The 52,042-nt window shown below is 40.8% G+C and overlaps 3 protein-coding genes across 4 annotated transcripts; all 3 read left to right on the top strand.

Annotated features, from left to right (window-relative positions):
- The first annotated feature begins 227 nt into the window (after positions 1-227).
- Positions 228-12,294, top strand: samd9l (sterile alpha motif domain containing 9 like). 2 transcript variants are annotated; one of them, XM_005461084.2, is made up of 4 exons: positions 228-536; positions 1,435-1,497; positions 3,709-3,772; positions 7,016-12,294. In XM_005461084.2, exons 3-4 carry the CDS (start codon positions 3,742-3,744, stop codon positions 11,644-11,646), a joined length of 4,662 nt encoding a protein of 1,553 aa, XP_005461141.1. In that variant the 5' UTR covers positions 228-536; positions 1,435-1,497; positions 3,709-3,741; the 3' UTR covers positions 11,647-12,294. The 2 variants fall into 2 exon arrangements, with proteins under 2 accessions (XP_005461141.1, XP_019213590.1); XM_019358045.1 differs by lacking the exon at positions 1,435-1,497.
- Positions 12,295-18,036: 5,742 nt separating this feature from the next.
- Positions 18,037-25,087, top strand: gaa (alpha glucosidase). The gene is made up of 19 exons (XM_005461085.3): positions 18,037-18,894; positions 19,113-19,264; positions 19,482-19,647; positions 19,817-19,913; positions 20,018-20,137; positions 20,344-20,462; positions 20,834-20,965; positions 21,159-21,269; positions 21,364-21,477; positions 21,598-21,682; positions 21,787-21,904; positions 22,230-22,363; positions 22,519-22,670; positions 22,898-23,046; positions 23,183-23,324; positions 23,484-23,582; positions 24,035-24,199; positions 24,330-24,482; positions 24,590-25,087. The coding sequence occupies exons 1-19, from the start codon at positions 18,364-18,366 to the stop codon at positions 24,653-24,655; spliced, it is 2,805 nt and encodes a 934-aa protein (XP_005461142.1). The 5' UTR covers positions 18,037-18,363; the 3' UTR covers positions 24,656-25,087.
- A 700-nt stretch (positions 25,088-25,787) lies between these two features.
- Positions 25,788-50,233, top strand: tbc1d16 (TBC1 domain family, member 16). Its single transcript, XM_005461086.4, has 13 exons — positions 25,788-25,919; positions 29,553-29,765; positions 32,258-32,420; positions 32,571-32,879; positions 38,201-38,395; positions 38,552-38,699; positions 38,834-38,998; positions 39,645-39,793; positions 42,965-43,099; positions 43,911-44,097; positions 44,687-44,866; positions 46,719-46,865; positions 47,518-50,233. Exons 2-13 carry the CDS (start codon positions 29,585-29,587, stop codon positions 47,809-47,811), a joined length of 2,253 nt encoding a protein of 750 aa, XP_005461143.1. The 5' UTR covers positions 25,788-25,919; positions 29,553-29,584; the 3' UTR covers positions 47,812-50,233.
- Positions 50,234-52,042: the final 1,809 nt, after the last annotated feature.

Raw genomic sequence — 52,042 nt, 5'->3', positions numbered from 1 at the left:
TAAATATTCAGTTAATGCTCTCTGGAGTTTGGAAGTATTTTTGTGTGTGTCTGCATTATTATACCTACATTATAATCAATCCACTACTTTTTGGCTACTTGATATATCTTTTTAGAACTGTGATATTAAATTTGTTGCAATTTATGCTGCTTTTGAAACACACATTTTTAATGTCACCGACCTGACACCGACGTACCCGGATGAACAAAAAGCGACTTTGCCAAAAAATGACTGTGGGATCGCCTTGTGACAGGAATGTTCTTTCTGGCTCAAATTGACTTGATATCATTTATGAGAGATGTGTTTGACAGATTATAGACCAACAAGTCATTTATAACAGTTTAAATGCGGCCATCATTTTTTTCAAACACATACCGGAAATCCCTTTTTGGCAGGGTTTCTCCAAAAACGAAACTCTGAGCATGCACTGTTTGCAGCACACCGTGCAAACATTGCACACAGGCGGCACTTCTTTCTTTGTTCCTCTATAAGCGTGCATTCTGGAGCAGAGAAAAGACTGTCGGTACTTCGTCAAGGTAAGATAATTGCCTTGCCATGTTTTGTGTGTGTGTGTGTGTATGTAGAAACCACGTCTTGTTCCATATTACAATCTCCATGCGTAGTTTTAAATGATCCGGTTAATGCACTACAATATGATTCTAATATATTGAACTGGCTTGGTATAACATGGTATTGTGCAGAGATGCAATGGGCATGAAAATGTGGAATATTGAAATGTCTTGTAGGCTCATGGTGTTTAGTGAGTCAGAGTTTAGTAATCAGATGTAGGGCTGCAACGATTCATCTCGAGTAATTCGATTATAAAACATTCTCGGCACAACTTTTTTGTTTCGATGCTTCGTTTAACACATTGGCCCTTATCATTTTTGGCCAATGTAAACGCCAGCATTTCACACACATGTACGACTAAAACAGACCTGCAATACAATGCATTATTGGGAGCAGGATATGAATACAAAGTGTGATCACGTTAATCCCACACAGCCCCAGTTTTTAAACAGAAAAAAAGATGGCACAACAGCAGCAGTGATGATGACGCTAGCACACTAACGTGGAGTCAGTCTGTTTACACAACAGAAAGAGCAAAGAGGCGGAGCCGCTACCGAAAGAGTGAGCTCAGGTAGAGTGAAAGAAAATGTGCTAGCGTCCAAAACAGCAGCGCTGTTCCTGTAATCACCGTTAACACCTTTACAGGGGAAAAGGTAGCAGGAATTTGCTTTGAGGATATCCTTCATCAAAGCACCTGATCAACAAACTCCAAAATGAAGAAAAGGGAACTTTGTAACTGCTCCATGGACCGCCGTTTGCTTTACACAGCAAAAAAATCTGCACTAATCCCCTACACTAAATTGTATTAAAATCTACAGATTAACTGTTTACTTAGTCTAACACCTGACTGGTTTATTTATACAGATTGCTGAAGGCTGACGGCAGCCATCCTATTTAACATGGAAGCGACACCTGCAGCAAACAATGGTGAGTCGGAAGGGGAGCATGAGGTGTACTAGAACATGTTAATTTCAAAGGCTGTAACATTTTTCAGATAAAAGATGAAGTGATATGAAATACTGTATTAATAAAATTGCATTATCATTTATTATCAGGCAGTTAAAGATTCAGATCGCACAGCTGTGACTTTTCTATGTCAGGCAGTCTGCACACGGAGAAGTGAAGTACAATTCACAATTCAAAGCATATATTAGACATATGAAAACAGGAAATATTTGTGATTGGCTACTGATGGGGAGATGCCATGGTTCAGATTCAGCGCTCCCTGATTTGTTCTCATCGTGGTCCTTCCGCATGGCAACGATCTTTGACCTCCAGTCAGGGATCTTGTCCTGTGTGAGAACCCTCCTCCCTACCTTACAGTTGTTACCAGGAATGTTTTATTTCCATGCTGATGTCAGCTTTAACCCACACAATAGTCTCCATTTCTTGTTGGACACAACACACACAAGGCCAAGGCAGTCTCTCCTATCTTCAACACTCCATTCTCTGCCACTGTTGCTGTGATTTTGGTGCTGTATAAATAGAATAGAATTAAACTGAACTGAAAATTTCTAGGCGCAGAAAGGAAGTAGAGGTTGGAGAGATTAGTGGTCACAGTGCCACCTGAGTGTGAAGTGTTTGTGAACAGAATCGACAGCCCCAAATCTGCAGCCATTTCTCTTAGGGTACGTCCACACTAACGCGTTTTCGTTTGAAAACGCATCGTTTTCTCTCCGTTTTGGCCTCCCGTCCACACTGAGATGGCTTTTTCCTCAAGGAAAAACGCAGCATTTTGAAAACACATACATTTCAAAATGGATCTGTCCCGTCGCAGTGTGGACGCTCGAAAACACAAACTTTCTAAAACGATGACGCATTTTAGTCATGTGATGCAGTCATGTGACCAATTAAACAAAGATAGCGGAGGGCAATATACAGCAGTTGTTTTGATTGCTCTCAATTTTGACAGCCCTAAAAAAAGATCAATATCAGTTTGTACATGCTCCAGATAGCTTTTCTTCAAATTCTTTAATTCTCACTCGCTTTTTGTGCATGCGCAGGACTGGAACGTAAGCGTTTTGGGCCGTTTCAATGTGGACGCACAACTCTGTGAAAACGACTGAAAACGCTAGTGTGGATGCGGAGCGTTTTCAGACGAAAACGCCGTTTTCAAATCTATCCGGGCTAGTGTGGACGTAGCCTTAGTTGGGAAAAGGGTGGAGTGTGAGTTGCGAATGAGTTGCTGCCCCAAGTGGAGTTTCTTGAGGTCAGTGAGAGGAGGCTGAGGGGAGAGCTGGGTAACTGGCAGACAGACTGGTGCAGCATCAGTAGCAACACTGTTCTGGTTTGTTGTGGTGAAGTGCACAATTTACAGTTGATTTACAGGTCCATCTACATTCCTACTATCCCAATGATCATGAGTTGTGGATAGTGATTGAAAGAATGAGACTGCAGACAATAGCGACAGCAGTTAGCTTAGAGATAGGGTGAGGAGCTTGGTCATTTGGGAAAGGCTCAGAGTAGAGCTGCTGCTCCTCTTTATTGGAAAGAGCCAGTTGAAGGGGTTCGGACATCTGATCCGATTGTCTGTCAGGCATGTTCCACTGTGAGAAGGCCCCGGGGTAGACCCAGGACACTGGATAGATTTTGACTCTGGGCTGCCTGGTTTAGTTTTTATTTCAGTTATTTTATATTGGAGTCTAAATGACCCAGACTAGTTCATCATTAAAATGCAAATTTAAACTCCTGAAAACTAGTACAGATTTTTGGTTGACAAAATATTTAAAGAAACAAAAAGTAGCAAAAATAATGATAATCTATGTTTTCTTAGATGACATTAATTACCTTTGGTAACGAATGTAAAATATGTTCATCAGATGAAGGTTAACATGCACCTTATACATATACTATACAATACTGTGTGAGTTTTTTTCTCTAGTATTCTGCCTTAAAGATCCTATATTAGTAAGCTCTATTCTTGAATATTTTTTATGTGTAAAAAATATTCAATATTAATCTGACAGTATTTTGCATTGGATTCAGGAGACATTTGGTACAATAACTCTTTCAGGAAAGATAAAATTTACTAAAGTTATAGTCAGTTCCAGTTTCAAAAGTTAACAATAAAATTTGACAACATAAATGACCCAGCAAAAATAATACAGGACTTAATGTGATGATTTTTCTTTTTGACAGATGGAATGTGATGATAAGTAAAAACCAATACTGATGTGTGACAAAACGAGAAAGGAAATCATGGGTGAGTGAAGTTTGTTTTTATGAGATCCCCCTTTTTTTTTTTTACATACGATACTTTTAGGTTTCTGTAGACTAATTGTATTTTGTTGTTTTAAACATTCCATGTTTAACTGGCTTTATCATCAGTTTATAATAACCAGACAGCTGAAAATGACTAACTATTTGCTAAATCTCAGCTATGGTAACTGCTTTAGTACAAACATCATCCTCTACTACAGCGGTCCCCAACCCTTTTTGCGCCACGGACCGGTTTAATGTCAGACAATATTTTCACTGACCGGATATATACAACATGCTCTCTGGTCGCTATGGTAATGCGTAAACATTTCTTTCAAAATAAGACACACTACTACCACACGGGAAAACACCCAGGGAAACCGAGTTAACAATAAAAACTCTGAAAAACCCTGAAAACCATAAATTTCACACCCGAGCCTCAACTCTCGGGGCCCGGTACCAAACGACCGGTACCGCTGCTCTACTACACCAACTTAACATGACAAAACTGTATCAGATTAAAATATATTTAGATGTATGCACTTTACATGAACATCTTCACATCTTCACCATATTGTCCTTCTTCCTGGCTTAAGAACTTTTAAATGTTACAGCTTCTTTAGTTGAATAAATACCTACTATATTACCAAAAATATAGTAGGTAATTATTATTATTATTATTATTATAGTATTGCTAATATAGTAGGATTTATTATTAGCTGAAAATGACAAGTTGTGGGGGAATTTTCCAACCATTCTTTTAGGAAAAGAAGCAATAAAATACTATGAAAACACCTCAATACACATAAAGGTATTATTAGAAAATTGTACATAAAGTTTCAAAAGTAAAAATAATAAATCTGTAGAAAAAAATTGATTAATATCATTGCTGCATATTTTTAAGACTGAGCTCATTTTAAATACTTATACTATTTACTTATATCCTCTTTAATGTACAGCATCATTTTCTGTAAAGCATATATTTGCAGTGGCTGTCCTGTGAGGGAAAAAAAGATCACTTTTTTCCCACAAAGTGTATTCAAATATTAGTAACATAAAAACATCTAAAAAGGCTTGAGCCATGTGTGACATGGTTAGATATCATTATTTACAAGCAGAATATGAATGAAAAATGAAGATATAGTGTTGGCAAAAGAGCTCATTAAATCTGCTAAATTCAGACATTCCCATAGATGCTAATCTGACAGTGCTGTATTAGTGCTGCTGTCCCCTCTCCATCATCTTCAAAGTCATCTTCAAACTGCTTCACCCTGCTCTCAGCCTGCCAGGCTGAGCTGTTTCAGGACTTGGGCCACCTGCTGAATAAAGGTACTCCTACAGTTTGGGTGGAGATATGTATCGTCACCGATCTTATTCTCTGGACCTCTATGAGCAATAAAAAAAATAAAACGCCACTACCACAGCCACAGCCAGGCATAGAGTCAAGGGTGTTTACAAAAAAAAAATCTGACAGTGCAGGTCAGTCTGTCACCTGAGACATCCCCCAGGTCCATTAGCTGCCAGAGATGCATGTGCAGTCAATCCATGGGTGTTAACAACTGTTGCCAGGGATTACAGACTACAGTTTGCAACAAAACTACCCACTTTCAGTGACGTGGGTTCAGTTGCTACAGGGGAAGCCACAAAGGCTTTAGAGAGCAAAATCTCCTCTCTCTTTAGCCGAGGGGCAATAAGAGGAAATTAATCTAGACTTTTATTCCAGATATTTCCTCATTCTGTCCCATTCTGGATTTACGCTCCCTCAATTCTCATCTCAGAAACTACAAATTCAGAATGTTAACACAAAATGTGCTGTTTTGATCTATTTGAAGGAGTGACTGGTTCACATCGATAGATCTACAGAATGATTATTTCCACATAAGCTTTTATCCAGCACACAGGAAATTCCTCAGGTTTGTCTTCCAGGGCATAGCCTACAAATATCAAACCCTCCCTTTGGGATCGGCCCTTGCCCCAAGGGTTTTCACCAAGTGTGTTGAAGCAGTTCTGAACCCCTCACTAGAGGTGGACTCAGAGTGCTTGCATATTTAGATGATTTTCTAATATGCACTTCCAGCAAAGAGGAAGCGGAGAAAAACACACAGGTGCCGTTTAGCCAGAAACTAAACAAACTAAACAGCACCAGAAACTAAACGGCACCAGCTTTCTGTTGCTCTGTTTCGCAACAGAAAGCTGGTCTCATTAAGAGCTTGTATTTAACTGGGCTGGTGGGCACTGAAAACTGCTGCAGATCTGGTCTCCAGATCTTCTTTATGGAGAATGGAGACTCAATACAGAAATAGTGCACCAGCTGTGCATAGAGGTTTGGCCAGGCGAACCTCTATGCACAGTTCCTGTCTGCAGTTTTTCCCAAATTATAGAAAGGTGGCTCTGCACCCTAAGCCTACCTTTGTGTCTAAGGTTAGGGAGTCTACCATTGGAGCTATCAGCTTTTCATCCACCGGCCATTTGCTGATGAGAGCCAGAGGCGGCTTAATTCACTTTGTCCTGTCTGCGCATTATGCATTTAGCTAAACAGGACTCAGGGGTTTAGGAAAAGCAACCAATTCTTTGTGTCCTTGGCTACCTCTCATAGAGTGAAGCCTATGTCACGTCTATGGCACAGGGGCTATTATAAAGGGATGTCCGTGGACCCCGTGTCCTCGAAATTGTTGGTTTGTCTTCGAGAGACATTGTGGTAGTGGAGCTTCTATGATTGGTCACGCCAGAGGGCACTTCCTACAGTAAGATATCTCACTTGGTTTTTAGAGAAAAGGGGTTACGGATGTCATCAAGCATTTCCATGTGTTAGAGCCCTGCTATAAGCTCAGGATATGAGGCTTGAGGCTTGAGGTGACATTTTATCCAGATGACATTCCCTTTCCTTTATGTTTTTGCTTCTTTGGTGAAGGGGACTCCTTCTCAGATCATAAAACGTAGATCCTTGATATCTTGAGTCTGAAGCTGCAGAGAAATTAAAAAATGCCTCCACAGTATGTAAAAGCATATGAGTTCTGCTTTGGTGAACTATGTATGAAGGTATGTAGCCTGCCTCTCGCCACATACATAATGCAATTAGGCGGAACGGCAAAAAAGTGTTTTAATATACAAGGAATTTCAAAATAAAGAAGCAGTCTAATATATTGTCAGTTTTTGTCATAAATAAAAAAAAGTCACACATCTTATTTATTTAACTGATGTTTTTATGCATAGGGTAATTCATGGTTTTTTTTTTGTCCTCTCACAGCTGACATACCTCAGCAGTCACCCAAGAATTGGACTGAATCTCAAGTAAGCGCGTGGCTAAGATCGATTGGAGTGAAGGAACAGTACATAGAAAAGCTCCATGAAGAAGAAGTAGATGGACAAATCCTACTTGCACTAAATGAGGACTTTCTAAAAACAAAAATCTGCATGAAGTCAGGGCCTGCTCATTTGATTATTCAGAAAAGAGATGAGCTTATCAACTCCCAGCAAAAATGTCAAGAGAAGAAAAAAACTACCGATTCCAAAAGAACTGAGTTTGAGGAAAGGAGGAGTCAGAAATTGGTTCAGTCTCTTTCAACAGTAAGGGATGGTCCTCCAGCACAAACTACAGAGACAAAACAAGATGTCTTTGAGGAGAAACACGCTTCTCAGGAACAATGTGTGTCGATCTCAAAGGAAGACTGCAAACCACGGCCATTTGATCAAGAAGGGATTGATTTTTTATATGTGAAACACAGAATCCTGCAGCCTGAATCAGGTGCGTTTAATCTGATATCACCATGCCACGAATTCAAGTCTTTTGCTGTAGCTGCTACGTTGGATCGCACAAGACTCCAAGCCAAGTTTGCCAAAGAGGTTCTTAAATTTGCAGCTGGTTGTATGAACATCAGATCAAATGGAACAATACACTTTGGTGTGATGGACAGCAAGGAGGATGGAGGATATGTGCACGGTGAGATAATTGGTATCCCTGTAACAGACAAGGATATGTATGTCGATGCTTTGGACCACATTGAAAGGAGTTTCTCCTCTGACAAAGAGCACATACGTCAGTGTGTGCGACCACCAAGGTTCATTGAGGTCATGGATCGACAAAGTACAGAAAAACGATACGTGGTAGAGGTTGACATTGTGCCATTAATAAGTATTGTCAAGAGCAAAGTCTATGCAGTCCGTCTGCCAAACTTCAAAGAATCAACAAACAAAGTAGAGTTTGAGAAAGAGACGATTTTGCGAAGAGTGGGTTCAAAAACGGAGCCAGTGAGTGACAAGGACCTAAGTGACTTTTACCAAAGAGTCAAAGATCGTGATGCTCAAAGAGAAGAAGCAGAAAAAAATCATTTCCTTATTGCTCCAGAAATGTGTCAAGACCTTGGAAGGAAGCTCACCATGCTGATGACCAGTGGTAAGAAATTCATTGAAAAGGAAAAATGGTTCATACTCGTAACAAACAAATTGAAACCTGATGACCTTTGTAACATTGACTGGCTGATTAACATGAATATTTTCTGCGTGTTCGACTTTGACCCAGACTCAAAGATATCAGGTCTTTGCAGTAGATACCTTGAGTACCGTGCTGCAAACATGCATTTTTTGCAGAGCTACAGAATATCCGCTGGCACAAGCATCAAAGAATTCACAAACCACCTGCATTTATTTGATCAAACTAGTTGGATCTTTTGCAATGGGCGTACTGACTTCAAAGGAAATGAAACTTCATGTGATGAAATGACTTGGATCAAGACAAAAATGACTTTACTCCGAGAGTCTGTGTCTTTGATCTGTAAACAGATTTTGCCAAAAGGTACATTCCAGGTCATATTTCTATTAACATCACCAGTTGAGAAACCACTCTTGCACACCTTCTATGAGTTTTTCACAGACATGGAAGGCCATGAAGACATCATCTGCATCTGTGAATCAGAGGAAAACTTCCAGAAGTGGCAAAGTTTTGCAGAGGGTTCATGTGGGAAAGAAGCTCTAAACAATTCCAGTGTTGTTGGAATGAAAATGAGTCACATTAATGCAACTCTGCAACATATACAACCTATGAAAGTGTGTTTCACCAAACACTTGCCAGTCTTTGTGAAAGGAACATGTCGTCTTGAAACACAAGTGGAGGAACAGATGTACTCGCTGGAGATTCTGACAGTTAATCATTGTGATGAAACAAGCAAAGACTTCATCAATGAGGAAAAAGAAAACATTGAGCGCCAGTTCTACCATGGTGGGAGAGTGACCTGGCTGAATTTCTGGCTTGCTGAGAACAAATATGTTGGAGAGGTCATTGAAAGAGATGCTTATCATGATACTTCCAAACTTCTCAATGATGCCTTGAAATACAATGCAGACCAGACTCCGGTGAATATCATAAACATCTACCATCACCCAGGAAGTGGTGGAAGCACTGTGGCAAGACAAGTGCTGTGGAACAACAGAAAAAGTCTAAGGTGTGCAGTTGTGAAGCCCTCATATCCACTTTCTGTTGTTGCACAACATGCAGTTGAACTAAGAGAATATGAAGAAAAGGATCCACAGAGGTGTCTTCCTGTGCTGCTCCTCACTGAAGACTCGGACAAAGAATATCTAGATGATCTCAGGAATGAACTAGAGGTTGCAGTTAATGTTAAACAAATCCAGTATGGTACTCTATGTTTCATTTTGTTGAGCTGCAGACGTTCCCATGATCCAGAGAAAAAATGCAAGGAGTCTCCTTTACAGAATGTGTCTGTCACTCATAAACTATCTGATCAAGAGAAGAGAAAGTTTTCTGGAAAACGGGAGGCACTCGAGGAAAGATATGAACCTCAATTCATTCTGACATTTGTTTTGATGAGTGAAGGATTCAGTGAGGAATATGTTCATCAGTTTGTGAAACATCTGCTCCAAGACATTGACCGTCACACTGTTGTCACTCGACTCATTCGTTATGTAGCATTGCTGAACACATATGTTCAAAACTCTTTCATCTCTCAATCGCACTGTGAAGCTTTGCTTGCCTTAACGATCCACTTGGAGAGGTTTCGCCAGTACGAGTTTGAGAGATCTCTCAGTGATCAAGCTAAGCTAGTCTTCTTACACCTTCGAGATGACAAGACGCACATTGAATCAATCAGAATCATCCACCCACTTGTTGCAAAAGAAATTCTTCAACAACTTTTGGGACCCCAACAAACTCAAAGCAGTTTGGCGATGGATTTGCTCCACGAGGATGTGCTCTTCGAGCACAGATTTGGAAGGGATGAGTATCTCACATTTTTGAGACAACTTTTCATTCGGAGATCCAGGATAAGCAAAGGAGATAAATATGATAGCTTTTTCTCTCCTTTCATTGAGCATGTGTGTGAAAATGAGAAAAGCCCAGACAAAGCAATTGAGTTGCTCAAGGAATCATTCGAGCGTTTCCATAATGATCCTTTCTTTGCACAACAACTTGCTCGTCTTCATTATACTTATGAAAAGTTTGAAGAGGCTAAACACTGGGCAGAAACAGCAGCTAAACAGCTGCCCAACAACTCCTATATACTTGACACAAAGGGGCAGGTATATAGGAAATGGTTCCAAGCAAAATGTAAAGCAATTGAAAATATACCAAAGACGGCGCAAAACACAGCAGATGCTGTGGAAACTGCATTGAAAGCACTTGAGTGTTTTCAAGAATGTGAGAGAGCAGCTGATGCTGATATGGAAAATGTCAACAGTTCAGGATTTTTTTCCGAAGTTGAGGTTGGGTGCAGCCTGCTCAAACTGATTTCTTCATTACAAGTGTTTGCAAACAGAACCAATGGCCACGCAGAATGTATGAAGTACCTGCTAACTGATTACATCCCAGAGGAAGTTGAAGATGTTTGGGAACCATTTCATGACCGCTTGAAAAAACTTCACAAGACAATGCAGGATGCATTGGAGTGGATTTCAGAGGACTTGAGTTACTTCCAGACAGACATTGGTGCAGATGAAGAAGAAACACCTGAAAGTCCCGAGGAGAAAATAAGCCATCCACTGACATGGCTGGCAAAAAAATCCTCTGAGTATGGAAAGTACTTCAGTGAAGCTTATTCTACTGCAGTCCTACAGCATGGTAAATCAATCCCAGCCAACCTCACTCCTTTCCAAAAACGCATGATCATCTATCATCTTGGTGGCGGCAATATAACATCCATCCTCTCCAAGCTAACTGATCAGAGGGATGCAGTAAAACTTCTAGAGCATATAATTTCTCTCTACCCCAGTAATCCATTAAAAGCCAAATTTGGTCAAAGGGACATTGTCAATTACATTGTGGCCCACATTTCTCTGAACTGTCTGTCACCGCAAACTCAAAAGGTAGCCCATTTGCAGGTTCTACAAGCACTTTGTTGTCAGTTTCCATCTGATAAAAGGAAATGTTTGCCAAGTGCCTTGTTCTTGCTTACATTGCTATTCTGGCCAGAGGATGACGACACAGAGCACGAGAAAGAAACCAAATATGAAATTGTTCAATCAGCAGTTGAACACCTTGAAAAGGGTTACTGGAGTAAGATGAAAGACATTCCTCAGCGGAAGAGAAGGATTTATAGCCATTTTTTTCTGGGCAATGGGAATGGATTGGACAAGTTTGTCCACAAGAAAAAGTTTGAAAGAATCACCAAGTGGTTCTCAGTCACCGAGAAACGTATGAAGTGGTTTAGTGGTGAGGCATGGAAGATGCCAGAGATTGCCACAATGCTGAAGCGGGTTTCTGGGTGGACTGAAGATCGTGTGGTTTATCTTGAAGGTCCTAAGAAAAAGAAGTTCAATATCCTGCCTCTGTATGTACCTTCAGTGCCTCATAGTAATGAAAACATCACCTTCTACCTGGGGTTCACCTTCAGAGGCCCTGTTGCCTGCAACATCCTTGTGAAAAAGTAGTTGATTGTCAACTTGCTGAAGCGTGGGCCTAGAATCCAGTTTACTCCAAAGGGAAAGAAAAGATTGTGGATGATGACTGAAAACCACATAAGCTTTAGACTGTTAGTCATGTGGTCAAAAAACAAAACTTAAAACATGATTATATTCATGAACGTATTTAAGGGTATTTAAAAATACAACGGAACTTGCTTTTTTTTTATAACATTGGCCTCACCTAGAAAGCACTTTGGGGTCATTTCAGCTTAAAATTGTTCTTTTTAAGTGTACTATATAAGAAAAAATTGATATATTTACTCTGAATTTAAAAATTAATAAAAATAATAATGCAAATGTATTCCTTAGCCTGTTAAACGTATCTTTTTTTAGAGTTCTGGTTGTTTTTGAATTCCTCTGTTTTCCTGTTTGTACTTGTAGTTTAGAAGGATTGCAGTTCATACTTGGCTGACCATTTGTACACTTATTTTACAAGATGGCTTGTATATGTTTATGTAAGCAACCCTAATGTGCAACCATTCAGAACCTAATCCAGTGAATGCTTAGCAGTATCAATGGCTGTCTACTTGTGTTCCATTTCACATTATAAGTGTTCTTAAAATATGTAAAGAAAAAGAAAAAAAATAATACATTAAAGTCTTTTTCCATTTATAATTTTCTGTTGTTGATTCTTTGACATTTCTTCTCAATTTGACATCTCCACTCTGGCTTAAAATAAAATTATGATTTAACATTGGAACAACTGTCAGCTTTTAATGCAGACTTAACTGGAAGATGAACTTCCATTACATCAGAGGGTGTGGGACTGATGATTCATGAAGTATGTGAAAAGTTTTAATTGTCTATTGAATGATGTGTAAATGCAAAAGTAACATGAAGAACTGTGCACCTTTGAGTTAACTATCTTAGAAAAAACAAAAAGGGAGTAGTATAGTAGGGGCTTTGCTTGTGTACATGCAAAACTCCAGATCTTTGAACGACCCCCCTTCCCCCCCATCACCCACCAACCTCCACACACACACCTTCCAAGTGGAAGTGGTTTAATTAGGTTTTAATGTTTTATCATGTGTATTTTGGTCTTCAAGGTGAATTTATACACCGACAGCATAACTATTAAAGACCCTACCTTAAAGAAAGAAAATCAGAGGTTGGTTCTTAGTGGGTATATTACAGAACTTTAGAAAATAAAAATACAAAAATATATCTTTAAAAATGGGGTTGTTACAGTAAAATAAAACTCACATATTGTCCAACATCAAAACAGAATATGTATCCAAATGGACTTTAATAAATCATAAAGTCTAACTTCACTTGAATACATACCAGTCATACATACCAGGTTAAAAGCATTAAGAATTACAGCGTCTTATACATCTACAGTAAGGCCAAAAAAAAAAAAAAACCCCACACAAAAAAAGCAGAAACAGAGTTTTTATTACAGTAACTGAGCAATGAAAAATCATGCTCACAACCACTCAAATAATCTTAAAGGCTCATAAAAGAAAAAAGTTTACTATATAAATTTGTTGCGATGACAAAGTTAAATTTATTGAGCCTGTATTAAGGTTATTTTAAGAAAGTAAAATTAATCCAAATGCACAAAAAAAGAGCTGTACATACAAAACTACAATAAAATAAAAATTATACAGAAATTGTCCTCAGTTTCAGTCTTTGCCAAAAATGGTTCCGTTTGTCAACCCAAAAAGCATCAGTAAAAATAAATCAGTGAAGAGCCGTGGTACTTGAAAGTGTTGTAGGTGACAAAGATGTTTTCATACGGGTCATTTTCGATCTCCTGATTGCACAAAGACTGCAATATTCCTTGTAGCCCTCTTAATTTTTGTTAACGGCATTCTCTCGTCTTTCTCGATGACACATTTAGGAATCATTTTTTTCACTCCTCCTTATGGGTGTCCAACAACACCATCTGAAGGTACAGGTCCAAAACTGTTAAGGAGCTCTGGTGGCACTTTCTCTGTTTCTAGCTTAAGTATGACGTAATCTAACTTATCGTTGCTGACAAACACCTTAGTGTTAATGTTGTTCCTGTCTGATTCTTGTTCTTCAGAGTTAAAGACAACAGTAACGTTTACAAATTCACGCCAGTTAGGTAATTTTGATTTGACCCAGTTTTTGAATAAGTGGGCATTCGTCAAGACAAAGTTGTTAAATAGCACAAAGCCTGTGCCCTGTTTTATGAAGGAACCAGTTATGAGACAAACTGACTTGCTCAGTTCGAGCAGCAACATGACTTTGTAAATTTCACTAAAAGACTGTCTGATTCCAAAGTTCTTCCTCCATTTCAGTGTCTTCTGGAAAGAATTTTTAGGGAATCTGCTCTCCATCGATTGTTTCAGACGTGGAAAACTGCTGACAAAGTAGATCATAACCTCCTTACAGCCAAAGCTGCCGCCTGTTTCTTTGATTGCTGTTTTTAGACTGATTCCGTTCTGCTGTCATTCCACTGCTGCACTCTGCATTATTTGTTGCATGTGGGGAATTCTGCTGTTTCTGTTGCCCAGGGATTGTTTTACTTCTTTTACATCTTTTATTTCCATATTTGCTCCCCGTGGAAAACATATCTGGAATTTGTTATTGCCCAGATTATCAATTACGTCTGTGCACTCAGTCTTACATTTGTCATTGATTTTAACCAGCTGAAAGTAGCCCAGGTCATCGGTGAAGCGACCATCTCTTTTCAAAGCCTCCGCCACAGTTATTCCCTTCTCTCCATAAACACAGAGGTACTTGAACTGTTTTAATAATAATGGATTGCATTTATATAGCGCTTTTCGGGGCCCTCAAAGCGCTGTACAATTCCACTATTCATTCACTCTAACATTCACACACTGGTGGAGGCAAGCTACAGTTGTAGCCACAGCTGCCCTGGGGCAGACTGACAGAAGCGAGGCTGCCATATTGCGCCATCGGCCCCTCTGGTCAGTAGGCGGTAGGTGAAGTGTCTTACCCAAGGACACAACGACCGAGACTGTCCGAACCGGGACTCGAACCGGCAGCCTTCTGGTTACAAGACGAACTGCCAACTCTTTGAGCCACGATCGCCCTCACCCCTGTTAAAAATCCTCTGATGTGCATGCTCGGAGGCAGCTGTATGATGAATGTGAAATTCAGAATAGAAGTTACAGTGTGTTAAGTGGATGAGTTGTACAGGGAGACGGCCACAGGCAGGAATGATTTCCTGTGTCGTTCAGTGGTGCTTTTTGGTACTCTCAGTCTCTCACTGAACGTGCTCCTGTGACTGATCAGCATGTCATGGAGTGGGTGGGAGGTATTATCCAACATTGTCTTTATTTTGGACAACATCCGCCTCTCTGACACCACCTTAAGGGAGTCCAGCTCCATCCCCACAACATTACTGGCCTTACGGATCAGTTTATTGAGTCTGTTAGCATCAGCGACCCTCAGCCTGCTCCCCCAGAATGCACAAGTACACGCTCAGTTGAAGAGGGCATCATACAACAACAAATGTCAAAGAAATACTGGCAGCTGCTACTATGGACCTCTACAAATCGATGAAGTGGGAGGAGAGAATCTACATGTTGGCACCTGAGACAAATGGAATAGCATTAAAGGTACTTCGCTTAATGTGGAGGCCAGAGAGACATTTTTGACCTTAGGGCACTAGTGAGGCTTCTAACAGAAAAGAAAGGAACCAAAATAAGTGTACTGCAGTCCTCAGCACGCATTTATGATCCGCTTAGGTTTCTGAAACCCTTTACCATTAGGGTCAAGCACATGTTCCAAGAAATGTGGGAGAGCGGACGCGGGATGAAGAATTGCCACCAGATCTGGCCCAAGAATGGCAACGGTGGTGTTAGAACTCAGTTACATCGGCTCACCATACCAAGGTGGTACCAAATCAACATGCAACAAGAAAACAATGATGCATTGGAACTACATGTGTTCTGTGATGCCAGTGAAAAGGCATACAGCACTGTGGCCTATCTGCTAGGCAAAAAACGAGAAGAAGAAACAATAATAATAGCTTGGTCACATCTAAAACCAGGGTGGCTCCTCTAAAGAAAATGACGCTGCTGCATCTGGAGAAAAAAATCAAACTGTGCAAACAGCTGTTGAGCACCTTGACAAAGGTTAGTGGACCAAGATGAAAGACATTCCTCAGCAGAGAGGGGACTTTACATCATTTTTCTGGGCAGTGAGAATGGATTGGACCATTCAGAACAGCTGTCAATTTGTGTTCCATTTCACATTATGAGTTTTCTTAAAATATGTAAAGAAAAAGAAAAAAATGAATACATTAAACTCTTTTTCCATTTAAAATTTGCCATGGGTGTGTTCAGCTATTTTATCTGCCAGAGGTGACTACTTTGAGTCAAACGTTTAGAATACATTTTGATCTATTAATTTAATTCTATGATTTCTTTCTTTCTTTCTTTTTTTAACTCCAATTGCTTATTTGTGCTGTTGGGATTCAGAGATTCTTTTATTGCTACGATATAATCAGCCTTATGATGAATGCATTAATAACATGTTTTACAGCATTATTTTATCAGTAATATTTCTTACAGGGTTTATATTGCATTGAATATGTTTGTCATCACATTCATTCTATTCACAGGTAGAGTTCATTTTATACACATTGCATATCTGTGCTTGTTTAGAGTTGATGTTCCATCCAAGAGGGTTTTAAGCTTCACTGGTGAGAGTGTCCAGGTGATACATGTTGAGGGAAGATGAGAACATAGCAGGTTAATTGCATGCATGCTTACAATACACATATTAATCTAGTAGCAGGCCTGAGCGAAGGCCCAAGTGTCTTCTGCTTTTCTTTGAGACCTGCGCCAATTTAGTCTACTTAGTGATTGGTGACGAGGGTCAATAATTAGCTCTTAGAGACCCTGAAGCTTGAAGTTTATTACCGTAAAAGGCAAGTGATATAGAAAAGAGAAGTTAGATGTCTGTTTATAGTTATTAAGATGTACATGATGTACCCTTGTCTGTAAACAATGTATTTTTGACCTGTATTTGACGTGTACGTGGGGGCGTGATCCTCCATGCTATAAAACCAGAACCCAGTGTATTTCTGTCAGAGCAAAACAGGCCATATGCTGATAGTTGTTCTCCTGTGTTAATAAACTCATCGTTTGATTGCACTTGTCTGGTGCCTCCGTCGTTTGTTGTCTGGTCTGCAGTTGATCGATCTCGCTTCAGTGCCATGCTTTCATTTCAGAGTTTAATGTGACATTAAACTGCATAATTTTCAATTAAAAAAATGGGAAAAATTGGGGCGTTCTAAAACTTTTGTATGGTAGTGTAATTAACTATTTAATGTTTAAGTTGCTACTATTTAATTATAATAGATAATCCACAGATGTTAACTTTACTTAGAAAACTTTTCTATTTTTTAGATAAAAGTGCAAATTAGTAAATTCATGAGCATTTTCATGTATGTCCTTATAATATATAAAAATAATAATAATGAACTAAATGCATTAAACTTCTTTTTTCAGTTTCAGCTTCTACAGTTCTGCTCAAACTAAAAGAATGATTTCACAGTGGATCAAATATCACCTAATAATGCAGACTTAATGGGACAATGCCATTACATCACAGGTTTGATAATTCAGATAATTCGTGTACAGAATAGTCTTAAATTGGTCACATAGTCTGTGCATATCAATATGAAAATGAAAAGTGAAATAAAAACCAGCTATGCACCTTTGACGAGAAAACCCAATGCCAAAAACGTTGGGACAGTAAAATATAAAGAGAAATCTATACCACATAGAGATTTCTCCAAATCTTTTGATATTATGTATTGTAGATGAGGAGCTACTCGAAGTACCATTTTCTGCATTGAGGAACATTATTCTGTAATTTTTTAAATGTTTTTAAGACTGGTAAATATCTGGTTTCTATACTTCTGAGAAACTCTGAGATGCTCTTTTTATATTAGTCATGTTACTGCTGCCAGTGAACCTAGTTAGCTGCAAAATGTTTCTCCAGCTGTCTCTTTTCAGTGCCACTTACTTTTCAAGACTTCTGTTGTGCCTATTATATTATTCTAATTTAAATATTTAGTTTGTTTTCTATGTTTTATTGTGAATAAAATATGAGTTTATGAGATTTGCAAATCATTAAACTTTGTTTTATACACATTTTGTATAATGTCCCAACTTTTTTGGAACTGGGGTTGTAACTGCCACTGCTCATTCGTACAATACAGAAATCAGATTTGGAGGTAAGTTATAATTATTTTATGAAATATAATTAATGTTTTCATGATTAAAAAAATAACCAACTGGTTTCTTTTTAATTAATCTAAACTATCTCTAAGTTTGTACTCTTCTGATAAAATAATTTTTGATATTGTTTCTTTAATTCTCAACAAACCTGTTGCTATTTTGATCACTTTTGTCCCAGTACGCTTGCCCTAGTTTTAGCGTTAGCCTTCATGTTGCTTCATGTTGATGTTTTTGCTAGGTTTTCGGACAACATGTTTTTGCTATTAATGGTTAACCTAATTCACTGTAGACATCTTAATTTAATGTGTCGCAGCTTCACAACAATGTTCATTTTCTGACACTGCGGATAATTTGATTAGAGGGAACATATAACCGCTCGACACCGGGCTGGGACTGCTACATGTAGCTACATGACCTACTACGCACTCTACCACTAAATATTTTCATGAAGAGAGCGCAAAGTTCATTTAAGGATCCTTAGACTGAGCAGTGCACGATGGGTCTGTTGTCTCACTTCACTGTAGCCGTGCTCCTCTTCGCATTTTCTTTATTAGCTTGTTTGTTCATGAACCGCTTTTTCACCAGTGAAGCCCGACAGATTGGGTCAGTTTGGGATCAGCAACATGACATCACGGCACATGGACGGCTTGTTTATAATCCCGCAAAGCCACAGAACAATTCAAGTCGGGATATACACCCTGAAAGATCCCAGAAATGTAATATTTCCAGAGGCAGTGAATGCGCCATAGCCCCAGAGAGTCGGTTTGACTGTGGCAGGGACAAACTGCTCAGCCAGAGCGAGTGTGAGGACAGAGGATGCTGCTACGCCCCTCTGCCTGACTCCGCAGGACCACCCTGGTGCTTTTACCCCCGTGTATATCCTGGCTATAAAATGGGACCCCTCATACCTACTCCTCGGGGTCAGGGTGCCACACTGACTCGTGCCAGCCCCTCCTACCTCCCCAAAGATATCTCCACTCTAAGACTAGATGACATACAAGAGACAACAGACTGTTTCCACCTCACAGTAAGCATTCATCCCCAAACATGTGATCAAGAAAATACAGTCAAGGATAATATTTTAATTTTATTTTGCTTTATTTTTATGTTTGAAATAGTCCAACAAGTCCCACCAGTAGGACAGGCACTACAGTTTGAGAAAAAACTGAGTATTAGACCCTCTATTATTTTACATACTTTGTCATTTCAAAGAAAAATAGTAATCAACCTTTGTTTTCTATTAAGTTAAAGGACCCATCATCTCAGCGGTATGAAGTTCATCTCCCAGGCGGCGTTCCTCAGAGCAAAGCCAATACACAGAGTGTCCTCTATACCACTGAATACCAGTCTGACCCATTTGGCTTTATAGTGCGACGGAAATCCAATGGAAGGGTGATGTGAGTAGTTCACTTCATTTTAATGTATTTGAGGATGGACTATATACTGAGTTTCATCATAGTGTCTGTCAATAACTTACTCTTATTTAGTCAGCTTGTTCATATTTGCTCCGTTATCTCTGTTCATTTTTATCATTCTGTGCTGGTAGGTTTTTCATTTCACTTATACCATTGAATCACTTTAATTTTTGTTTGTACACATCCTTTGCGTGCTTAGTATGAACACCACAGTCGCTCCTCTGCTGTTTGCTGACCAGTACCTGCAGCTGTCTACCACACTGGCCTCTTCTTTTGTGTCTGGCCTTGGGGAACATTACACCTCTCTCCTCTTGGATCTGAACTGGACTTCCCTGACTCTCTGGAATAGAGACATGGCACCTCATGTGAGTCTATTGCAGTGGTTCAATAACAGTCAGCAAACTTAAAGGTTAGGAGCGCCCCCTTCTGGACAGATACTCAAATGATTTAGACTATATGTCTGGCAGCAGGCATTCATATTAAACACTCTTTTTTAAGCTTTCTTTATGCTGTTAACACTGTCTTTCCCCACAGGCTGATGCTAACCTCTATGGCTCCCACCCATTTTACATAGTACAGGAAGAGGATGGCTTAGCACATGGAGTTTTCCTTCTAAATAGCAATGCAATTGGTACTGAGTTCTCTGATCCAACATCCCACATTTTTAATTCACTTTCCATAGAACAGATTCTAGCATCTGATGCCATTTCACTGACTTCCCAAATGTCTCTGTAGAGGTGATTCTGCAGCCGACCCCTGCTCTCACCTGGGTGTCCACCGGTGGAATCCTGGATCTCTACATTTTCTTGGGTCCTGACCCTCAAAGTGTTATACGACAGTACCTTCAGATCATTGGTATGCAGCGTGGCTGTGTGGCTGACATTCACTAACACATTTCCATGCAGTAATAGGCATGTATACTTACCAAAAGAGATGTGAAGTTTGAAAGTAGTAGATTTATAAAAGCATGTGAGTGTCTGTGCATTTGAACGAGTCCTGAGGCATCAGAAAAAGAAGGAATGCATTTATGTGTTTCAGGGTTATCATTTATCTGTCCCCAGGCTATCCTATGATGCCTCCTTATTGGTCGCTGGGCTTTCATCTGTGTCGCTGGGGTTACACGACCACTAATACAACCCGAAAGGTTGCACAACGCATGCATGATGAAAACTTTCCCATGGTATGAAATTCATAGAAAATTCTCCCTCTGTGCAATTGCTTTATACATTTGTTTAAGAAAGTATTCTAAATTTTATTTTTCATTCTAAAATTTCATTTTAGGTTGATAACATTAACGATCCATGCGTAACAACAGTAACTCTAATGACAGTTAAAAACTGAACTGAAGGCAGTTTGTCCTCAGTTTTTCATGTTTGTGATTTTAATGTTTACTTTTTTAATTACTTGTATATAAGGTGGCTGATGTGCCAAACTGTCTAACTGAATGAATATATCTTTAGAAGTCTTAGGCACTCACTGATTTTATGTGGCAGCTGGAGTCCTCATTAAACTACCTTTTTCATGAGAATATTTAACCGTTTTCACCAACAGGATGTACAATGGAATGACCTGGATTACGCAAACAAGCGAAGGGTATTCACCTTTGACCCCTGGAGATTTGGGGATCTGCCAGAAATGGTGGAGGAGTTTCACAAGAGAGGCATGAAGTACATCCTTATTCTGGTGTGACATCTTTGTGTTTAACAGACCTGGCAAACTACTATATGCATATATACATTTGCTTTTGAAGCTGATGCAAACAAAACATTTTTTCTTGCTTTCACTGGAGCTAAAAGCAGGTATTAACCATATTTTTCCAGTAGAGGGCAGCAAAAATGTCCTAACTTTTGACTGAGGCTCCTCGTTTATGTTTCAGGACCCAGGCATCAGCAGCACCAGCACCCCAGGAACGTACTCTCCCTTTGATGATGGACTTAAAAGAGATGTCTTTATCAAAAACGCTACAGGGCAAATCCTGATAGGGAAGGTGAGATAGGGTCGGGGTGGGTGGGTTGGGGGCAATGTGTATGTAGCATTTTTTTTATATGAAAATGTGAGGTTGTCATATTCTGTATACACAGGTTTGGCCAGGTCCAACAGCCTTTCCTGACTTCACGAACCCAGACACCAGACAATGGTGGGAAGACTGCATCAGAGATTTTCACTCTAAAGTTCCTGTGGATGGTCTCTGGATTGTATGTGTACACAGGACAGGGTTATAATTCACAAATAATGTGCATGACTTTTTGGAAGTGTGGACATTTATTATGCATGATCAAATAAAAAATGCTTTCCATGTTTTTCTTTCCACACAGGATATGAACGAACCAGCCAGTTTTGTGCAGGGCTCGGTGGAGGGCTGTCCTGACAGTGACCTTGAGAACCCACCATACACACCAAGTAACACATTTAAAAGCACATAAACATTCAGATTTAATGTTGTTGTTGTTGTTTTTTAGGACAACATGTTCTTCTACAAAACTCTCTGAATGGTGTACACACAGGTGTCGTTGGAGGACGGTTAAACTCAGGAACCCTCTGTATGTCGGCTCGGCAGAAGATGTCATTTCACTACAACCTGCACAATCTTTACGGACTCACAGAAGCTTATGCAACACACAGGTTGGGCCTGGATGTGATTATACACAGTTGCACAGTTGTTTTGTTGTGGATGAAAGAACGAGTAATAAATATATAGTAACACTTTGTAAAAATGATCATTTTATGCAACAGTGATTTGAGTGTTGCATAAAAAAGTCAGTAATTTGACATGAAATGATAGAAGTCAAATGCTTTTACCACGTTGTCATATAACTTCTCACTTCCTGTGATGTCTTGTAGGATTCAGGTTTTGAATTGGGATAATGGTGCCCAGTGTTACAGATTATGTACATGTAGCTGTTCTTTGTGGTTTGTTTTTTATCCTGGGGTTTGTTCCCATCCTCAGTGCTCTGCTGAAGATACGGAGGAAGAGACCCTTTGTGCTGTCACGCTCCTCTTTCCCCGGCATCGGACGCTTTTCTGGAGTGTGGACAGGAGATGTCAGGAGTGACTGGGAGCAGCTCAGATTCTCAATTCCTGGTGAGGAAATGTCATTTCTGAAAGGTCACATGAACTGGCTTTTTGAGATCCTCTCCTCTCGTGCAGAATATTGACCCAAAACATCAGAATTGTAAAGTTACCACAGCTTGATAGTCGATTGACTTAGATGGAGCTTTTGCACCTGTCCCCTCCAGCGGTGCTGCAGTTCAGCCTGTTCGGGGTCCCTCTGGTGGGAGCGGACACATGTGGCTTTGGAGGCAACACCACTGAGGAGTTGTGCGTTCGGTGGATGCAGCTTGGGGCCTTCTACCCATTTATGAGGAATCACAATGACAAGCCCAATGCTGTGAGACACGGACGCTGATACTGGTTATGTTTATAGTCTGTTAATTCAGATGCACATGCAAACTGTTTAGTGACAGTAATTGTCAGGGGAGTTATATGATGAAGAAGAGGTTCATCCAGCATGTTTTTCTTTTCTCGGGTCATGTAGAGAGGTCCATCTGTTTCATCTATTATTGAAAAGGAGTAACTCAATCTCTTCTCTGTGTGTGTGTTTGTCTTGTCCCTCAGCCTCAAGAGCCCTATGTGTTTGGGCAGCGGGCCCAGGCAGCCATGCGGAGTGCGCTATATCTCCGTTACTCCCTACTGCCGTTCCTTTACACACTCTTCCACCATGCACACGCCTCTGCTGAAACTGTGGCCAGACCTCTATTCATGGAGTGTGTGTCCTCTTCATAGCTATTCTTCCCTTACTTTTTTGGTACTCTATTGTAACGCATAAACAAAGCCATTTAGGCCATCACAGTTCACTTTTCATCTTTTTTTTCCTCTTTCCTGTGTGTCCATCGCTCTTAGGTTTCCCAATGACCCTAACAGTCGGACCATAGACAAACAGTTCCTGTGGGGGAGTTCACTTCTTATTAGTCCAGTTTTAGAGCAAGGGGCTGTAGAACTGGCTGCATACCTGCCCCCCGCCACTTGGTACAGCCTGCACAATGTGAGTCACTCAGTCATATTCAGCCGTCTGTGACAACACCACTAGAATGTATGAGCCACACAATAATAAATCATGTATGAATCATGTATGACCCATGGAGGGACTTGACATTAGTGTTTACTGGATTTACAACCTTATGTTGTGTTTTGGCCTCTCAAGGGTCAGCCTTTCTACAGTAAAGGGCAGTTCCTGCTCCTGCCAGCTCCTCTGGACACCATCAATGTCCATGTGAGGGAAGGACACATCATTCCCCAGCAGGTGGGTGTTTAGTTTGGGGAAAAAAAAGCAAATGTTTGAAGATCTTGATTCTGTTTGGAGACAAAATTTACAGGTTTGATGGAAAAACTGATTTTAAAAAGGGCTTATTAAGTTATGCTTGAGTTCAGTAAAAAAGAACCAAGCAACACACATCGTTTACTGGATATTTATTCATTCAGACATGGCAGTTTACCGTAGTCATTATCAGTACATCACTTCACCCTGTGATGCTTTTCTTTATAAGCAATACAGCTCTTTGAAGGAATTATTTCGCTACATGGGAGAAATCACTTTTCATCCACAAAGTCTCTATGATCAAATGTTGACCCATTACTGTCACGACTTCCTAGATGAGGTGTTAAAGTTCAAAACTAGCTGAGACACTTGGGAGAAAAGAGGATGTTTTGTAACTTAACATCATATTTTCTTTGATCTTCCCCTTTCTTGCACAGGAGCCTGCTTTGACAACCACAGCCTCACGCAACAACCCTTTCTTCCTGATTGTGGCGCTGTCAGCGGGCGGCTGGGCCCGGGGCGACTTGTTTTGGGATGATGGGGAGAGCGTCGACACTTTTGAAATGCAAAATTATTGCTACGTTATCTTCACTGCTGGACAGGTAAGTAGAGATTATTTATATTTCCATATGGAAAGCAGCAGAGACTTTGCTATGCATTGTGATGCACGACTTCATGCATAAAGTGTGAATGAGGGACAGTGTTTCACACACATCTCTGCCTTTACTTCAGTCTCAGGTTGTGAGTAACCCTCTAAAGCTGAACGGGGCGCTGGACAGCCTGGTGCTGGGAGGGCTGCAGGTTTTCGGGGTGCCTTCACCACCTCGCTACATTTTAGCAAATGGGGAGAAAGTCAGGGACTTTACATATCGCACTGACACCAAGGTGAGTTTTTAACCAGCAACATATAAGCACCACTACTTCCATCATCACTTTACATTTCTTTGCCTCAAATAAATGTTTGTCTTTCTCCTCCCCGTCTCTTCTTGTAGGTTTTAGCAGTGACTAGTCTGGCCTTACCCATGTCAGAAGTGTTTACGGTCCAGTGGGTTTTCTAATACACTGAGTTTCATTTAAAAGAAAAAAACCCCACTCATTTTGTGCACCGTAGACTTGCTGTATCTCTTCTTCAAAATTGCCTGGAATTTGGATCAGCAGGTTTGTCGAAAAAAAAAACCCAACAACAACAAAAAAAACAAAACAGGACATGATAATATCAAAGCACGGGAGCCACCGTGGTATTTCTGGTTTGCATGTCCTAACTGCTACACTCAAAACGGTTTAATGCCTTGAAATGAATTTATTTTTATAACTATTTTAATTGTTTGTATTTTTGAAAATGATTTTTGCATTTATTTTTATGTGAAATAGTTAAAAAATAATTCTAAAATTGTTTGTCTGCAGCACTTGTGTAGCATTTACTATGATGAGATGTCACATTTACTGTGTCCTCTGAACAGTTTGATAAAAGCCAACCATGATGTAACTGACTCATAGCTGGATGAATCCTTGGATGAGGGTGATCATGCTCCCTCTGAGTAATTGGACTTGCATGCCCCACTAGTTTATGCATTTGACATAAACTACTGCACACTTTGTATTCTGAGTGGTATGTATGTATGGTTGTATGATTGACATTAAGCATATTATTCAAGTGGGAAATAACCTAAAAAAAATAACCAGGTTTGTACTGGCAGGTAAAAGCAGCAGTGCTGGTGTGTGAAGAGCCTCTGACCAACTGCATTCAAGCCTTTGCCAGTGACCTTTAAAACGTCACTTATGATGAAAAAGCTCTGCTTTTTTATGATAGGCTGGGGCCGATGACGACTGCGGATGGTGTGAAATGCATTTGTTTTCAATTGCTGTCATGCTCCAACTTTTCTTTCACTGTTTTGAATATGAAATCTGCACCCGGGCTTTTTTGGATAAAAAACCCCCTTTAAATTTCCGGAAGCAGCAATAAATTTGTGGATTGGTCTGGGAGCTGTGAAGTCAAGTAGGACGCAAACCATCGGGTAGTTGTAGGAAGCGCGACATGTGCGGGCTACAAATTAAATCGCACGCGTTGTGAGTCTAGCGCGAGCTTCTACTTTGAAAATTCGAACCGGAAGTGTATTTTTTCCGCTGTAGAAACCGCAGCAGTCAGACATGTAGCGTGCCCTGTCGGAAAACAAGGATACAAACAGGATTTACAGTTAATAACAACAGAGCCGGATCTGGGAGAAAGGAGGCGAGACAGCGCCGGTACGTCCCGCTCGGCCCCTGCCTGCCCGTGTGATGGCTGTCCGGTGTGGGATGTAGACTCCTGCGGCGGGACTGACGGTGAGAGCTCAGCTGCTTTAGCCCCCCTCCCCTCTCGCTCCGTTTCTCTACAATTTGCTTGTTATTCATTCATTTCTGCCGCTGGAACAGGTGTGTGCCAAAGCGCCGAGCAGGACGCTTTTCTCCGGTACGACCCGAAAGTGTTTTGTCTCCCGGCAACTTTTAAGTTGCCAGCAAACGCGGACGGCTTTAAAACACCAGCCAAGCAGTCGGATTTCGGCCATGGCTCAGCTGAGCTAAAGTAAAATATTTATGTCCAAGGTGCTACAGAGTGAGGCTCAGGCCACAGAGCCACAGTAAATACTCGTAAGGGCCTGCGTGTAAATAGGCTCGTCCATCCTCGCCTCCGCTGTCAGGCGGATGCTGCCTGTCAGGACTGTATTGATAGCTGATGGACATCACGGCACGCCTCTGCTGCACAGGCTGCCCCACCACAGTCAGGGCAGGGATTAAACCACCCCCAGGCACCCTTTTATGTCCTCTGAAACGCGTTGACCCACGTCACGGGTGCTCGTCTAATCTGTATAACCTGAGCGCATCGTAATTAAGTTTCTCAAAGTGCTCAATATGTGTGGGACCTGTTAGAGACAAGTTGTAGTTTGTGGTCTGTTTCTGTTGCAAAATGAGATGGATACACTTCATATTTTAATAAAATAAAATTTAAAAAAGCTGAATTATCTTTTCAATTCTATCCATAAAAAGCCACTTGTATCTTTGTCCTGTCTGTACTGCAAGTTATCAACACCATATCTGAAAAAACGTAATATTGGTTTACACTTAAGTCATTTTAACATGTAAAACAAGTTTGGGCAAACACAAAAAAGGAAAAAAATGAGAGAACTATGCTGTGTTTATAACCATTTCCCACTGAGTCACCTGTAAAGTTTTATCATAACTCGCTGACTTCAGAAGAATCTCGTTTTTCAGCCTTCCTTTTTTTCCATTCCAGGCATTAATATACAGTGGTGATGAAATAGGGGTGTTAAGTATTGGCTCCTTCATTCATAAGTCACAATGTGACAGCTTAATTAATGTAGCCCAGAGGTGAGAATTTGAGATCGTGGAAGCTTGTTGCTTTCTACACTTCCAAAGTTTCATGTTCACATTAAGAGTTTCTCTCTTTCTGGTAGGTGATCCGTTAAAAGTTTGTGAAAAATGTGAAGCATTCTGTCTGTCACAGCAGGACTAGACTGAGGCGAGGATGGTGTTTCAGTCTTGAGCATGTGAGCAGTTTGATAAAACTCTGAAAGGTCAGAGAGGAGAGGGAATGTGCGAGCACGCCAAGGTGTTGACAGCAAAAAGATGAAGGGGGAAGTAAAGAGTGAGAGGACGCTGTCCAGCCTGATTGAGAAACTGACCCGGTTCACCCTGTAATCGCACACAGACCAAAATAACTACTGCGCAGTTGTACAGTAGCAGGGATTTCACAAAAGAACTGCAAAAGAATCATTTTTAGGGTCTAGCCCTCTTATTATTTGAATAATGGTCAGTTTGCATGTTTTATGTGCATGGATCAGAGTATACAGAAATACAACTATTCTTTTTCTTCATTTACTGCTAGTCTGAAGTATTTATGTATATTCACTCATAGGCTACTGTATTAGTTGTACTTTCCGAGTAGTGGTTAGAACCTCTTTCCCCCTTAAGAGTTGCCTTCATTCTTTGTGGCACAGAGTCAAAAAGGTCCTAGAAACATTCCTCAGAGATTTTGGTCTATATTGACATGACAGCATCACACAAATCTTTTTTGGCTCACATCCATGATGTAAATCCACCACATCCCAAAGGTGCTCTGTTGGATTGAATCTAGTGACTGTGAAGGGTTGCCAAGAAAAATATCCCCTACACCACAACACCGTGACCTGCGGATACAAGGCAAAATGGATCCATGCTTTCATGTTGTTTACCATTCAAATGTGGCAGCAGAAATTGAGACTCATCAGACCAGGCAATGTTTTCCAATATTCCATTGTCCAGTGTTGGTGATCCTGTGTGGACTGTAGCCTCAGTTTCCTGTTATTAGCTGATAGGAGACCATCTGTTTCAGTGTTTGAGGTGTTGTGGATTCATGGATGCTCTTCTGCAAACCTTTGTTTTAACAAGTGGTTGTTTGATTTACTGTTGCTTTCTTAGAGCTTGGAGCAGTCTGGCCATTCTCCTCTGCTCTCTGACAACAAAGAGGCATTTTTACCCAGACAACTGCCGCTCACTGGATATTTTCTCTCTCTTTTTCAACCCTTCTCTGTAAACACGAGATGGTTGTGTGGGAAAATCCCAGCAGATCAACAGTTTCTAAAATGCTCAGAGCACCAACAACCATGCCACATTCAAGGTCACGTAAATGAGCATTTTTCTCTATTCTGATGCTCAGTTTGAACTTCAGCAGGCTATCTTGAGCATGTCTCTGTGCTGTGCTCTGAATGCTGTCATGTGATTGGCTGATCAGACATTTGTATTAACAAGCAGCTGAACCGTTGTACTTAATGAAATGGCAGGTGAGTGTACAACAGGTTGCCTAATGATGGGCTCAGTAGCAGTTAATGTGACCCCCCCCCCTTTTTGAGATTTGTGAAAAAATCATTAATCTACTAATTTAAAAAAAAATGATGAGCAAAACTAGTAAAATGTGACTAAGCCTAAGATTACTGACATCTGCAAGAAACCACAGACACTTTCTAACCAAAAAGAAAAAAGTGGTCCTGCACCGGATTTCGTGCCAGTAGTTTTCCTGTCTGGGGTCTGGCATCAGGAAGTGGGGTGGCTTCTTAATCAAGCAGAGGTAAACATGCCCTCTGAGGAAAAAGCAGGGAACATTCCTCAGATAGAGTGAGGAGCACATGCCAGGGTGTTCAGCCTGCAAGAGAACAAGGTTACACACTTGCATTGGATTCAAAGATACAGGCACAGCTAAGAGAAATAAAAGTTATCATTGCATTCTGCAGTTCTTTGATGTGAATGCTGAAGGCAAAAGTAAGGCTTTAATTAATTTTCTTTGAGTCTGAAAAATAAGATCCCTTTTAAACCTTATCAGAGACGAAAGCCTTCAACAACACGCCGAAGCAGAAGCTTCAAAAGAGCCCTGTTACATCTAACTTGACATCGCACAAAGCTTTCTTTCTAAAGCAGACAAGTTAAACACTGCTGGTGTGACAAGCTGATCCCAATTCATTGCTGGCATTGATGTCATCTGCTGGCTACTGATAACTGCCCTGAATTTCACACAGATGGAGTAAAGTGTGTTTGCACACGTCTTTCTCTCCGTGTGTGTACACAAAACGACATATGTGTGTGCTGTTTGCAAAAGGTGGGACACCCTCGGCTACACAGTAGTACAGTATGCAGAAGGTGGTAATGTGTTTGTAAGCGCAGGTGCACGGCAGAGAAAATGTGGCATGGGGAAGTGCTGAACAAGTACGGCGGGGAGAGGGGATCCTTGTGGGGTTGGGCGTTGCAGTAAGGACACTGCAGTAAATACTAGCACACGTGTGACGGAGGATCAGTGCAGCTCTTAAACCAATTTCTGCTGCACCTTCTGTCAAATATTTACCTGACTGAAATTATACTTTTAATTTTTCCTTTATATCCTCCCCTTCACCTGATGACTTTTTCTACTCCCTAATCTCTCATATTCAGAGGATGGGCGCAGTGTCCTGGTGCCTGAGGAGATGTCTTTGGGTCGGCTCCTACGGCGTGCCTCCTCCAAGGCCTCCGACCTCCTGACCTTTAACCCCGGGGCGGGGGGCTCATCGTTACGCTCGGGACTGGATGGCGAGATTATCTTCTCCAAAAATAATGTTTGCGTGCACCCCGCGGAGCCCCTGCCTGGCCTGGCTGAGCACCACCCAGGTTAGACTGAACCAAGCGTTTCTTCTTATAAACTTTTCAACTTGACAAATACAACAGAAGAAAATGCATAAATGTGCTGCAAGTAGCCAAGACAGTAATACAGTTGTTTCTAGAGGACATGAAAAAGTGAAAATGGCTGAGACACTGCGCTTGTTAAGTGTTTTGAACCCTTTTAATTTGCTCAAGTCAGCTATTTGTCCCCAGCTGTTGCTTATACTTTTTTGCAGGGTATTACTGACTTTGCAGTGCATGTGTCTGTTTGATTGTGTTGCATTTGCAGTGCATGCATTGTTAAACCGATTACACTGTATTACATTACATTGTGTTTTATCTATTTGTAGCTGGCATGGAAGTGCTTTTTACACCTCGGCGCTGGCAGCCGCCACAACCGGAGGTGTTATACTTTGGGGGATGTGTGTTCATTCCAACTTGTGAATGTGATATCTCTTTGGCGGTTTGGCACAACTGGTCAAAGTGCAAAGACGGTCAATGTGACATGCCTCGTTCTTCAGAACATGTTATTTGAGAAACTCCAGGAGATTACACTACTGTGCAAAAGTCTTGATTTACCCTTCATTTCTTTTTATTTTGCTAAAAAATGGGAAATGGGTGCAGCAATTTACAGTATATATAAGGCAAACACAGCATTTGAAAGTCAATATTTAGTGTCACGGCACAGCCTGAACTCTCTTAGCAATCTTTCTTGTAATTTCTTTAAGCAGTCTTCAGGAATAGTTCTCCAGGCTTCTTGAAGGACATTCAAAGCTCTTCTCTGAATGTTGGATGCCTTTTATTCCTCTATCTGTCAAGATGATCCCACGCTGAGGTCCGGGGTCTGGGTTGGCTAGTCCGTGGCTAGTGTTCCACTCTGTGTTTTTTCTATCCCTGTAAGCTTTTAATGTATTGGCAGTGTATTTTGGGAACGCTGTCATACTGAAAAATAAAGCAGTTGTCATGTCAGACATGTTTCAAAAAAATCTGAAGGTATTTTTCTGTACCTCAGTTTTGACAAAATCCCCAACACGGGCTGAAATGCAGCACCAAACCACGACAGTCTCCATCATGTTTTACAGATGGGTGTAGACACTGTTCTCCCTCTCTCCTGACCTCCTCCTTAGATATTGACAACGAGTTCTCAGCCTTCTTTTTCTTCTTAACAGCCACCCTAACAAGGCTTCTATGAACAGTTCATTGATCAGCTGAATAGGACGTGACTTTCAGACACTCTCCAGCTATAAATTATAGCTGGAATTATAATAATTAATAATAATTATAATAATTCACTATAAGGACTAGATGTTTTATCAGGGATTGTAACATCTAGTCCTTTTGCTGAGTTATTATAATTATTATTTTTTGTTAAGGCCTGACACTTCTTCTCTTGTCTCTTTCTCAAATGTTTTCACCTCATGGCTCTGTAGAAATCACTTTGTTGGTGCAAAAATTTCACACTTGTCAAACTGTCTTATCTTTGGCACCTTTTGAAGATTCAGCTAAACTGTCTGATTCACCCCTTGGGTTAGGTGCCGTTTTGTATGTTTGAGTAACTCTCAGGTCAGTGTTAAGTGGCTTAACCAACAAAAGTGTTCCCCTGGTATAATTGAAAATATATTCAGAAAGCCTGGAAAGCTACTGCTCAAGACCATGTAAAAAAAATAAATGAAAGTCTGGCTCCTTAGAAGCAAAATATAAAGAAATGAGGGGTCCATAGCACTGTATGTGAATGCAAAAAGCACAAACGGTCCATTGGATTGAAGTATGAACTCAACAGTCAAAGGTCAAGGTCACTTTGACCTAATAAAACATGTTTTTGACCACAACTCAACAATCCAGATGCCAGCGATGATAGAATTTCACACCAGTGTCAAATATGTGGAAATGATCTAGTGATGACCTTTGAATTTGAATAGATGGAATATAAATTTGCCTGTTTGGTGAAAGTGTTCAACTGTGAAGCAGGTGATGTCACACTCTTTTAGCTAACATGCATTTAGATATAGAAGAAACACAAGGGAATATAAAAAGACAAACATGAAAACAATAAAACGATAATAATACTTCTAACTTCTATCTAAAAGGTAAGATTAAAGGGGCTCTAAACCATGTGACATTTATAGCTATGTCAGATAAGCTGCTGTAAACTTCATTCAGGTTTTTATTGGACTGCCTCATAAATTCAAACAAGCACTGTTCCTCTGTTTTATGAAGCCTTTGGTCGTTAGTTGAATTGCTTTACCTTTGTCTACTTATCTTATTCATACATGTAAAGACCGTACAGGTCTGGTGGAGTGCTTTTGAATACGTGTTGCCTTTTTTTCCTGGCATATATGAGCAACACTTCCTCCGTCATCATCATCTCCTTATTCTCGAGTTACGCGTTTGTTTTAAATTGGCTGCAATATATAAAATGCTTCATAAGCTCTTCTTACATTCCCAAATTACCTCCACCATAATTAGTCATAACACGATCAAGGTTTTGTTGCCCTCTGCAGGCTACCTCTGTGTCCACGTGGAGAAGGATGAGAGCCTGGGCACCACTCTTATCCTGACCTGGGTCCCCAACTCCCGCATCCAGAGGCAGGATGAAGAGGCGCTGCGATACATCACTCCGGAGAGCTCGCCTGTACGCAGGAACGCCCGCCGCAGAGGCAGACGGTACAAGAACCTGTTGCTTAAAATGTGTCTCTGGGTTGTTTATGTGGTGCTGATATCTCGATCAGCACCACTCAGTAGTAGGAAGCAGTTTTCAGTAAAGCATGAACCGAAATACTCTCAAGGAACTCAGTTTATAAACATCCTTTCCAGACCTCACTCCCGTCCCCCAGCAGCCCAGGAGGAAGACGAGGATGAGGAGAGGAACATTACAAGCAGCACCTCCACAGAGAGCCACAGCCTGGTGGTCGAGGCTGGAGCCGATCCGTCCTCACACCAGCAGCAGCTGCCCTCAGCTGGGGAGGAAGGCGACGAGGGCTCCTGTGAGCTGTCGGATGAAGTGAGCCGGGACAGCACTATGGGTTCGGACTCGGACACCTTCTCCTCTCCCTTCTGCTTGTCCCCCGTTAGCGAGGCCCTCTGTGAAAGCAGCGGCTCCGTCTTCCTGGACAACGAGAGCAGGTCAGTGAGAGGGTTGAAATTCCTTTTATTAATAATAGAATAGAATAAATTTATTGCCCACATTAGTGGATAACTCATCTCACCAAGTCACAAATCAGTTCATAATAAAAAGACTGACAATTATGAGCAAAGGTTACATTTGGCACAAATGATCTTTTATACAGCTTTTTAGTAGCTAGAGGCAGCTTATAACCTTGTCCTGAATAAAGACAATAATCTTTATTGTTAGTTATACACGGGAAAGTTTAAACTGTTTAATTTTGTTTGTTTTTTAAAAATAAAAATAAAGCTTATTACGAAAACACGTTAATTGGTCAGGTCACGTTTTTTTCCCCTTAAAGTCGCAACAGCAGTCTCACTAAGATGTAACTTTATGTTACATTTGTTTCAACTTGATACAAGTCTGAACTTCACAAGACAGTCTGGGCATGCATATGATCACAACTGTGCTTATCTGTTGTTCATCTTTGACAGTTGGTTAGCTCAGTTTTGTAAAGAAGGAAAAATCAGGCGTGCTCTGTGTTTCTCTCTGCCACTGTTGTGGTCATGTCTGAATGAACACATGTGGAACATTAACATAGACATGACCTATTACCTATTACTGTATAACTACAAAACCACCATGAGCATTTGTTGCTTGTAGGTCCTTTTCCCTCTCTGTGTCCTCCCTAAACCCCACAGACAGTCTGTGTGGGTACATAGCTAGATGTCTCTGCTATTATCACTGCATTATTCCTAGCTTCCTAGATTCCTGCAATTTTTTCTTGGGATTTAATTGCTCTGAATGTCTTTATCCTTTGTGGAGTACAGCTTGTTTTATCAAATAAAAAGCACCTTGATAAGCAGAATAAAGGGGCAGATGGAGTTCTGTGTTTTATATATTCTTTTATATCTATCTATCTATATATATCTACATATATATCTATATATATAGATGTATATGTCAGAAATTTTAAGCATAATGCAACACTAAATCCTTCAGTGCGTGCAAACTCCAGAAAATGTCAGTTTTAAAATTATTTCCATTTAATTATTTATTTGATTTTTTTTTTTTTGAGAGATGGCGTGACTTAGCATTTTACATATTGTTTCGTGTTTGTTTTTATGATAACAAATACAATGACACTGTGTGAAAACTACAGTAACTGACCCGTTGTTGTGCAGGTTCTCAAGTTCATTTAAAAAACAAAGAGAAATAAAGGGCGAAGCTAAACCGTTTCCACGTCTGTTTCATACAGCAGGGTTCGTACACACGTCTCTGTTGACTGGATAACACTTCTAACCCGTCACCAAACATAAACTAACACAGTCAAAGCCTGTTATGCGCAATTTTAAGAAAACATAACTGAAAACTTTGGACAGCTTTTTTCAGACTGGGCCTGCCACGTTTTTAGGAACTAAATTATGGGAAGGGTTATTTTTGCATACGTTTAAATACGTTTAAAGATCATGGAAGTGTAGTGTGAGTAAATTGTGTTATAAATATTATGAGATTGTGTGTGTTTCTTTTAAAAGGGAACGAGGCTAGATGAGTGGGCTGTTCCTACATTCCTTGAGATATTCTGTGGTACTCCAAAGTAAATTTATAGTAAATATTTCATTCTATTTAATATCAGCTAAGTTAAGTTGCTCCATAAAGTCAAAATTATTGATTTCTTTCCCTTTCTTGTTGTGGCTTTGAATAACATAATGTTAAATTTTCCCTTACTGTAATTTTTTGTGTAATTTTTATTCACAAATGGGTTTTTTTAGTTGCCCTAAGCTACCAGAAGGTGGAGCCAAAAAGAAAAGAATTGGTTGCATGTGAGCTGGTTTACAGTTTGAAGCCACAAGGTGGCTCACTGCACTACAGCTAAATGTCCTGAGGGACCTGAAAGCAGGTAGATGACTTCAGCAGGAAGCATGAAATGTTATCAGGCTTCACAATTTCAATTTGTATTTAAATCGGCCTTCGATCTAAACATTGTGTAATGTCACAGAGGTCTTAAAATAAGTCTCCAAATCCTAAAAAACCAAACAAAAATATTGTAAGCCAAACCACAATCCCTCCACACACTGTTCTCTAGTCAGGGGAGCCATCTGTACAGTAATTGTGTTGCTGTTCAGACCTCGCGGTCGTGTGATTTTATGATTCCCTTCGCGGTTGTTTCCTCACGCAGCTATGTGGCCTGATATGTTGCCCAGAAATGTGTAAGCCTGTGTCAGTGTCACCCCCACCCCCCACCAAAAAAAAAAAAAAAAAAGCGAGAGAGTGAGACAGTGTGACTTTAAGTGTTTTTAGCCACTTTTTCACATTTGCTATAAGTGCAGTCAGTGTGTGACTTGGCATTGCTCTTTGCTTCACAGCTTCTAACCTTTGCTCCGTCCTTCTCTTCATCCAAAACTCTGTGCCTCACTTGCTGTTGGTGTCTCTCCACAGCTCTCTGGCACTCGTATCCATCTTTTCCTCTGCCTGTTTTTTTCCTCCTCCTTCTTTTTCTTCTTCTTTTGGATTCTCCTCTGTTCTCCATGTCTGTCAACTACTCCCACTTTTCCTCATTATTATTATTATTTCACATCTCTTCCTTTTGCATATTCTCTCCATTTTTCTGAGTTGTTGTATCGTTTGGTGTTGTCCACCTCTCAAATACTTCGCCCCACCACCCCCTTTCCCTTTCCCCTTCCTAAAGTCTGTGTGAAGCCCTTTGATTGTCAGTGCTCCCAGGGTTGTTGTGCTGGGCTGAATGTCAGCTCTCTGGATTAGAGGACTGAAGAGAGCAGAGCAGCAGCCAAAACCCTGGAACCCACTCAATCTCTCTTTCTCTCTCTCTTGCTTTAATTGACACTGTTAAGGGGCCAGGAACTGGAAACATGTCACTTGGAATCATTCAAAGAGAAAGCTCTGCGAATGAGAGTGAGAGCGGATGAAAAGGGAGGGGGGGCAGAAAGAGGAGAGCGGTGGGAGAGGGCAAAAAAAGGGAGAGAGAAATCTGCAGCAATCTCTGTCGAGCTTCTTAACAAGTTTCTTTAAAGTTTATGATGCTGTCAATGCGTACTGCCTTCTTGGGGCTTTACTTTGTGGAACGTTTAGTATATGATTATGTCTAAGAACAGTGGTTTCCAGTGTTTTTTTTGCTCCGTGACGCCTGAAAATGTTTGCAACCATTTGTTACGTATATTTGGTCTGGCAGTTGCGATCTTAGTTTTTACTTGTTTTTCCAGTTTTTCCATGTTTAAATATTTTTTCAACTACCTAATTGTTATGTAAGGGGGGAAAAAAATCAGTCAATGGGATTTTTTTTTGCAACAGAAATATTTGTTTCTTCTTTGTCTGTTGGTTTATAATCAAATTAAAGTACGTTTAATATGGACAAAAGAGTGTCCAGTGTGCAGAAAGTGCCTTTGGGGGATTATTTCTGAAAAGGATAAGATGATGCTGGATGTTTGTTTTCCTTTTCTAAAACTTCAAATTGTACTGACCACTTTTCAGTGTGCGCCCACACCATCCCCTTCGTCTGAGCCCTCCCTTAAACTCCCTGTTCTCTCCAGGGATTAGCTAGAGGACCTGGGAGTCTCTGTAGGCCTGTTCACTGCGTGGTGGTTCTCAGGGTGACCTGGCAGCACTTTCCCCCGGAGTAAAGCCTTATGTGTGTGGAGGGAAGCATTACACAGGGCCTCAGGGCAGTTTGATCTCACCCTGGCCTGGTGGGACATGATGGTTACAGCAGTCTCACTCGAGCAAAACAGCTTGTTTATATAATGTACACTGTGCAGAATTTATGGCGTGACTGCTGCCTACTTTTGCTGCCTAATATAAATGAATAGAATTGGGCTCTAAACACTGACAGATGTTGTTAATCACTTGTTGAGTTTACGCTTGAACGCAGCACAGTGAATGACCCATGCTCAGATTTCAGAAATCAAGTGACGTTTGTTGCTTTCCCACTTTTTTTTTTTTCTGTGTGGCGAAATATACAAAAAGATTTTAATGCATGAGCCTTAAGCATGCAGGAAAGAGAGAAGGAAATGTCAGCTGTAAATGGGCTTATAGGCCTTCACAGTCACTTAAGAAAAAAAAAAGGGAAAAAAAAGGGGAAACACAGTTGTCCGTTAAAAGATCTCCTTCATAGTTCACATTGCCTAACTCTCTTACCAGAACTCTCTGCGCCTCTCTCCCCGTCTCGTAGTCTTCCACAGTCTGGTTTGTGGCATGATACATGAGACAGAGAGCAGTAAATCACCAGATAGCATAAGGAAACGGTGCAGCTTGGATTGATCAGCCTTGTTATTTTCCCATCTGCTAACAGGCAAATTATTAGCAAGACATGATTGATTTGGGGCGTAAAAGGCTCAGCCCGCCTCCCTCGTGATCAAAGAAGCCAACGTGTCCGCTGATGCGAGCAGAGTGGAAAAAATATATACATTTTTACAAATTGATATTCTGTTACTAAATTTTGATCGTGAATGACCTCTTCTTGGCTGTATTGTTAAAAAAAATATTTCTGATGTGTGTATATATATGTGTGTGTGTAGGATTTATAGCGAGTCATAATCAAGCAACTTAATTTACACGTGTGCTTCTCAAATGTCGCCGGGTTTAACGCATTTCTGTTTCTCAGCGTTAGCAGGTCTGGAGACGTGTTTGAGAGTGCATTTTGGTCATTAGCTATGGTCCATTCTTGAGTGTGTGTGTGTGTGTCTAAATGTGTGTACGTTAGAGAACACGCCAGCCAGCGAGCGGTTCAGCTGGTGTGTGGTTTGCTGTGGTGCGCAGTGCGTGTTTGTGTTGGCCGCGTACATATTCTGGCATTGTCGCATGCATGTTTCTCTGCACACACGTGTGATTATAATGTGTGTGTTCTTGTGTGTCTCCTCGTGCAGCAGAGGAGCCCTCAGCTCAGGTTTCAGTGCCGGGAACAACATGCTTGCCATGGGGGAATGACAGGGGAAATTGGACAGCGGACAGTGTGATTTGTGTGTCTGTGTGTGTAGATTTCCTTGTGTGTTTGTGCATGTGTGTGTTTCTGTCCTCAGACGCCTCCATGCATTCCTCCTATTCTCAGCCTCTTGGTGAAAAACATATTGAGACATAAAACAACAGGGGAGAGCTGAGCCGAGGAGTGTCTCCACCAGTGGCCTCTGACTTTGTGATATTCACTGTCAATGCTTCACATTGAAAAACACAACTTTGTATCTGAATGTGAGGTTTAAGAAGCAAGGAGAGAGAAACTACAAGACTCCCTATTGTGATGTAAAGGGGAAAATACTTAAATTAAACAAAAACCCCAAATTCTGATTCCAAAATCTTTTTTCTTTTTTTTTTGGATTTATTTGTTTTCCAGGGAGCTGTGCGAGGAATCCATGAACCACTCGGCCAGCTCTGCTTCAAGCCTGGACAGCCATGCCCCCTCTGAGAGCAGCAGCCAGTCGCAGGGCATGCGGTGGGAGGAGCAGCAGAAGCTCCTGGCTCTGGAGCAATTGTGTGGAGTTTTCAGGGTCGACCTGGGTCACATGAGGTCGTTGAGACTCTTCTTCAGGTCAGTCAGAGAGTGCAAAAGGTCGCAGGGAGGTCGCGAGGGTTCACTTTGCTGCGCTACTGTGCAATGTTTCACTCTCTCTTGCAGGCTCTTTGTTGAGGTTCTTTATTACTACAGTAGTTATTGACTTATTTATTCACCATTTTGTTGTTGCAGCGACGAGGCCTGCACTAGTGGCCAGCTGGTGATAGCTAGCAGAGAGAGCCAATATAAGATCCTCCACTTTCATCATGCTGGCCTGGACAAGCTGGCTGAGGTGTTCCAGCAGTGGAAGTGCTGCAGAGAAACTCAGCTCAAAGACCAGGTCGGGTTACAGCCCAAATTCCCAGTTTGGCTTCTAGTTTTATTGGAAAAGGAAGGATTTTTTTTTAACAGGTTTTCTTCAATTGTAGGGTTCTTGCCAATTTGTTTCTCCCTTTTGGTCTCGCTTAACATCAGGTGTCAGATGAGAAGTCTTGCATGCAGTTTTCCATTCAGAGGCCCACCCTGCCATCAGCCGAGACTCACCCAGAGGAGAGGCTTTATCGAAGGCTGGATGTCACCACTTGGCTACGTCACCTCAACCAGAACGGACAGGTGGAGGAGGAGTATAAGCTACGCAAGGTATGTATGCAGGTGTGAACATAAGCAGGCTATTATAATTCTGAGGAATCAGTCTGAAGGTAATCAATCAGCTAATATGTTAAGCTCAATCATACCTATCGGTACTATAAGCATCGCATTTTCTGGTAGCACATGTTTCGGAAAGTCATTTTGAAACTCAGCCCTACACTGTCTGAAGTTTCAGTTTGAATCAGCACTCCCAGGTTGTAAATGATGAGAGGATTGGTCTTGGCCACTGTCCCCCTGTGACTCATTTCAGTTTCTTTGATTGACTCAATTTAAACTTTACCATATTGTTGAAGATGAGTCAGAGGCCGTTAGACTCAGACCAAAACATTTCCTCAGTAAATGCACAAGTGCAGGAATTGCAAAAGAGGACTGTTTTTGCTGGACCTGCTGACAAAGCAGTGTTTGTTTTTTTTGTTTGTTTTTCCCCCACCCTTAACATTACGGAAGTTTCAGTTTTGCAACATTTTGCAGCACTTGATAAATAATCCTAGTAAGGTGATAGTTGCATTGCAGGCTGTGCGGCACTGTCTGCATGCCTTGTTTGCATACAGTGTGGTTATCAGTTTTGGCCCCTGCTTGCCCTTTGAACACAGAGAACCCACTGCCTCTGTGCTCACCTCTACACTCTTTTTACCAGGCCATATTTTTCGGTGGTATCGACCCATCCATTCGTGGTGAGGTGTGGCCCTTCCTGCTGCACTACTACAGCTATGACTCCTCTTCCCAAGAAAGGGAAGACTGGAGACTGCAAAAGCGTAGCCAGTACCATGACATCCAGCAGAGGAGGTATGTTTGTGGAAGTACAGTGTTAACATCATGAAAAAAAAAGCTTGTATTGAGAGACATCTGTATGCTTCGCTCTCTGAAACAGCAGATAAACTATCATGTGGCTGCAGTGTCAGCTGCCAAATGCTCAGTCAGTCAAACATTAAACCATATGTGAGCCTATTGTGGCTTTTCATCGCAGGCGCTCAGCAATCAATAGGCGCAATCAGGAAAGTGTTAAGGGGAGGTGCTGGGTGTGAAATAAAAGGTCTCTTGAGAAAAAAACATGTCAGCGCTTATCAGATCATACTGTCTTGTCGGATGGAAAAAATAAAACAAAAACAAAAAAGCAGAACACAGCTTCGGTATGCACGGCCAACCACACGCACACATGTCACACACACGCGAGCACGTTCCCCAGTCTTCATTTGCCTCCAGCCTGCCATCAAAAAGGTTAAGTGTACACATATTTTCACACATTGTGCCCCTCTGTCTGTAATGAATATGATAATTGGACAGGTTTCATGTGTATGGCCTATTAACATTTTGAGTACTTGAGAAGGTCTTATCGAAGTCAGGTAATTAGTCCCTGTTCTGACTGTGATGTGGATTCCTGTAAAGAGCCTTTGAGTAGAGCCAGCCTCCGGGGCCACTAGTTGATCATTAGGCGCAAAGAGACATGTATTTTCATTCTGTGTCACCCTCAGATGTGATAACTACCCAGCCATAAATGGAAATGGGGCAGCGATAACAAGTAAAGCAAAACTAACCAGACTGACAATAGATTACTGCTGATATGTGAGTAGACAACAAGAAAATATGCAAAACTAACAGAGGAATGTGAACATACATTAAGCATACCAGTAGTTGTCCTTTTTCTTATCCCTATAATCTAAAATACATTTCAAGCTGTTGTCATAATTTTTTTTGTATTGTATTGTTTGCAGCTTTTATTACATGTTACATATTGAAAAAGAAAATGTTCTCTGGCTAACTTGGTCTTGAGCAATAGCTCTCCAGGCTTTTCTGACGGCTTTTCAAAGGTTTTCTTTGGACATTTTTTGGACCTTTTGGCTGCTTTTTCAATCATTTTCACTCTAGTCCTTTCACCTGATGATTTTTTAGAATATTTTTTTTGTTAAGCCACTGAACTCTGACTTATGAACCATTCAAGGATTTTAAAAAAAAAGGTGACTAACTCAAAGGATGAACCAGTTTAGGGTCCATGACAACTTGGCAAACAACTGATTTTAAATTGTAGCTTTAGGTTAGCTATTTTTAAATTAAGACTGCTCAACCTTTAAAAGAAAATGGAGCAGATCTGTCCTCAAGTTACAAATGACAAAACAATAAAAACACATTTAAAGATCTTACCTATACTGCTACAATGAGAAGTCTTTGGCCTTTAATCACAGTCTAGTTATTGGATACCAAATAATCCAGTTGATAAGGCTTCTGAACTTTTATACTTACCATACATATGTCAAATTTAACTTGCTGTTTCTCACTTGTGGCATGACAGGAATCATGTCAATCGCATTTCTGGTCTAACCTGAATAATGTCCAGCAGATGATCTCATCTGATCAAGGTTTCTTTTTAAAGCAGAAAAAGGTTTCATTGTTTTCAGTTCCTGCTTGAAGAACGTTAAAAAAAAAAAATATCAATGCCATCAAGATTAAAATTAATAGTAGTTCATTATTGGTTTAAAAAAGTTCTTAAGAGCCAGGTTTTCTTGTAGTTTTTAAAGGGGTCTTGAGCAATAGTCTGTGGACATTTTTTTTACTCATTCGTCCAGTCTTTGTATAGTATATGACCATTTTCAGAGTAATGTTGTTTGTTGATTAAGCCACTCAACAAAGACCTGTGAATCATTGAAGCATATAAAAGTGACCTAATTCAAGGGATGAACCAGTCTACACGTAAAAGACAACTTGGCAGAGAAGCAACTTTAAATTGTATCTTTAGGCACTTTGTTATTTGCAGCCTGCCACAAAAAACACACAATTTATTTCTTTAGTTAACATTTGAAAAATCTAAAGAGAGAGTTTGATCCACCATGAATTGCCATCTGGAAAGAGTCTCAAAGTCTCCACGACTGCATCCCACACACAGTGCGATGCAGTTGGTCATGGATTGGCCTCCCCAGAGCCTGGAGGTCAACATTACTGAAGCAGTGTGGGATTATCTTAACAGAGAACAGAACAAAAGACAACGGACGTCCAAAGAAGAGCTTTGACTGTCCTTCAAGAAGCCTGGAGAAGTATTCCTGAAGACTACTTAAACACAATACACAAAAACCTGCCTAAGAGAGTTCAGGGTGTGTTGAATAAAGGTGGTCACACCAAATACTGACTTTCAAGCTTGTTAGACTCATGCAAACCAGAATTGTTTTGCCTTATATCCTGTATTTCCACGTATGTTTGCACATCTTTCAATAAATCGCTGCACCTATGTCCCATCTTTGGAAAATATATAGAAATGAAGGGTAGATTAAGACTTTTTTCCCTCAAAAAATGTCTCACCTTACCTCAGAAAAGTGACATAAACTATATATATTGCGCCATTCAATTATAACTATCTATGTTCTTATTGTCTAGGCTTATGAACTAAAAAGGGATGAAAACAATTCAATTTTCAATTTCAAGTCAAAGAGAAGTAGAAGGATCCAAGGACACAAACACAACAAAAACTAAACAGTTGCGAGGCATTGCATCAGGTGTGTGCTCATTATTCCTGGTGGGGCTTCATGGAAAACAAACAGTGTTAATTAAATCCCCTCTGCTTGTTAGGACTTGAGTACATTAGTGCCACACTCAGAGTACATTGCTAATATAGTTGCTAACATCTACAGGGAAGGATAGGGGGAGTTTTATGGTTGTGGTATTATTCTCAGTGGAACACTTGATTGTAAAATACCCTGTCAGGCCCACTGTTTACACACCCCTGGATTTTTTGTTCATTTCTAGCTAAGTGTTAGTGTTACACCTGAGTCACATTTGCAAAAACGATCACTTGATAACCCTTCATTTTGTGATTCTAATTACCAAGCATTTCCTAAGAGACTGTGCAGTCAAAAACTTTTTTTTTTTTTAACTCCACCGCTTTAACAGCTTTGTTAACTGCTGCAAGTTCACCTTTTCTTTCGCTTAATATTTCCGTTGCTTTCTGGTGTTTATATGAATTTTTCTCAGGTTGTCCATGAGCCCGGAGGAGCACAGTGAGTTCTGGAGAAAGGTCCAGTTCACGGTGGATAAAGACGTGGTGAGAACTGACCGCAGCAACCACTTCTTTAGAGGAGAGAACAACCCGAATGTGGAGATCATGAGGTCAGGTCTTTTTCTTTTTTCCCCCCATTCACTTTAGATTTCTATCTGACATTCGATTTCTGTCACCTTCTCCCAGTCCAGCCTTATCGTTCCTCAGCCCAACGCACAGGCGTACCTATTCATTTCATATTCTGAACCCTGAGGGAGCTGCAAATGAGTTTCATGCTTTATTGACTCTGACTAAGCCGTCTGAGCACTTTTGATGCATACTCAGAGCTAATAGCTTTCCAAACGAGGAGCAAGAGGATTTAAATAGCATATTAGTTTAGTGACTCTCATCAAGGCTCCTGGTATTTGTCCTGGCATTATGTCTCATATTGTATCTGAGCTGGGGTGATACCAGCACTGCACATGTCCAGATAGAGAGCACTCATCTCATAAGTTAGCTCACAGCTATTACTGATATGTCAAATAGACATTTATCTGGGTCATTTAGTCTAAGCAGAGAGACCGGCATCCTCAGATTGCAGTCTCCGTCTCCACAAATTCAGTCTTTGTTTTTAATTTAGCGCTCAAACAACAGAAAATATCTTTAGACTGTTTCCTTTGTTTATGCAGTACTTACTAAGGTCTGAAAAAGGCAAAGGAAGTTTTCTCAAAATTAGTAACCATGCAAGAAAAAGGGAAAAAAAACCCTGAGAGTGTTTGGGTGGGACTATACATTTGGTTTGGCAGGACTGTGTAGAGGCTGTGTTGGAGACTGTGAGAGGGGTTTATGTTTATGGTTCTACAGTGGCCACTTACAGCGCTTTTTTTGAGATGCTGAGATGTTATGACACCACTTAGATGTTCGTGGTTGTTGTTGCCTCAGGCGGATTCTGCTCAACTATGCAGTGTTTAATCCTGACATGGGCTACTGCCAGGGCATGTCTGACCTGGTGGCCCCGCTGCTCACTGAGATCCAGGATGAAAGCGACACCTTCTGGTGCTTTGTCGGCCTCATGGAGAACACCATCTTCATCAGCTCCCCGCGGGACGAAGACATGGAGAGGCAGCTGGTAGGATGTTTTTCCGTGTGTCTTTTATGAGTTGTACGAATGTCTGAATTGATTCTGCAGAGATGCTTTACACCACAGCTTTCTGACACTTCAGCTGGGGAAGTTGTCTCTAACAATTTCTGTAACTTATCAGACATTTATATCTATTTTCTTGACTGGATGCAAGTGGCTAGATTAAGCTTTCTTTGTTCATTCTTTAAACAACTCTTTCAGTTTTCTGATGAATCACATTGTACAAAGCTACTTTGATCTACTCCCTTATTCATAAGTCATCACCACAGTTGTTGCTGCTGCATATTTGATGCCGAATGCCCTTCCTGATGCAATCCTCAAAGGGTTTGTCTCTCCTCCTGGGATCTTTTTGCTTGTTAGGTGAACGTGTAAACCACTACGCTATAGACCCACTATGCAGTATAAAACTCTGACTCTGTGATGTCAGTGAGGGCAGATACTCCTAATATGGTCATCCCAGCCACACAGCCCAACGGCCTGCTGTTCAAACTTTGAGTTTATGAAGGGCAGCCAATCATAAAGTTGGCTTAAATAGAAGGAGAAATGAGCTTAAACAGCTCTATGACCCTGCCTCCAGATGTACCTGCGGGAGCTGCTGCGCCTCATGCTGCCACGTTTCCACCAGCACCTGACCAGGCTCGGGGAGGACGGCCTCCAACTCCTCTTCTGCCATCGCTGGATCCTGCTTTGCTTTAAGAGAGAGTTCCCCGACACCGAGGCCCTGCGCATGTGGGAGGCGTGCTGGGCACACTACCAGGTCAGGTCAAAGTCCGAACGGCTCCTTTGCATACACAAGTTTGAAAGAAAAACTTTGCATATACTACGCTGCGTGTTACTCCTTTAATGCTTCCTACTGCAGGCTTCTGTAATCCTGTCTTTAAAACCTGTAATTGCTCTTCAAGGGTTTTAATGGTTTTGTTTATTTTGGGGTTTTGATTCCCACAGATTACAGTGACCCTAAAAGCATATTAGCTTAAAAAACAAATGTAAAAAGTAAAAATACTGTGTTTCAATAAAAACAAGTCATTTGGCTTATCTTAAATCGATCTACCCAGTGCACATTTTTCCACCCTTTCTGTCTTTTATCAGAGTTAGTCATGCCTGTGTAGTGTGTAGTGAGAAAGAGGTTAACACCTCTTCTCAAATATCAGCTTCACTGCTTCGTGCCATTTGCTCAAACTCTCTTCTAGATGTTCTGATCTGAAGCTACAGGTGGTGATAGAAGAGATATGAGAGTGAAACCTTGGTTTAGACAGTTGAGTGTCACATACCAGATGGGCTAAAAGCAAGAATTTCTGATTGATATCTGATTTTTCTGTGAAAGGGAAGAATCGTGTAATATTGGGTCACACAATATTTATCTCGACAGTTCTTGCTAAATGAAGTGTTTGGGGTTAGTCCAAAAATAGATGTATTTTTCATGAAAAATGTTTTAAAGATGTTATTGCTTTCTTAATGATAAAAGGACAGATAACATGTAAAAGTCTGGGTATTCCAGGGATGGAGGAAGATATTTTAAAGACAACTGAACAAATACTATTGCACATCAATAGCTCAGTGTATACAGTAGATTTAATAAAGCCCTTATTTAATTTCGTATTGAAAATCATGGTAATTTTTGGGCTTTTAATGATTTATTTGAATCTTCCTTTTTCCAAGGTGGAATGATTGTACAGTATACATCAATACATCCACACAGGGTCAAACGTAAATATACACTCACTTAAATCTTTTAATAAATGGTCCCGAAGGTTCTACAATGTCTTTGAACTTGCCAAATCATATTAACTTTTCATTAGTGATCATGATTGACTACAGCTGGTAGTTTCTGGTAGACACCTCGCATTGGTTTAACCAACGCTCAGAGAAGGTTCGAGGAACTCAGTGATCATCTAAGGAGAATTGTAGATTTACACAAGATACAGACAGTTATACGTAAGGACACGTTATTCTGATTTGTCACCACTTTGCTGGCGTATGTTCCACAAAGTGGCTGGAATAATCCACTCAAATCAGCAGATAGTTGTAACTTGGACACAACTGGGTGTTTCAGCAGGATAATTATCCCAAACACACAAGAAAACTGTTTTTAAATGGATAAACCAGGCTAACATTAAGCTTCTGGAATGGCCTTCACAAAGCCTCGACCTCAACGCTATCAAAAATGTATTTACTATACTTAAAACCCAGGTCTATGCCAGTAAACCAAACAATTTAAATGAACTCTGCCAATTCTGCCGGGAAGCGGGGTCAAATATCCAGCCATAATTATGACAGAAAATTATGCCAGAAACTTGTTGATGGCTACCAAAAGCATCTGGTAGAGGTGCAACTTGTTAAGGGACATTTAATCCACAATAAATTCAAATTACCATGATGTGTGTGTGCAAACGTCTGACCTCAGCTGTATGTTATTCTTTGCATTTTTACTTCGTTCTTTTTTGCCGTGTCCTTAACGTTGTTCCTTATAACAAAGGCATGAATAAATGCAAAGCACTCCTAAAATTTGAATTTGCATTAAAAACATAACTGATTGTATACCACAGAAGCTGATAATATGCATATTTTCCTTCTACCTTTCACTCCTTTGCTGATCTCCTCCTCTTTAGACGGACTACTTCCACCTGTTCCTGTGTGTGGCCATCATTGTTCTCTATGGGGAGGATGTGACAGAGCAGCAGCTCGCTACTGACCAGATGTTGCTGCACTTCAGCAATCTCTCCATGCACATGAACGGAGAGCTGGTTCTGCGCAAGGTATCGCAGTAAAAACTTTTTTTTTTGGTTTTCATGCCTTTATGTCGCCATTTCATCTCACTGCTCCGCTTCCTTCAAACCAAAAATAAAGGTTATCATGCAGCGATCTCCAAATATGAGAATAATCGGTTGTTTATGATCATCATAAGAATTCCTCGACAGACTGCTGCATTGCTACACATTTAAACCAAACCCAGTGCTGCTTGCATTAAGGCAGCCCTGCCCCAATGCTGCAGCAAAGCAACTGATGCACATTAAGTTGCCCACAGAGGCCTTGAGGTACTAAATGGGAGGCTGCCATGCCAAAGTGGAGGATTTATGATCTCCATCCCGGCTATTGTGTCCATGCCTGCTTCCTCATGTTTATGGATGCTGTGTGTTACTACTGCAACCACAGGCAGCGAGTTCATGTTAGGATGCAGGTGGTGTAACTCCACAGCTTTGCTGCATGCGATGCAGACTTTGTAGCTTTAGGCAACATCGCGCATTTCTGACCTTGAGAGTCTTTTGTTATCTTTTAGCCCGGAGTCAAGCCCATTGATTTATTTTGGTGTTTTAATGCGCTGTTTGATATCAGCATCGATCTGTGTTGCATTTATTGGCTACGCATCGTGGCAAACTAGAACTCTTTTCCTCTCGTCCTGCTTTCCAGGCCCGCAGTCTACTCTACCAGTTCCGCCTGCTTCCCAGGATCCCGTGCAGCCTTCACGACCTCTGTAAACTGTGCGGCCCAGGGATGTGGGACAGCCGCTACATCCCCGCCGTGGAGTGTTCGGGTGAACATCCAGACTCGCAGAGCTGCCCCTATGGAGGCACCTCCACCCCCCAGCCCTCCTCACCCTCCCCGTCATCCACACCCTCACCAAACCTCACCCCGACACCTCCGCCGGAGGGCAAGAGAGGCTCTAAAACTCGAGACATTTTCACCTTTCGGAAACAGACCTGAGGTGGAGGTTATGAGGTGCTTTTGCTTGTCACCTTACAGCAAATGTCTGGATCCACCTGTCTCCTCTCCCTCTCTCTTTCTCTGTGTCTCCATTGTCCATGCTTCTAGTTTTACACTCTTAAAAAGGATATTTTGCCACACATGGAGTAATGTAGAACACTGCCTTACCAGAATGTTGTTATCAACATTCATTTCACAAGACTCCGTGATGAGGATTTGCTGTTGGATGGATCAGAGGTCAAGAAGCTGCTTTCCTCCAGGAGCAAAATGGACAATCACCAGCCTCTATGTTGGCTGGAGCTACTTTCAGGTTCTAGTCTGCCGCTGGCTTGGCTTTCTTCCAGGGGCTTCGTGGGTAGGGGGTCACATCAGGGTCCGAGGCAACTGGGCTGAATTCTTGCGGACGCTGACCCAGGGTCAAAACAAACTGGAGATTCATTCACAGGAACTTGAACTTTACATTTCGAACACTGTTCCCGTGTCCTGACTGTGGAATATTTGTCTGAGTATCAAGTTTATACATGCATATCTCAAGTCTGAGCAGGACATTTTTAACGTGAAACCCGATCCTTTGGTGTTAACAGAGAGGCGTTAACCTACATATGATGAATTCGAATGGATTAGCGGTCTGTTTAAGTTTTGTTTGATTTTTAAACAAAGTGAATGTTTTGCGTTTATATCAACAGTTACAAATATTTAGCAATATTATATCCTTGCATGAGCAGTTCTTTACATATAGAGGGCACAGCGTACAGTAATTGTTTTTAGAAAACACAGAGGTAAGAATGTGTTTACAGGACAAACACATCCTGAGGGCTTTCTTGTATTTCCTCATCAGATGATGGGAAAGAACCTTCTCATAGTTTCTCCTGAGGAGCCGGCGAAAAACAACAACATTCTTCCTTCTGAGAAAGTCAGGCTGTCATGTTACCTGTTGAGCAATAGGATATTTTTTCTTTCCTTCCCGTTTTCACATTAGCATAAAAAAGTAAATGAAATGTATTTTCTGCTCGAGGTGTCGAATGGGTGTGACGCCAGAGAGAGCGCGGACGGCGGTTTTTATCCAGACAGGAAAAACTGATGACTTTCTCTCCTACTTGAAACTTCATCTTCATCTGTGTTGAACCATGTTTAGACAGCCTTGTGAAAAATTATCAGCACAGTTTTTAGTCTGTTTCCCCCCCTCTCCTTCCAGAAGTCTTTCCACTTCACCTTAAAATGAATGACAACACTCAAGAATCAGTCCACATGAATGTATTTGTGTTTTTTTGTTTTGGTGTTTTGTTTTTTGCTTCGTCTCAGTCGACAACAGAAGTGTTAAAATCTTTGATATATGTGTATGTGTGTGCGCGCGTGTGTATGTGGAGACTCCGCTGCTAACATCTGGAGAGTCACAGGATGCCCTACCACCAGATTAGCAGCAGCCACCCTGCAGAAAAAAACCTGGTAGATAAATTAGAAAGACAAGCCAGCCGCTTCAGCAGTTAGGCTTTGAGGAAGGATGCATGGTGATCTTAAATCAGACTTAAAGGCAATCTCCACTTGGAAAACGTCCCTGAGACATTTTGAACGACAGGCCTCTAAGTGAAAACATCTTTAAATTGTTGCTAAAACGCAACATTAAGAACTTCAGTCTGGCTTTCTGCACCGCCCCCACGCCGCCGCACTTCCCCCCCTCTTTCGGTTCTCTGCATCTCTCAGCAAGCAGCCTCAGTAAATGACATATTAGTTATCATGTGCAGCTGTATGCTGGAGATGCCCGCAGAGTTTTAAAGATGGGGAGGCTGCGGCGAAGTGAGCAAAGTCAGAAAAATGGAAAAGCAACGGTCGGCGCGAATGTGTGTGAGAGGGAGCTCATGAATTGTATTAGCATTGAAATCACATTTGTTTACACAGACACTACAAGTCACAAGCTTGATTAATGAACACTCCGATTTCCAGGGGTGGTTGTTGTGAGTTGTGGTCACGAATGTACAGCTGTTAAGCTCTATGATATGTTGATGCATTATTGTACACGTCACAGGGAAAAAAGAGCCTATTCTTATCATTGGTATCATTGAAAATGACTGAAATAAAATTACACTACTGCTTTCATGAAGTTTTTTCATGTTGTTTTGTTGATTGAAATAATATTTCAGTTTATTTCATTTTGGGGATAAATTGCTTTGATCTGGGAGAAAATAAAACAGAAATAGGGTTTGCTGCAGTAGAGCCAGCAGTTTTCTGTATAAAGATAAAGAAAATACTGATATTTAGTATTTTTTTAATGTAATAAATATAATTCAAATATCAAGATTATGCCCACATGAAGCAAAAGAAAAAATACCTAATGTCTCAGCCATGTAGATATTATAGTGTATTACTACTAATACGACATATCCAGGCACAATATTTTCTTTAAGTAGTCTTCAGGAAAAGTTCTCCAGGCTTCTTCATGGACATTCAGAGCTTTTCTTTGGATGTTGGCTGCCTTTTGTTCCATTCTCTGTCCAATGATGATTTTGAAGTCTGGACTGAATGAAAAACTGAACTGAACAGCTGTACTGAAAATGTTCAGTGATTTAATTGGTGAAACTTCTTGTCAGCCAACCTTCCAATGAGACCATTTCCGATGAATTTTCAGTGACGTGCAGATGGATCAAATAAGGGACCAGATGCATCTCTGAGGATTTTTTCTAAAGAACACTACATCAGATACTCTTCACCTACTCTAGACTTGTTTCTGTCCTGCCCCTTCTTCATTTGTCCTCTTTACTCCTTTAAGGACACACTGCTCACCATGCTGAGCTATATCAAGCTTTAGGCTAGTAGCTCTTGGGAGTCATCTTGTTGGTGCATAAAATATTATTTCATGCCAGTCAAACTGTGTTATCTTTGGCATTTTTTTGTGGATTCACTAAAGAAATGTGAACAAATCAATGTTTATGCAACAGGCAGTTAGGAACAAAGTGCCTAAAGCTCCATTAAAATTGATTCTTTGCCAAGTTGTCTGTTATGTGTCAATGCTTTACGCTTGAATAATTCATAATGTGTGTTAAGTTGTTTTAATGAATAAAAAAGAAGGAAAGAAAAATCTGAAAATGATCAGTACAAGGACTGGACTGAAAACGAGTGAAAAAAGCAGAAAACGTGAAAACTTTTAAAGATCTCCAGAAAGCCTGGTGAAGCAGACTTTCTGGTTCTCCAGGATCATATAATCATATAAAGACACGAGGGAAGACTTAAGACTTTATCATAGTACTACACATGTTTTATGTTTGGTTAGTCAGCTTCTTCTCATTAATAATAGCAATAATGGTACCAAAACCTTTTAAAACCAACAGTTAACCAATAACTGTAATAGCGATGGCGCTTTGTGGATCCCTCTGCTATTTTTACTTAAACTCATTCTTCCAGCATGGACTTCAGAAACCAAAAGTCATGACACCATGACTATCTGCCTTAAATGATGATCGGAGCGTGAAATCTTAATCAGATAATTTCAGGTTGGACCAGAAATGCTGATTGATATGATTCCTGTCAGAGCACAAGTGGCAAACTGTGAGTCAGGTTAAATTTGACATATTTACAGGAAATGTAAAAGTTGAGACGCCTCAAAAACTGATAACTAGAGTTTGTCAGTTTAAAGGCCACAGGCTTCTGGTCATAGCAGAACAGATGAGCTCTTCTAAATGGGTTCCTTTATTTAAATTGCTTTTTTACTTTTACGAGGAGGAAGAAGCTCCATTTTTCTTTTTAAAGTTGCACAGTCTTGATTTAATCTCTGTGGTGATGTGCAGGAAGATGTTTTGTATTTACACTTCGGGGAAGAGATGGTTTTGAGATCGATATCATATAGAAAGAAATAAGATAAATGATTATTTCACATAAAGCCACCAGCTCCAACATATCCAGCTGATTCCACAGTTTTAATCTCAAAAACTAAACTGACAAATGATGCTAGCAGTTTTTTGGGGGTGAACTTGTTGCCAATGTAAAACATGGTTAGCAATAATGCCTTGAATATAAGCCACATTTAAAACATTATTTACTTGCGGGTTTTAGAAATCCACAACACCTGACCAGATTTCACATTGCCACAAAATACTGGCATTCCTGTGTTCCCCTAAGCATACAGTGTTGTTTGTTCCCATTTCATTTCGCTCTGCGAAGATGGAAAAAGACAAGGCGTGAATTCTGTCTCACGAGGGATTTCCTTTCCGGTTTTCTGACAAACATTTTAAGGCCTCCC

Source organism: Oreochromis niloticus, linkage group LG4 (assembly GCF_001858045.2).
Source record: "Oreochromis niloticus isolate F11D_XX linkage group LG4, O_niloticus_UMD_NMBU, whole genome shotgun sequence".
Taxonomy (NCBI): Eukaryota; Metazoa; Chordata; class Actinopteri; order Cichliformes; family Cichlidae; genus Oreochromis; species Oreochromis niloticus.
This window is presented reverse-complemented; position numbering and strand designations above follow the sequence as displayed.

Bases quoted from the DNA above. Each gene is read 5' to 3' on its own strand.
- samd9l (XM_019358045.1), top strand. From the start codon at position 3,742: ATGTGTGACAAAACGAGAAAGGAAATCATGG. The intron at 3,773-7,015 runs GTGAGTGAAGTT...GTCCTCTCACAG, and splicing joins AACGAGAAAGGAAATCATGG to CTGACATACCTCAGCAGTCA.
- gaa (XM_005461085.3), top strand. From the start codon at position 18,364: ATGGGTCTGTTGTCTCACTTCACTGTAGCCGTGCTCCTCTTCGCATTT. The intron at 22,364-22,518 runs GTGAGGAAATGT...TGTCCCCTCCAG, and splicing joins GCTCAGATTCTCAATTCCTG to CGGTGCTGCAGTTCAGCCTG. The intron at 24,200-24,329 runs GTAAGTAGAGAT...CCTTTACTTCAG, and splicing joins TTATCTTCACTGCTGGACAG to TCTCAGGTTGTGAGTAACCC.
- tbc1d16 (XM_005461086.4), top strand. From the start codon at position 29,585: ATGTCTTTGGGTCGGCTCCTACGGCGTGCCTCCTCCAAGGCCTCCGAC. The intron at 38,700-38,833 runs GTCGGGTTACAG...GCTTAACATCAG, and splicing joins AAACTCAGCTCAAAGACCAG to GTGTCAGATGAGAAGTCTTG. The intron at 44,867-46,718 runs GTCAGGTCAAAG...CCTCCTCTTTAG, and splicing joins CGTGCTGGGCACACTACCAG to ACGGACTACTTCCACCTGTT.